Below are 62,912 nucleotides of genomic sequence, written 5' to 3'. Positions count from 1 at the left end.
ACATTAACAGGATACCCCGGTACAACGGTTTTACTCTTATATATCAAATTGCTTGATGACAAATACATCTTCAACAACCTGCTGCTTGCAAACCCAATCCGGATGTTTTTACATTCAGTCAAGTTTTGACTAAATGTTTTAACATAGAGGGTCGTGGTGTATGTGAGTGTGTGTGTGTGTGTGTGTGTGTGTGTGTGTGTGTGTGTGTGTGTGTGTGTCTGTGTGTGTGTGTCTGTGCGTGTGTGTGTGTAGAGCGATTCAGACCAAACTACTGAACCGATATTTATGAAATTTGACATGAGAGTTCCTGGGAATGATATCCCCGGACGTTTTTTTCTTTTTTTCGATAAATACTTTTGATGACGTCATATCCGGCTTTTTGTAAAAGTTAAGGCGGCACTGTCACACCCTCATTTTTAAATCAAATTGATTGAAATTTTTGTAAAGCAATCTTCGACCAAGGCCGGACTTCGGTATTGCATTTCAGCTTAGTGGCTTAAAAATTAATTAATGACTTTGGTCATGAAAAATCTGAAAATTGTAATAATTTTTTGTTTAATATAAAACGATCCAAATTTACGTTCATCTTATTCTACATCATTTCCTGATTCCAAAAACATATAAATATGTTATATTCGGATTAAAAACAAGCTCTGAAAATTAAAATTATAAAAATTATGATCAAAATTAAATTTCCGAAATCGATTTAAAAACAATTTCATCTTATTCCTTGTCGGTTCCTGATTCCAAAAACATTAACAGCTATTGTGTTTTCAGCGTAGCAATAGGGTCCGATATTTAGACGAGACTGCAAGTATAATGCCGACGAGTCGAAGACGAGTCGCATTATACTTGTTCGAGTCTAAATATCGGACCCAATTGCTACGCTGAAAACACAATAGCGATTGTATAGCTGTTCTGACCTTTATTTGTTGTTCCAAACTTACAAAATGACAGTTTTTAAGTCGATGCGTTGATCTCAGGTTTTGATAGCAGACGCCGTTTCTTATGCGCATTAGTTTTGCGCAGGAGCAACACTGACTTTGGAAAAAAAACTCGATTTGACAACACAGCTGTTAAACAGCTTTTTATTAGTTCATTCGTATACAACAAAAAGAAGTTTGAGGTTTTTTTAATTTTGAACAAGACTACTTATGAAGAAGACCAAAACACAACATCAACGGAAAACTAGAAACAACTGAAGAACTAGGATGCAAGAAGGGGAGGAAAAGAAAACAGCTAATCCGTACAAAGCGAGCAGACGGCAGCGACGTTTCCAGTTTGGGTGAATGGCATTTATACTTGTCTCGTCTTTCTTCTTTCTTTATTTGGTGTTTAACGTCGTTTTCAACCACGAAGGTTATATCGCGACGGTCTTGTCTCGTCATGAAGCGAATTTTTCAACCTCAGTTATAAACGACTACATGAATGTTAGTTTGTTTATTTGTTTTTTTATTTGTTGCTTAACGTCCAGCCGACTACGCAGAGCCATATCAGGACGAGAATGTTAGTGCCATGGGTTGTACATCAATACTTCAGAGGGGAAGTGGGGTATTTAGTGTGGAGTTACGAGATAAGAAAAGCCGAATGCGAAAATTTGTGTCAGTCGGCAACTGTGAACTATCGTGAACAAAAACGGCTGTTCCGTTTTACTCCCCTGTTTGTACTACATCTTTCGACTTTGGGCATTTTGTGGTGCTTAGGGACAGAAAATAATAGGTTTAGTCCTGTTTCATCGGGAAGTTAGCAGAAAAGGATATGCTATCGACATTTGTAAAGCTGAAAAACATTCCCGGGAAGAATTTCAAGTTGTCAGTGTATGCTGTTGTCGATCAGTGAAACATCGTGTGGTACAGGTGGGTAAACCGGAACCATGCGTCTTTGTCATTGACAATATGCTTTTGGATATTGAGAAAAATGGCCGACTTCCGTAGCATTATGGTTTGATGATCGGAAGAGACCATCAAATCACAGCCCCCGAATTCCCCCACGTGTTCATCAGAATAGCTATATATAGATATGATACGTTTGGATTAAAAACACGCTCAGAAAGTTAAAACGAAGAGAGGTACAGAAAAGCGTGCTAAGCAGCACAGCAAAACCACTACCGCGCTGAACAGGCTCGTCTGTTTCACTCCGTTATGCACAAGCGGTGGACTACGGTCATTGTGAAAAAATGCAGTGCGTTCAGTTTCATTCTGTGAGTTCCACAGCTTGACTAAATGTAGTAATGTCGCCTTTCGCGAATTGTTTATATTTACAAGGTTAACTAGAAATATGTTGCCTTCATTGTATGTTTTAGTGGGATCAACTCTGGAGAGACGACCACCAACCCGCGCGTCCACGGGAACTCGACAGCTTCATGTGTCTGTCCTTCAGAAACAGACTGACCCTTCTCAACATTCCTACAGTCCCCCAGTGAGTTTGATTTAAGATGTGACTCGAACTCATGTGCAGGTGGAAGGGGGGGGGATTTGTTCTTGGTTTTGTTTGCCATTCTATTATTGCTGACATTCCCATGGGTGTCGTGTTTGGTATAATTTAGAGCACTCAGTGGTATAGCTAACAAACTCGTCACCATGATCTGGTAGTATACTGCATGCAAATTACAGAGATCCCGCAAATGATTCTCGTTACTGAGCTGCAGACGGTCACGATCACTCAGCTCGTATTTTGCATAATAACAGATGTCCTCATTCAACATGCTCACAATCCATGCTGGACATGCATTTTCTTTGTTTCACTATTGTCCAAGAGGGAGTGACAGATTCAGAACTTAGAGAAATTATATAAGCTTATTAGAGCAGTTTCCTGCCGTAAACTTCTCAAGAAAGATGGAACCTAACGTACTGGTCGACTTTATTCTACCACCGGTAAACAGGGCCGGACTAGGTAAGTTCTAGGGGGGGGGGTTACAGATGGGGGTCCAGGGGGTGAAGCCTTCTTGGTGGGGGTTGCAAGGGGCTTCGCCCCCTTGAAGCTGAACGTTGTTTGATGTTTCTGGAGCGAAAGGAAGCCTCTCCTTGAACGAAAAAAGTAAATTCAAAATGAAGAAGAATTGAGATTGTAAGGACTCATACTTTTCACCACAAAAATCGTTGAAGATGCAACCCCCCCTCCCTCCCCCACAAAAAAGCGTTTGGGAGGTACATGCTTTTGCCAGGGGGGGGGGGGGGGTTGCGCAACCCCTGTAACCCCCCCCCCCCCCCCCCCCGCCTAGTCCGGCCCTGGGTAAACAATGCATCTCCATTGTCTGTGCAAATGGCCGAGCGGTGAAGATATAGCATAGCGTTTTTATATTTAGTCAAGTTTTGACTAAATATTTTAACATCGAGGGGGAATCGAAACGAGGGTCGTGGTGTATGTGTGTGTGCGTGTGTGTGTGTGTCTGTGTGTGTGTGTAGAGCGATTCAGACTAAACTACTGGACCGATCTTTATGAAATTTGACATGAGAGTTCCTGGGTATGAAATCCCCATACGTTTTTTTCATTTTTTTGATAAATGTCTTTGATGACGTCATATCCGGCTTTTCGTGAAAGTTGAGGCGGCACTGTCACGCCCTCATTTTTCAACCAAATTGGTTGAAATTTTGGTCAAGTAATCTTCGACGAAGCCCGGGGTTCGGTATTGCATTTCAGCTTGGTGGCTTAAAAATTAATTAATGACTTTGGTCATTAAAAATCTGAAAATTGTAAAAAAAAAAAAAAATTTATAAAACGATCCAAATTTACGTTTATCTTATTCTCCATCATTTGCTGATTCCAAAAACATATAAATATGTTATATTCGGATTAAAAACAAGCTCTGAAAATTAAATATATAAAAATTATTATCAAAATTAAATTGTCCAAATCAATTTAAAAACACTTTCATCTTATTCCTTGTCGGTTCCTGATTCCAAAAACATATAGATATGATATGTTTGGATTAAAAACACGCTCAGAAAGTTAAAACAAAGAGAGGTACAGAAAAGCGTGCTATCCTTCTTTGCGCAACTGCTACCCCGCTCTTCTTGTCAATTTCACTGCCTTTGCCATGAGCGGTGGACTGACGATGCTACGAGTATACGGCCTTGCTGAAAAATGGCAGCTACTTGACTAAATATTGTATTTTCGCCTTACGCGACTTGTTTTTACTTTCACGTTCAGACAAGCGTTTACAATAATTATTCAATAAGCTTGCTTAGTTATTTTGCATGGTGAATGATCCCGTGGTGCCTAATGAGATCCGTCTTTTACAGGGAAGTCTGACCACAGGGTTCAAGTGTGCCAACTGTAAGGAGAACCCAGCCACCCTTCAAGTCCCGTCTTGTGGTCACGTGGTCTGTCGCAGCTGCCTGGACCCGGGACAAAGGGTCATCTGTCCACTCTGCCGTGCAGACACTCGCCACACCTAAACTACTCATCAAAGACCGCATCAACTGAGGAGGGGGGAGGGGGGGCAAGGAGAAAGCTTCAAGTTGAAAGCGATGCCTTCATCATACCGCAGTGGGGTATACTGCGGACGCAGAAATTAAACACCAGCCTGTTGTGAACGCAGGACTGTCTAAGGTTCTCACTGTAACCCCCGGAACGTTGACAAGGTCTGATACGGAGTCTCTTGGTCTTTTTGTTGTTGTTTTGTTGCGGATCGATTGAGAGACTCAAATATTGCTTGAAGATTGACTCGTTTCAAGGGGTTTCTACTTTCGCTGTCTAATTTCTGCCTTCCCGATCCAGTCGATTTCATATCTTCTAAAATCTCTTTACAAGATACAAGATACAAGATACAAGATACAAGAAATTTTATTGTCCTCATCAATAGAAGGAAATTTGGCACGTGTGTGGCAAGACATAATACCCTGATACATAGACATTTACAAAACACAACTGAAGTTCAATATCAGCACACCCTTACGCAAACATACCCACTACTTCAGACACACAGGCTACATGTGCCCCTCGGACATGTGTACGCAACCCACAATTCACCCAGCCATACAACTCCACATGCACTTACTCATTCATGCAGCACTCTAGCACCCGGCCATGCACAACTCACACACTGGAACCTTTGTACGGCTACATAAGTAGAGGTTACACGCCGAGTCTCAGTGATTATCAAAAATAATGGTCGAAGTTAGCGGATCATGAAAAATGCGAGCTTTAGCGAGCTTTTTCATGACCGCGAACTGAGACCATTATTTTTGATAATCACTGAGACGAGGTGTGTAACCTCTTTATTCCTCCTTTCTTCAGTTATTCAAAGAAAAGAGGAGTTTTTTTGCGAAAGTTTGATCGAATCCTATTCTCTCAACCAGTCAACCTGCGCAGGCGATCGATTAATGCGCGGTTGTATAGTTCCGTGCAAATTATTCCATTCTGTTAACACTTCTTGTCAGTTTTCCTATTTTGGGCTAAAATCAAGTACACAGATATGCTGTTATTCTGCCGTGGCGGCAAAGGCAGATATTGTGTGTTCTGTATATGTTTTAGTATCGCTTAGGATAATGTTTTTTCGTCAAATGGGACTAGCAGACGAACTTTTGCACCCGTGTTCCAACGTTAAAAAACTGTATGAAGTTCAGTTTTCTGGGGAAAATAGTGTATGAAACCCCTTTATGTTGTTTAAATTGATGAGATGTGTGCATTTGGTTGCGTGTGATCTGTTTATTAAATGAAATATTGTTGAAAACTGACCGTCGGATTGCAGTCTGTTGTCGAAGGAACTGAGTGAAAAGAAGGGGAACTACTCTTGTCGCTAGACAAAGTATGAGTTACTTGCCTTGGAAAATTGCTTGTGATGAACGGCTTGACGGCACGGCAGATGAGATTCAGAAAACAACCGAACTCATGGATTTTATATGGAGATTCATGTGTTCAGGCCTGTAGTTGTTAATTTAAATGCGGTATGTTTGTATTGTTTGCTCCAGAGATGTATACTTCGTACATTAGAGCGTTCGGAACTTTTCAGTCGAAAAAAGTAGTACCGAAACAGAACAACCTCTCAACCCATTGCACTATCGAGGATTCAGGCTGTTGCTGGGTCGTTATTTGTTTGGTTGCTGGGTCATTATCGAAAAATAACTACCCCTACAAGTTTACAGAGGTAAAGAAGCAGAGGGGGGAATAATGATAATAATAACACCCGCACAAACATTACAACCTGAAACATCGTACTAGATCTACAACTAACAAGCATACATCCACTATCACATATATATAGCAGATAAACAGTCGTCAAACATTTCACTCTTACCCCCCCCCCCCCCCCCCCGCCAATCACACGTCCTCTACTCTACCATCGTTCACACCCACTACACATCACCTGTAGTCCAACAGGTTTGAGGCAATAGCTTGTTTCGTCATATCCAGCATTATTGTAAAGGTTTAGTATTATATAGTGTAAGTGTGTAGATTGATTTGCTTTTTACATGGCTTTTAGTCTGATTTTTGAAGGTAAACTGTTGTATGGATTATTTCGGATAAATATATAACTGCTAACAGCTTGAACTTGTGCTCATAGCTCTTTTTTTCTTTCTTATTTTTTTTACATTTGGTCAGCTAAGTGGTTTTATGATAATGTATTCTTATTTAAATGGCTAGTTAGAGGATGAACATTTTCATTTGAAGTCGATTATGTATTTATGGATTGTTGAGCTATAACAGGGGCATCATTTGTGTAATGAGCTTATTTTAATCCAGAAAATAGTAGCCTTTTAACTTGTTAGTAGATTCATTCAGAACACAACTTCGGGTGTTCAAACCGCATTGGAAAGAAAATGACACTTACATTTCGTTTCTTGCTTTTCGGAACACCGGGTGTTCAATTCCTTAACATTGTAAGTGTCAAACATCTTTCCATAGTGTAAGGCACATAATTATCATGAACAGTTTGTGTTTTAAGTTTTTAAAATTCGATGAACACTTTTTACTTAAACGGAAAACTGTAAAGTATACACCTGTGTAGAGACGTTTGGGGATATAAATGTTTGGTCCAACTGTAAGCTTTTGTGCTTTTCAATGTTAAACGAACTCGGTAAGCTCGGTTCTTATAACAAAAATGAAAAATACAGGTGTTTCAGTATTCAACTAAATTAGTTTGGTGAATATTCTAGTTACGGTAGCCGAGTGTGACTTTATTCATTTTAACAAGAAATACTGCTTTTTGAAATGCTCACGAATTCAGTTTTAAATAAATCAAAGCGGATGCTTTTGCTTTTCTTGTTTTTGTCTGCTATTGTTGTTTGTTTGGGTAGAATTAAAGTTGTTTTTAAACGTCTAAATACTTATGAAAATAAGCACTTAAACACAAGACTCACAATTTAATATATATTTGTTCTTGCGTTTGATCTGCAATCAAATGGCACATAACAACGACGACAACGATAATGATGGTAAAGATGAAGACGACAGTACCAGTGTTTGATCACTTACCTCTCCTTCTTCACCGATCTTGGTTGTTACTTTGTTAAAAACCGGCTTAAGTCAAGTTGTAGCGCTACAGTCACGGAAAGCAGGTGCCTTTACACTGACACACATGGCAGTGAACTACTTTCACTAGCCTACCATGGCTGGGAGCGGCGCGCTTTGTACATGTACAGTCTTACCTTCCTGCTAAACAGGCTGTCTAGTCATTCAGTCGTCAGTACATAATATTATAATAAACACGGACTAAAACGCATAAACACACAGATAGAACACACACTCACACACACACACACACACACACACACACACACACACACACACACACACACACACACAAACAAACAAACAAACTGTCACGATTTAGTGACATGGATTGGAGATAAGAACACTCTGTCGAGTGCCTATCTCCAATTGTGATGGGAAGCGCCTGTGCTTGAGTCGGGGTGACAGTATGAAACCGCTGACAAAGCATAGCGAACCACGGGGATTTCGTTTTGCAGGGGTTCCACGAGGGTGATTTTGCTTGCTTGGCAAAATCGACTGTGACTGAACTGGATACGGGACACGTGGAGTCACGTGATGTCTTCAAGGTTGTTTGGGGAAGACATGAGAGTACAGTTGAACACAGAGCAGCGACAGAAAAGGATCGTTTTCTCCATCCTAAAGTTAGATGGTCTTCTACACTTGGTGACATATTATTTTAAGTCAGAGTGCCGTTCTGCATGGTACAGTAGGGCTTTATGGAACTACAAGGAGAGAAACCCTTTTCGCTGTGTTACCTGTGCAGGCAACGAGGTTGTCGGGTTTTTGATTCTTGGCTGAGCGTTTTTTTTTTTATCCCACGCATAAAGTAATTCAGCAAGAAGGGGATGGCGGTATTGTCGTCGACGGACGTGAGCCATTCAAAAGGGAGCGGATTCGCTTAAAGGAGAGCTACTTACATTAGGCTGTTGAGGTAATAAATCATTATTTAACGCTGTTGACGAGTCTGTGTTTGTGGAATGAAATACTCTCTGTTGTTCTTTCCAGGTTAGCGCATAATTTGCTCTTTGTGACGCTAAAATACTAATCTATACATGTTTTTTGCAGATATGGAGAGAAGGAAGAAAAATAGCTGATTTGTTGTTTTAAAAGTTTGTTTGTGCAGGCCCACGTGCTCTATGAAATATGTAAAGGTGACATGTTTGAAGGTGGAGGTTCAAGGGTTGCGTGGCATGTTTAGTGCACCGATGCTTTTTTTTGCAGCCTTTCTACGCTACGTGACTGACCTATCTACTTATCTGCCGACTACGTGTCTTTGCGGGTATGCTGTAACCGGGTCATCGCTGTTGGTGTCTTGCTGTTTTTTCTGCTACTGCTGCGGGGATAACCGGAGAGGCCGTCACCGTCTGCAGGGGTCTTCCGGCAGGCAGTGACGTCACCTACAGGACCACCCTTTATTTCCAGCAGTGGAGTGAGGCGCCTGACTTCCCCACGATTCCCTGCTTCGTTCCACGCCAACCGGCACTCCAATCGACGAAGCAGTAGTAGGGAAGAACTATTTACAGGACGTCCACTCGTAGCAGAAAGCTAAGTGCACCGTGCTATTGCGCCCTTTTCCACCAAGTCATCCTTTATTATCTGTGATTGCATTATGGAGTGGTAACAACGTGAGGGTGTGACACCTGCTTAAACTAGCGCTTTTGACTGAACAGTATATTTCCTATCTATACACGGGATCAGCGTGTTATTATCATTTTCTAAACTTTAACTGGCATTTTTTGTCAGTGACCACTTGTTTACGTTTTGAACGTAAGAACATCTTTTGGAGTGAAGTCTCGAGGGAGGTGGCGTGATAATATATAAACAGGCGTCTGAAACTTATACTTTTGTTGATTCTATTTGTTTGTATGACTGCGAGAGTGGATCGTGGGGTGGTTAGTTAGTTAGTAGTAACTAACCGTTCATAATCACCTTTTGTGATATATTGAAACGTGACACAAACAAACAAACAAACAAACAAACAACAAACACACACACGCGCGCGCGTGCAAGGATGTTCATACATGCGCACGCCGACACAAAGACTGGTTCTACATGAGACGACGTTGCCATAACATATATTTTCACTTTTCTTCATGTGTAATGAAGGACCATGTGAGCTCAAAATGTTCGATACGAATTGACACAAAGTTATCTTTACACAAGTCGCGTAAGGCGAAATTACTACATTAATTTTAGTCAAGCTGTCGAACTCACGGGATGAAACTGAACGCACTGTATTTATTCACTAAGACAGTACAGCTTCGTCAATCCCCGCGTGAAGGAAATCGCTCACCTTCCACGTGCAAAACGTAGTGATATTGACACGCCAGATTAGCGCGGTAGCGTATTGTGCTAAGCAGGAAAGCGCGCTTTTCTGTATTCTTGTTAACTTTCTGAGCTTGTTTTGAATACAACCTATCATATCTATACAGGGGCGGACGAGGGGGGGGGGGGCACAGGGGGCACGTGCCCCCCCTGCCCCCCCCCCCCCCCGAAAAAAAAAGAAAAATAAAAGAAGAAGAAAAAAAAGAAGATTTTTCTATGCTGATTCTATGACCATTTCTAAGTTCAAATGGCACCAGATGGCACCATTTTGCTTCTTTGGGCAACATTTTTTTCCGGGGGGGCTTGCCTCCGGACCCCCCTAGCAAATTCGGGCGCTTCGCGCCCATCACATTCACTTTCGATTCAAAGTGCCCCCCCCCCCCTTACAAAGCAACTGCTCCGCCCCTGCTATATGTTTTGGGAATCAGGAAATGATCACGAATAAGATAACATCGTTATTTGTTTGTTTGTTTGTTTGCTTAACGCCCAGCCGACCACGAAGGGCCATATCAGGGCGGTGCTGCTTTGACATATAACGTGCGCCACACACAAGACAGAAGTCGCAGCACAGGCTTCATGTCTCACCCAGTCACATTATTCTGACACCGGACCAACCAGTCCTAGCACTAACCCCATAATGCCAGACGCCAGGCGGAGCAGCCACTAGATTGCCAATTTTAAAGTCTTAGGTATGACCCGGCCGGGGTTCGAACCCACGACCTCCCGATCACGGGGCGGACGCCTTACCACTAGGCCAACCGTGCCGGTTTCTGTTTTCGTTAATTGTGATCACATTTTAAGAGTAAACATGACATATGTATATATTTTTAGATTCAGAATGTGATGAAAAATACGATGCAATCAATTTTAAATCTGTTTGCGAAAAATCGATTTTAATGACAACTTTAATGAGCAAACTCATTAATTAAATTTTAAGCCTCTAAGCTGAAATGCAATACCAAAGTCCGGGCTTCGTCGAAGATTACTTGACCAAAATTTCAACCAATTTGGTTGAAAAATGAGAGCGTGACAGTGCCGCCTCAACTTTCACGAAAAGCCGGATATGACGTCATCAAAGACATTTATCAAAAAAATGAAAAACGTCTGGGGATATCATACCCAGGAACTCTCATGTAAAATTTCATAAAGATCGGTCCAGTAGTTTACTCTGAATCGCTCTACACACACACACACACACCACACACACACACACACCACACACACACACACACACACACACACACACACACACACACATACACCACCACGACCCTCGTCTCGATTCCCCTGTCTATGTTAAAACATTTAGTCAAAACTTGACTAAATGTAAAAACAAAACAACTGCATACGCTGGTAAAATCCTGGTTTGTATACGTACAAAGATTCAATATTTCTGCAACCCTCCTGCCATCAACATTGCTTTTGGATTCATAAATCGAAGAAACTTTAATTAAATATTATTGGGCAAGAAACTGTTATGTTACTTTACATAAACATGTACATCAACACACGCCTCGCACAAGATGGTAGTTTATATGGTCATTTACAAGGGACGGAATGCACTTTCAAGGATTCGGTTTCACGCACATACACACACGCACGCGCGACGAGCGCCAAGAACACATGAACACAAACACGCACACGGTAATCGAAAGACAGAGAGGGTCCCAATAGAACTTTTAACTAGTTCTTTGTGCAGAAAGATAGACAGACTGACAGACGGACAGTGAGACAGACAGACAGAGAAACAGACAGAAAGACAGACGGACAGAATGGCAGACAGATAGACAGAAATGGCGGTCCTGAAGACAGGAACCCATCTTTACATTTAGTCAAGTTTTGACTAAATGTTTTAACATAGAGGGGGAATCGAGACGAGGGTCGTGGTGTATGCGTGTGTGTGTGTGTGTGTGTGTGTGTGTGTGTGCGTGTGTGTGTGTGTGTGTGTGTGAGTGTTTGCATGTGTGTGTGTGTGTGTGTGTGTCTGTGTGTGTGTGTGTGTGTGTGTGTGTGTGTGTGTGTGTGTGTGTGTGTAGAGCGATTCAGAGTAAACTACTAAACCGATCTTTATGAAATTTTACATGAGAGTTCCTGGGCATGATATCCTCAGATGGTTTTTTCATTTCTTTGATAAATGTCTTTGATGACGTCATATCCGGCTTTTTGTAAAAGTTGAGGCGGCACTGTCACACCCTCATTTTTCAATAAAATTGATCAAAATGTTGGCCAGGCAATCTTCGACGAAGGCCGGACTATGGTATTGCATTTCAGCTTGGAGGCTTAAAAATTAATTAATGACTTTGGTCATTAAAAATCTGAAAATTGTAATAAATGGTTTTTTTATAAAACGATTCAAAATTACGTTCATCTTATTTTTCATCATTTTCTGATTCCAAAAACATATAAATATGTATATTGGGATTAAAAACAAGCTCTGAAAATTAAAAATATAAAAATTATGATCAAAATTAAATTTCCGAAATCGATGTAAAAACAATTTCATCTTAGTCCTTGTGGATTCCTGATTCCAAAAAACATATAGATATGGTATGTTTGGATTAAAAACACGCTCAGAAAGTTAAAACGAAGAGAGGTACAGAAAAGCGTGCTATGGTGCAATGGTGCAATAACAGTGTTTGGCCTTCTGAGCTGAATGATTGCTTGTCCTATTGCACTGATATAATGTTAGGTAACCTTGAAAGAAATACATGTACGTATCCACTAACAAATGCACAGATTAATAAATAAACGCAACGTAAGTAGGTGAAGCTGAACATGGAAAAAAACTTATTACCTAACAGTCACATGCACGATCCACGTTGTTCTCAATGGACATAATTTCACAAGGCACATAGGCAAAGACTGAATCTGCAATCGCCTAACAATCATTATAATGCGAGCAGTGAAATGCGCCCCTGGGAAACAAACAAATATATCTATACATAGATGAGACCAATAAACTGCTTACGCCATGCTGATTAAGCTATGTGTGATGTTATTGAATAGTTTCCTTGGGTAGCTTGTGAAAAACTGTCCCTCCGAAAACTAAAATAAAATGTACGATATTTCGGACTCATCGCATGGTTTTTTTCCCGGCCAACTCGATTAGATGTGTGCAGGCACACTGAAATGAATCAACTGCACCTAAAATAAATTTTATAGCAATTACTTCGCACACATCCAAACGCTTCCCAGCCTACTATTATTATGACATGATCGATGAATGAGCGTTCCCGCTCACCACGAAACTCAGAATAGCTCCGTGACGTTATTGCTTAAAATATAAAAGCGTCTTTGACAGCAGTAGAAATTTGTTTGCCTGTCTCGATAGTTTATCTCCGGGATTTCAACTGTCTTTCCAGAATGTTTCTTCTCCGTCCATCCCGGAGATGACGATTTTTTTTTTATCGTAAGAAAGCGGTCCATGTTCCTGGAGAGAAAAGTTCAAGGGCGCGCATTATCTCCCTAACGATGCAGGGAAAATAGTAGGGGCCTACTGATCCGGTGGATTGCTTTTTTCATTTATCAAAATATAAACTTATTGATGCCCTGCACGAATGTTTTCATTTTGTTGAAAATATGCTCTATTTTCCCTTTGTTTCTTTTTATGCATGTATATACAAGGGCGGATCAATTCACTTTGGAGGGGGGGGGGGGGGTTACAAAATGACTGCGAAGGTACAAGTTGACGGCGCCGAAGGTGCCTAAGCCTCTAGGGGGGTCCGGGGGCATGCCCCCCCGGAATTTTTTTTTATCCAAAGAAGCAAATTAGAGCTATCTGGTGCATCCTGAGCCAATAAATTACCTCTTTTTTTGGGGGGTGGGGGGGGGGTTACGTAACCCGTGTAACCCCCCCCAGATCCGCCCCTGATATAGTTTTGATAGCGGTTCAAAGTTGCATCGTCGGCGGCAGTCGCGACTCACTTCACCCCCACACATTTTATGTAGAGGTAAAACAAAACTATAAAATACAAAACAACAACAACAACGTGCACTCCTAATCCAACCAGTAAAGTAGCCTGCAAAACATGACTGTGTTTCTGTTTGATATATCTTTTCAGAGTTGTTATGTTAGAACAACAAGATATGTTTGATCTGTAGAAGCACAAGTCTATCATCTATTCTTACACAGTCTAATAATGAACGTCTGGTAGAAGGTAATTTCTGAGGAACTTGGCACGGTTTCAGTGACTCAGCATTACGTAATGCTCTCTGTAGCCAATCAGTGCAGATACTAATTTTAACTCCAGCTAACTTGAACGTAACCTGATCAAAAAGAAACCGATGCGTAAAAGGCAGACTGAAGCGCCCAGTTAAATAAGTAAACAGGCATGCATATAGACTAACGGTGTATTGAAGACACACTCCGTAGCGCACGGTGTGTGTGTGTGTGTGTGTGTGTGTGTGTGTGTGTGTGTGTGTGTGTGTGTGTGTGGTGTGTGTGGTGTGTGTGTGTGTGTATGTATGTGTATGTGTGTGTGTGTATGTGTGTGTGTGTGTGTATATGTGTGTGTGTGTGTGAATAATGTGTGTGTGTGTGTGTATGTATGTGTATGTGTGTGTGTGTGTATGTGTGTGTATGTGTGTGTGTGTGTGTGTGTGTGTGTGTGTGTGTGTGTGTGTGTGTGTGTTTTACAGCACATCTCAGGTTTTTAAAAGGCGTTCTTTGTGCCGGGTGATTTGAACACACATTAAAAAACCCAGTAAATCATCAAACTGGCTTGGAATTTTTCGATAATTTCTTAGCGATTAATTATGGAAAACATCTTTTTACTTTATATATTTTTGTCAATTTCTGTTTTTATTCCCAACAAAATAAATCATATCGTCACCTGCGAAATCTCTTCTTCCTGTTATGGATATGAATTGCGTCTAGACTTACGGGCGGGGATATAGCTCAGTTGGAAGCGCGCTGGATTTGTATTCAGTTGGCCGCTGTCAGCGTGAGTTCGATCCCAGGTTCGGCGGAAATTTATTTTCAGTCAACTTTGTGTGCAGACTCTCTTCGGTGTCCGAACCCCCCCCCCCCCCCCCCCCCCTTGTACACTACATTGGGTGTGCACGTTAAAGATCCCACGATTGACAAAAGGGTCTTTCCTGGCAAAATTGCTTAGGCACAGTTAATAATTGTCTACCTATACCCGTGTGACTTGGAATAATAGGCCGTGAAAGGTAATTATGCGCCGAAATGGCTGCAATTACTGGCCGTATAAAATTTCATCTCACACGGCATCACTGCAGAGCGCCTAGAACTGTACCCACGGAATATGCGCGATATAAGCCTCATTGATTGATTGATTGATTACTAGATTGGCTACCTGCTTTGTGACGACACACATGCACCCTTAATTGTTTTTTTGTGTGTATAGGCTATCGGGGCGCATATGCCACACTTCCTCATCGAACCGTTGCAAGGAGCAGAGGGTGAGTGTGTCGTGATATGATGAAGTGTTCATTTTTGGTGTGTTTTAAATACTGAACACTTAAGTTACAAAATGGTTCAATGTTTACGCTCATACTGTTTGATACTGTTGATTTGGTATAGTAATTAAACGAACCTGAAAGGAAGTTAAGTTTTAAAACTATCATTGCGCGTATAAGTAAACGGGTATCGTATAGTAAATTGTATTCAGAGAAACCAAATAAGTTATTGTATATTTGTTACACCTTTCCAAGGCTGTTTAGTGTTTAGTTGTTTTGGCCAATTGTAATATTTGGTCAGCATGTTATGTGAGCTGTTACATTTTTTTGCATGAACTAAATTAATGAAAAACCAAATAATTAAGTAGAAGTGCAATGCCAAGGCACTGCATACCCCCCGCGAAGGACACATCCGCTCGCTCTCTCTCTCTCTCTTTCTCTCTCTCTCTCTCTCTCTCTCTCTCTCTCTCACACACACACACACACACACATACACATTGACTCACACAAATCTCATACACACAAAATACGCACATACGGACACACACACACCCTTGCAAACACACACACACACACACACACACACACACACACACACACACACACACACACACACATGTATGTAGGCATTTTAAGCAAGTCTTCAGCAACACTACTCAGAACAGAATGAAAGATGTTCCGACAAAAACCAGCACTTTTTCTTGTGAGAAATGTATGCCCGTTTGCCTTGCTGCAGCCTTTCATGCATTGTTTGTGAAGACTTGATAAGGCAAAAAAAAAAATTTGTCTGTTTCTGGTAACATGGCTAAAAAAAAATAGGGTCGGTAGGTAGGGATTCTTTTTTTTTTTTTTTTTTTACACCCCATGTAGACCAATAAAACTAACTTTAACAAGAAGAGCAAACGCTCGATCGAGTCACTTTCGCAGTTCTGAATATTATATGAGGCATCAGATGGACAGGAAGAAATTGCTATTCACAACACAATGAGTCACGTTCACATAAAATTTGAGCCCGGTCACTTTTATAGTTTCCGAGAAAAGCCCAACGTTAAGTTGTGTGTTGCCGAACAGAAAAGGCTAGTTATCTCCCTTGTTTTTCTGATAACGTTCGTAAAAGGCTACAGATGTAAATACTTTGATGTAAAGAATAATCCTACAAAGTTTCAATCACATCCGATGAACTTTGTCAAAGATATAAAATGTCTAATTTTTCCTTTGACGCTGACCTGTGACCTTGAAAAAGGTCAAAGGTCAACGAAACCATCGTTAAAGTGTAGAGGTCATTGGAGGTCACGACTAAACAAAATATGAGCCCGATCGCTTTGATAGTTTCCGAGAAAAGATATAAAATGTCTAATTTTTCCTTTGACGCTGACCTGTGACCTTGAAAAAGGTCAAAGGTCAACGAAACCATCGTTAAAGTGTAGAGGTCATTGGAGGTCACGACTAAACAAAATATGAGCCCGATCGCTTTGATAGTTTCCGAGAAAAGTCCAACGTTAAGGTGGTGTCTACGGACGGCCGGCCGGCCGGACGGCCGGCCGGACAGACTAACACTGACCGATTACATAGAGTCACTTTTTCTCAAGTGACTCAAAAATCGCGCAAAGAGACTGGATTCACTATACATAGAGACAAGACACTCAACACATTTACAAATCGTCAGCAGACTTTCGTTTTCACACGTTTTTGTTGTTCATTTTCTCACCCTGTCCTTTACCACCAAAAAATAAATAAAAAAAATTTGAGTTTGGAAAAAAAAGTTTAGGGTCGGCGCCGAAATTTAGGGTCGGTCGGGTGACCAGAAACAGACAATTTTTTTTTTTTGCCTAAGCATACATACCTGGTTAACATTTCATTTTGATTTTCATTCTTGATCACTTATTTTTTTAACGTTGCATCCAGTATCAAATAATAACAAGAGATCCTAGGGAAAGAGTGGTTGATTTGTGTCTCCATTGTCGCAATGGTGAACGTCTATTTTTACGTTCTACCATGTTTGTGATAAAACGCATTGCAGCCAGTCTAGTCACCCACGGATCTGACAAGGTGTGCAACAGTGCATGACATTTAATCACAACATTATTGCTCTTGATGCAGCTAGGAAGTAAGTCTCTCGTACATCTCTCGTATCTTTATGGAATTTTGAAGCAAACAAGGCGGAAATCGTTTAGAAATTTTAACGGAGCGAATTCTTGTTATCTCTTGTTATCTCTTATCTTGTGATATTATCATATGACTTTACATTTGAAATCACCTTTTCGTATACAGACTATAAACTGCGTCTATTTTTACTGTCTACCTGCTGACGACATACACTGATGCACCCATAATTGTTTTTCCAGGTCTCTAAGCGTGCATGCTTCACACTTCCTAATTGAACCACTCGTCCTTGCAAGAACCAAAAGGTGAGTGTGTCATGAAATGATTGAATGTTTATGCTTGGTTTGTTTTTGATTTATTTTCATATTGATCATATTTGTCAATAGCATCAGTGTTTCATCATATAAAAATCAGTTTTGATAACACATTCCCATTTTGTTCAAACATGTATGTTCAGTAAATTCCCACTTCTGTACATGATTTCAGAATTCGTATAAAGCCTGTAATGTGTACAGAGTCCTGTGAATTCTGTTTTCCCCCTGTTTTTCTTTCTTCTTTAAAAACAAAAATTGAATTCACGTTTATACATATGATAAGAGTAGTCCCTCTTTGGGTCGAGGGCTGGTTGAAAGAAAGCTCGTTTGTATGGCTAATGCCACAACCCTCGTAAAATAAAATTTGATTTGATTTGATTTGATTTGGTTTCATTTAAATACAAACTACAAAACGTTATGTAACAGTCAAATATCGTCTGATGCTAATATTTTGTTCGTGTTGTTAATTTAGTAAAATGATTACACCATATTGAAAATGCGTCACATTTAAAAACTGTACGTGTCACGTGGTGTATGAATATATATACGGGTTTGGTACAATAAATTGTATTCCGAGAAACCACATGCAGTTTATGACAAACCTGCAATACAAAATGTCCGCCTTCTGGGGGCATGTAATGCTTTTATTCCTTGGCCAAACACAATAGTGGCCACCAGTTTCTTATGAAAGAGACACCTTGCATTATAGTGGGGCTCGTATGTTGCAGACGCACTCATGAATCATTCACATCTTGCAACAAACATCATACTTTGTGATATTGTTCTTTATAATTATTTAAGGGATTTCAGATACAGAGCCACTTCAGAAATCGGATTTTTTGCTTTTGATAGGGAATAAAAGGCTGCATTTACAGCAGACGAAATTCGTACCAAAAGCGCTCAGCAGTAAATATTCCCAACTCAGCAAATGTAAAATTCAATGGTTTACCATGCACCAGAAGTTGTCTGCTGATAACACATGCATGACATAAATACTCTTATGGGTATTTTTGTGTTCTGGTATTTAATTTGATCGTTTTTAGAATTTTATATATCCGCAGCATGAAAATTCAAGATGGCGGCCTCCGCAACATTGCGTGTTTTGATTTGAGCGAAAACAACGTTTCTGAAGGTAAGTTTTCAAGAATACGCATCCATTCACCAATGTCACATCATTTTACTGTTTAATTCTCCCCTGGGGTCTGTTATTCATCGGGTGAAGCGCTGAAATGCAGAGACTTTGTTTAATCTTGCAATTTAGCTCATCAGCTGGATTGTGATGCTGATAGATCTAGATCTATCTGTTGATTACAAGTAAGGAAATCATGATCGCCACGCTGGTGATTTTAAACAGATTAAACGAACTTTGAATAAAAGGCGAGGAGAAAGAGATTGTTCATGGTATGATAATTAGTCCTGCCTACGTTAAGGACTTCCATAAGTCTCTAAACGGCTGAGGTGGGGAGGGGTAGAGTCAAAAACTGAGTGAGGGTAGGCCAGATAGTAGGATGACCAGCTGGAGATAAAAACACTCCACTCCCCATGTCTTTACAGTGTTGTGATCAAACTTTCAAAGACGGTAGGTAACAGACAAAAGCATACAGTGTATGCTAATCAAATGAGATAAGTGGTTTTGAAAAATGAAGAGGTACCGCTCTTTGAGTTTTACAATTTTGGTTTGTTGCTTGTTTCTCATCCTTTTGCTTATTCTAAGTTGACCGTGCATTGGTGTGAATTTTATTTTTACAGGATATATACAAGAGTTACACCACATGCCGGTTCCTGGGAACAAGCGTTCTGCATTTATTCCGGTGCCACAGAAGGGAGCTGATTTCACTAGTACTACTGTATCAAGGTTTGTTACCAAATACATCATAACAGTAAGATTTTTTTATTTGTATTAATTGGAACATGTTTGCACATCATTTGTAAGCGACCTCTGTGAATTTGATGGGTTTAACGTACGTACCCTCACTATGGTCAACATTCTCTGTTAGCGACTGTTTGAAGCGAATAAATGTAGCGGTCAGAAAGATTCCAGAATCAGTTGGGTCACTGGAAACTGTGTTTGTTTGTTTTTTAACCTGAAACAGTAAGAATTATACGAATTCATGAAATAAAATTTTCTTTCATTTTGGTCTGTTGTGTGAAGACTTGCTAAACGTTAACCCGGCTTTGACCAACTCTCTGAGATAGTAAACATTATTCAAATACATTCAAATAAAAATTTCACTTTTCATCTTTTGTGTGAAGGGTACCCCAGGCTGATTTCCTGCACCATGGATGTAGAGGAGGCCAGACAGTCTGCTTCTCATTCCAGCTGTGTTGCGGTTTTTTCTGCTCGTGAAGTGTATCGCCACATTGCCAAAGCCATTGGCCAAGAGAAGTCACCCTGTCTGCCCATTTTGCATAGCCTTACAGGCTGTGACACTATGTCGTTCTTCAATAATCAGAAGGCTTGGGAAGTATGGCAAGCATTTGAAGACGTCACTCAAACTTTCTTCAGGTTGTCTGCTCCTCTTTGTAAGCTGAGTACCACTGACAGGGCAGCACAAGAGCTTTTTGGTGTACATTTGTAGGACAAAACCAGCAACGTACTGGGTGTAAACAGTGCTAGACGGTACCTCTTCAGTAAAAAGAGCTGCCAAATTGACCATAATCCCCTTACAAGTGAGGTGCTGCTGCAGGACATGAGATTGAGAAGAGCCATCTACCTATTAGACTTCCAAACTCTGTGGGCTGGCAGTTCAAGGCTGGAAAGTGGGAGTCATTCTGGACGAGCTTTCCAGCGTGTGCCGAGAACTCATGAGGTGTGCCTGCAAGAAGAGCTGTACAACAAAACGCTGCAAATGCTGCTAAGAAGGACTGCAGAGCACAGCTCTCTGCAAATGTGCTTGCATGCCTGTGAAAACTGTCAGCATCTAAACTGTGCAAAAATATTATTGCACCCATTTTCATACCCCAACTCAAACATTTATTCCTGTGTCATTTTATTCAAACTGTCTATGCCATTAAACTTTAAAGGCTCGCATCTTCGCTATCTGGCACATTTTTTTTTTACATCATCATGTACGCCGTCAAAATAAGGATACCCTTGACGTGACAAAGAGATGTGACAAAAACTTCGAGTACCTTTTAAAAAGCCGACGACAATTCCTGAGGCACAACTGGGTCACTGTTGTATACGAAGAGAAAGTCAACTTGATTATCCATCCAGAACAGGTTGTTTTATTTCGCCATCTTGCATATTTCTAATGTTGTGCCATTGTACCTACTGATGTATGTGTCGATCTCACGGATGAGATGTTTATGTGTCAAATTTGAGGGATACCCAAGTCAACTAAAATCCATGTATTTTAGCAATGACCAAGTGGGTTGCGTTGCAACTTTCAGGAATGTGTGTCTACACACGAGGCGTAGTTCAACCGTTTGAGTACACTTTCAAATCTTCACGAAATAATATTTTAAAAACTGCCACAGGTTTGTTGACTTACATCCCACATATTTTTGACTTCGCATGTATATATGACAGATGGTTGTTTCAAGTACTGCCAAAGTTTCTTTTGAGTATAGACACTTGCCGGAATGTGCCAGTTGTGTAAACACATGAGAACAAACAACGTTTTCGAAATACAGCGATTATGAATTTTAGTCGACTTTTGAGTTGATACATTACATTTTTATCAGTTTTATTTTGGGGGTACCCTTATTTGGGCGGCGGTCAAATAACCCATGTAAAGGCCACCTTTTATCTTAAAAGTGTTCCAGTTAGCCAAGTTGAGTGCCCTCAATAGCATACATTGAATATAACAGCACAGGAATGAATGTTTTCGTTTTGGTATGAAAATTGGTGCAATATATTTATTTTTGCACAGTTTAGGTAATCCACAAATTCTTCAACCCTGCCACCCACACCATCCAATCATTCTCTGCACCAACAATACATGTATTGTTTTGTTTAAAAATGTTTTTGTGTTAGTTTCTATTGCAAGAGAATGTCTTGTAGCATCAAAAATGCCTAAATACCCTTTTATTGGCGGCCATTTTGAAAATTGTAAAAAAACTACCGATTTCTTAATTTGTTCACGGTGGATCTGTATCAGGTTTTGTTAAGCAAAAGCAAATGTCCATTTACGCCAAATTTGCTGTTAATCACATGAAGTGAAATATGCCTAACATACCCAACCGTTTACACTGGCGGCCATTTTGAAAAATTGTTTAAAAACTACCTATTTTTTTATTTTTCGCGATGGCTCTGTATCAGGTTTTGTTAAGCACATGAAACTCTTCATATTTGCTAAATTTGGTGTTTGTTGCATGATTTGAATGATTTTGCAACATAGGAGCCCCACTGACAGTCGACTGAGCAAAAATGGTCTCTTTAGACAGGTGGTCTCTTTAGACATGTGATTTATATAGTCGTAAAAACCGTCGGGGATCCTTTGGGGTGGTCTTATTGGGCAGGTGGTCTTTATGGACAGGTGGTCTCAAGGTCAGGTTCGACTATATTTTCGTTAGATAACACTTTAAAGAACATATAACGCACCAGCATATTAGCTGTTTGATACCACTGAAATAAAACACTATTCAGCGTACTGTAAATAAACAATTTGAGAAAATTTTCAAAATGTCAGTGACCATTAATTTTAACATTCCGGTATTTTACCGAAAATCATATTTTGGACAAACCTCACCCGCCCTCTCCATCACGCACACACACAAAATCAACCAGGTGTCCCTCACTTCTCTGGGCGGGGATGTAGCTCAGTCGGTAGCGCGCTGGACTGATTTGTATCCAGTTGGCCGCTGTCAGCGTGAGTTCGTCCCCACGTTCGGCGAGAGATTTATTTCTCAGAGTCAACTTTGTGTGCAGACTCTCCTCGGTGTCCGAACACCCCTGTGTGTACACGCAAGCACAAGACCAAGTGCGCACGAAAAAGATCCTGTAATCCATGTCAGAGTTCGGTGGGTTATAGAAACACGAAAATACCCAGCATGCTTCCTCCGAAAGCGGCGTATGGCTGCCTAAACGGCGGGGTAAAAACGGTCATACACGTAAAAGCCGTGGGAGTTTCAGCCCATGAACGAACAAACAAACAAACCCTCACTTCTTCTCACACTCGTTTGTTTGCAATGCTTAGAGGAACATGTTCACAAAATGTCAACTGAGTTTGACAATAGGAGTTAAGGCCGTTATTATCCCTTTAGTTTGTACAACGTGTCCAAGTGTGAACCTGTACTTGACGTCATAGTATTACCACCCCCCCTCCCTCCCCAAAAGGGACCACAGTAACAGTAGAGGAAGAGCGTTCGAGGTTCGAAACCAAAACCAAATCAAAACGAAACCAAAACATAATGTCGTATTCTGGATATTCTATTGGCACACATCCAGCTTTACTGTATTGATCGTGAGCTGCGTGCTTTGTATTGGAATCTTTGCCCTAGCTCCGCACTCTGTGTAGTCATATGCTTAATTTACATTGAAAACACAGACGCGGAGACACTATGACATTTAGACATGCGTTTATAATATGCCTCGACTGATCGGCGAATAATGACACTTGGGATTCGTTAATGTGCAATAGACTTGAGCTTAAGCCTTTTCTGGTTAATTTGTATGACGTCATTGAAAAAAGGATTATAATGAGCTGTGCCCTCAAAAACTAGAATTCAGCATAGAGCAACGTGTGTTCCTTTTGTTGTTGTTGTGGAAATCAGTAACTTTGAGGCGATTGCTTCAAAGAGTGAAACCTGGGAAAAATTTATATCACAGGTTAACATTATACCTGTTTCACAGCATCACAAAATTCATGAAATCAGGTTCTTTAGTTCGAAAATAGTTTTGTTTTCTCTATTTTTTAAACAACTTTTTCTAATTCACGCAGTGGTCATTCTTGTGCAAAAGTCTGAAAGTCTGAATCAAGGTTCACACAGCATCTTATAAATAACGGCTTAATCAGTTTCTTTTAAATCTCTCCGTACATAAAAAGTATCTTTTAAAACCGTCATTTCACGTTTATTGTTTTCTATAAAAGGGGTTTTAAGCACCTCACAGTTCAAGAATTAATACGTTAAAGGGTGTTAATGATTTTCACTGTGGTTAAAGGGATACTTTACCTCAGATGAAACAAGAGTTTATACATTTGTTATCATAGAAATCTATTTCATTTGTATCACTATTGCGCGTTTATTTTTATGTTTGTGTTTCATGCTTGAAATTTAGTTGCATAAGTGGGGACAAAGGTATTTTGTCTTCCATTTACCGGTACAGTAGCTGTGTATTGTGTTCTATTTTGTTCCTCTATCTGTCTTTGAGAAGTGTAATAATTAGATTGCAAATTTATTTACATAACCACAGGAGAATTTAAGTAATATTTTCTGTTGTGTTTATGTAATTAAGTCTGATATCCCATCTTCAGGTTTCAGTCGTTATCTTAAACATTCGAATGTTAGCCCCGATGTTGTTAGTTATTTCTGGCATTAACACTTCTAATTAAACGTACAAAAAAACAAATCCCTATTAAAAGCTTCTCATCACTTTTACAAGGGATAGATTCCAGCCTTTATCAAAATATTGTAAATATTGCAGCCTCTGTCTTTTTGTGTGAATATCTGAGTCGGGCATTTGTGACCCTCCACCACGGAATGAGTCGCATGTCACCTTTGCATGATTTTCATATTTTTACATTTTTCTAAAGAGTTTTTTATGCTCTATCCAGTGGTGAAAACGAAACGAGCGAAAACTGTTTGAGTTATAAGCCTGTGACTAAGGTGACCCTCACACTGTTACCAGACACTCCCCGGACTTTTATAAAGCCGAGCGCAGAACCGCGCGAGGTGACATGCGACTCATTTCGTGGTGGAGGGTCACATTTAAACATCTGTGTAGAAAAGAAGTGCACGTAATCAGCGACTGAACACTACTTTTTCTGAAAACAGAAGATACCAACTCTTATTCTAAAATTGCGCAGCACCGTCCTGCTTAACTCTAACAAGGCTCATACCAGAAATAACTGTGAGGAATCTCATTTACAGCCTCATCCACAGCAAAACGATCATCTGTCACAACACTGTGAATCGAAAACTGTGAGTGGAACCTGTAAAAGGTGGGTTTTTATTTTTTTTAATTTTTATTTTTTATAGAAACCTGGCACATTTCCAGTGTCGTGTTGATGTTATTGATCGAGAAACATGATTTCTTCAATGCAAACACCCACTTAAAGCCATATGTACTCGATGACTATACACGCTAATTGCTTTACCAACAGCTGGAGACATGCTAAATTAAGTTCCCTGCAAAATATTGTGGTCTAGGACCCCTTCAATGTTGAGATATGTTAATTTTCATTTTGATCTGGATCGTCCTATTTATAGATTTGGCAACACATGCGCTGTTGACGCAAGGGAGAGAACTCCGTGTCGTTGTTGACATCCTCACTTTTTCAGAGGCTAGAACAAGCTGAAATGCACGTATATGGTCCGCGCATGACGACATATCGTCATTATATGGTCTTATGGTGCGTTTGACATCGATTGTGGGCAAACTATACTTTGTAAACACGGGAGTAAGTTAGTAAGCCTTTAAACTCCGGTTTGTCACGTAGTCACTTTATTCTAGGATATGGTATTGTGTGTGTAAGTGTGTGTAAGTGTGCGCGCGCGCGCGCGCGCGTGTGTGTGTGTGTGTGTGTTTCGAATTTTGAACATCTTTGATATAATACAGCTTAGGATTTTGCAACTTGAACAAGTCATTCTTTGTGCTGAGAGGTTTTCACACTGACAACAAAATTATTCTTTTTAACTGGTCTTGAATGTCTTTCATTCACTAAATCATTCTTTTCTTCTTCAATTATTTACCTCACTACAGAAATCATATTGTCACATGACTTTACATTCGATATCTTATCTTTGTATACCGACTATGAACTGCGTCTTTTTTTTACTGTCTTTCCCGCTGATAGCACCGTCAATTATTTTTCCAGGGCTACATACGTGCATGCTTCTTACTTCCTTATTGAGCAATTATATTTGAACGATTATAAGAAACTTAAGATTTTGCCCTTAAAAGAAAGATTTAAATCACATAAAGGCGTGCTCCTTCACAAAATCATTTCCGGCCATGAACCACGTGCTTTCATTACAAAATTTAAAGCCAAACGAAACCGAAAATTCAATGTCCCCATTCCACGGATAGATCTCTTTAAATCAAGTTTAGCTTATTCTGGCAGCGTTTTGTGGAATTATCTCCCGGAATCAGTTCGAGTCCCGAGTCTCAATACTTTCAAAAAACACCTCTCATTACATTTAATGTCAAATTACGAAAAGTCACAGTGATGGAAAACTTCGTTCTGATTATTTTCATATTGATCATATCTGTCCATACAGCATCATTGTTTCATTAAACATGTTCTGGCAATTCCCAATTTTGATCATAACGTTAGAATTTGTGTTTTGCCTGCAACGTGTATATAGTCCTGTGAATAGTTTTTCTGTCTTTTTATTTTTTATTTTTTTACTTTTATGTTTATCCTTTGTAATTGTTTTACGTTTGCATATATGTATATAAGATTAGAGTAGTCCCCCTCTGGGCGAGGGCTGGTTGAAAAGAAGCTCGTTTATATTGCTTATGCCACAACCCTTGTAAAATAAAATTTGATTTGATTTGATTTGATTTGAACAACTCGCCGTTGCAAGGACACGAGGGTGAGTGTGTCATGAGTGTTCATGCTTGGTTTGTTTTTAAATATCAAATACTCAACGTTATGTAACAGTCAAATATCGTCTGATGCTAGTATTTGTTGTTGTTGATGTTGTTAATTTTTTTAAAGTGATATTACACCAAACTGAAAATGCGTCACGGTTTAAAATTGTGTCACCGTGCGAGTGAATATACCTGTTGTGTACAATACAGTGTATTCCTAGAAACCAAATGCTGTTTATGATACACCTGCAATAAGACACTATCCAGCGTACTGTAAATGAGAAATTTGAGACATTTTTCAAACCTTTAAATGTCAGTGACCATTCATTTTAACATTCCAGTATTTTACCGAAAATAATATTTTTGGCAACCTGCACCCCCACCCTCTCCAAAACAAAAATAAAAAAATCGACCAGGTGACCCCCACTTCTTCTCATACTCGTTTGTTTGCAATGCTCAGAGGAACATGTTCACAAAATGTCAACTGAGTCTGACCAAAGGAGTTTTGGCAACAAGACCTAATTTGCACAAACCGATTGTCTTTAATTCTGTAAACATAACACATCTATATACTTTTGGATTAGGAATTGGTGAGGTCCACAACGCAATTATTTTGAAACTGTAAGTGAACATTTGATTTAAATGACAACGAATTATTTACTGATTAAGCTTCTAAGCTGAACTGCCAACCCCAAGTCTGACAATGGGAGTTTTGTTCGTAGCCATCCCTTTAACTTGTACTACGTGCCCAAGTGTAAACCTGTACTTTGCAGCATGACGTCATTGTTTTGCCCCCCTCCCTACCCCCTCAATAGGGACCACATTAGAGGAAGAGCGTTCGAGGTTCAAAACCAAAACCAAAACCAAGCCAAAACAGAAAGCAGTGTTCTTGAAATTCTATAGGCACATATCCAACTTGACTGTATCGATCGTGATCTACGTGCCTCGTATTGGAATCTTTGCCGTAGCCCAGCACCATGTCTAGTCATCCTTCACACTGAAACACATGTAGATACGAAGACACAATGACATAGACATGGTCTAAGGGAAATAACCAATGTCTTTGTTGCGACCCATCTCGTCATCGGCGCTTTTCCGGAAATGACCTGCGCTTTGTTAGAATTCCAACAATGGCCGCCATTGTAGGAATTCCAACTTTGCGCTACGCGATTCTAGAAATGTACCGCGCGCATAGTGAGAATTCTGCTCTTTCTTAGAATGCGATGTAAAATGATACAAGTCATGATGGCCCATGATGATCCTTGTGTTTTAAAGTGATCAATGCTTAGTCTTGAAAAAGCAGATGCATTGTATGACGCACCAAACGGGCCGAATTACAAAAAGCAAAAACACTTTTGAAAACTTCGGCGGGCTGTAACAACACAGTTCAACGACCCATCCCACTCAACCAAAACGCACCAACTTTACGTAATTTTTAACGTTTCAGATTTTACATTTTACAACAACGGCAAAACACAACAAGAGTGTTCCGATATAACTTTTCACTGGTAACTATCGATTGTAATAATTTTTTTACTCAGTCTTAACTGATTATATATTAAACTCACACAGTCTCTCTGGGCTGCAGAGACAGCATTACGTCCCTTTACTGAGTAGGCTCTTGTCATTGTATGGTAATCTAGGCTCTTGAAACGTAATGTGCAAGTCAGTCTGTGCGCTATATTGATGTGATTGATTGTTGCAAAATGTTGATTCAAATTAAAGATGATTTCAGCCTGTTGTAACAAACTAACACTCTACTCTGAGAAAAAAAAATCATTGCGTTCAAAATAGATCGAGACCGCAGCAACCATAGCTAGCTGCATGCGCTGAGTGTCACTGAGAGAAGTGTTACACAGTGTACCCCCCCCGGCCCCAAATTCAAGACTTCCCCTGTATAAGACCTTGCTTTTTCATATACCTTATTCATGACCTGTGAAAAGGGTATACTTTTTTGTGCCAGTCGAAGGGTTGCCATTTCTAGAACGAGGCAGCTCGTTTCCGGAAATGCGGCGCTTTGTTGGAAATCAAATGAGGTTTCGGGAAATCCCGATTATTCCAACTCTGCCCCGGATTCTTACTTTGCGCCCAACACCTTGCTAATGGGATTGCTTCCCTGGCTCTCTCTATCATGGCCGCTTGCTAATAAACCCATACCATCGAACACGTGAGTTGTGAGTTCGATATGGTGTCAGAAGTGGGGTTCTAACGGCAAGCTTGACTGACCAATCAAAGAAAATGGCAAGGTATGACCCCCCCTCAGAGATTTTCCTATCGGGCCAAAGACTGGGAGGGGTGGATTGAAGAATATTCAAGATTCAGAAGAGCAACTAAACTTCACAAAGAAGATGGCGATGTTTATGACGGCTTACCAGTGCCAAAACCACATAATTGTAATTATCAAGCGAAAATTAGTTATTTTCCCTTGATAATTACCACTTTCACGTGTTTATTACTAATTTTCCCGGAATAATTACTAACTTTCACCTGTTAATTACTAATGTTTAGTTTTGGCTCACTTCCTGACGGATTGCTAGTGCCAAAACTAAAAATTAGTAATTTTCCCGTGAAAATGAGTAACTAACAGGTGAAAACAGTAACTGACAGTGATAATAGGTAACCCCAGGTTTTGGCACTAGTAAGCCGTCATAGGGCTTATTTATTATTCTCTTTTTATTATTCTCTTTATTTATATAGCGCCTTATCCGAAGTTCAAAGCGCTTACTAGTGCCAAAACCTCATAATTGTAATTATCAAGGGATAATTACTAATTTTCCCTTGATAATTACCATTTTCACGTGTTAATGACTAAATTTCCCGGAAAAATTACTAACTTTTACCTGTAAATTACTAAATTTTAGTTTTGGCTCACTTCCTGACGGATTGCTAGTGCCAAAACTAAAAATTAATCATTTTCCCGTGAAAATTACTAATTATCCCGTGAAAATGAGTAACTAATGAGTGAAAACAGTAACTGACAGCGTTAATAACCCCAGGTTTTGGCACTAGTAAGCCGTCATAGATGTTCAGAGAGATTCTCTTCTTTACTCCATGGGAACGCAACAAGCTGTTCAGATACTGAAAACATTCAGGTGGGAGGAAGAAGAAGAAGAAGACACTGATTATGACTTGTTAGTGAAAAAGTTCAGGCATGAAAATTCGTCGCGATATAACCTTCGTGGTTGAAAACGACGTTAAACACCAAATAAAGAAAAAACAGGCATGAAAATTCTCCGTATTTTCCGTATTTTTGAAACAAATAAACCGTTTTGTTTTTTTTACGGAGTGGCTAACGGTACGATATCGGATATAAAGCAAATTCGAGGGCTTAGATACTAGCGAAACGATATCGTACGCGAAGCAACTGTCAGAGCTTGGATGCTAGCGAAACGATATTGGATGTGAAGCAAATTCATGGTCCTGATGCTAACGAAACGATCCTTTCTTGTTTTTCAGGCATTTTGTTGTTGTTGTTGAGTTGAGCATTTTTTCCCGTCTGACTTCCGGTTTATGAGAAAAATGTTCCGATCCAAGCAGCCTTTGTTTTTCTACCGTTGTCATGTGACTCCTCTTCTTTCCGCGTTTTGCTGTCCATCATGGCGGAGAATGATCGGTGTTTGCATGTTGGCCAGCATTTCGATTCCTATAGTGATTTACATGAAGCTGTGACGCGATTCTGCCAGACATGACATACACGCCAGTTCAAAACGCCAAAAGCAAAAAAACGGCATCAATTTTGGTCAATTTTGAAGCGAGTTACGCCCGTTTTAAAATAAAAATGACGTCATTCTGCTTCCACTACAAAGTTAAACGTTATTTACAGCCAAACTAACAGCGCTATCGATGTGCAGTTTTCACTAAAGTGGTTCCTATACATCAAAGAGTTTTTTTTTAAAACAAAGTTGTTTTTAGCCGTTTTAGCTGTTTTCTGCCCCTTTAAACTTTGTGATCAACACTTCAATGTGCTATATCTGTGATTTCAACTGTTAGTATTAATGTTTGGACTCAGTCTTCAGATTGAATGGGATGTTTATTAATTTTATTTCAAAATATGTTGGGTCTTAAAGTTTGTGATCAACACTTTGATGTTGCTAATTCTGTGATTTCAACTTGAGACGGCTCTCTGTAGTCAGCTAGACGTTAAGCAATGATAATAAATAAATACATATATTTGTCCAAATATGTTTAATCTTAAACCAATGATGTACATTTTAGTCGGTCTCCGGTCTCTGACCGATCCAATTTCCCCAGGACCTATAGCTTTAACCCCAGCAGGACACAGGTCCGATTAACCTACAGAAGAAGTGGTCAAGGGTCCGATCGTTTTAGACAATGAAGCGGACATGCGGACTGTTCAATTTTCAAGAGGAAAGCTTGTTTCGGTTTTGCCAAGCAAAAGTAAACACTGCGTGAGGAAAGCTGGTTTCGGTTTTGCCAAGCGAAAGTATGCACTGCGTGTGACCAGTTTGTTGAGTGAACGAGGCACCATATATATGGGATCTGATTCTTTGAATTAATTTATCCTCAAGTTGGATCAAGAAGAAAAAAAGAAAACCGAACCCATATGGTGCCTCGAGTGTATTCATTGGCTCAGCAATAAATCGTTTAAACCAATGGGAACCACCCGTGCATGTTCGCACATGCGCAAGGCATTACTTTCTGTCATAATATCCGGAAAAACCGTTGTGCGTTCGAACGAAAATAAAACGAAAGAGAAACGACATGGGTCCTTTGAGTATAGATCTAGTCATGACAGTCGCGGAAGGTGGACGAATTTAAACTGAAAAATCTTTTTAAATGCGGTTTTACGAGTCGTGTTTTTGTCCTATTGAAATTGCAATCTCAGGACACTGTGTCCTATTGATTTTCAGTCTTCAGGACAATTGTCCTAAAGGCTGCTAGAAAAATGTACATCACTGTTAAACTTTGTGATGCAGTTTTCACTAAAGTGGTTCCTATGCATCAAAGTTTTTTTTTAAACAAAGTTGTTTTTAGCTGTTTTCTGCTCCTTTAAACATTGTGATCAACACTTCAATGTGCTAATTCTGTGATTTCAACTGTTAGTATTAATGTTTGGACTCTTCAGATTGAATGGGATGTTTATTTATTTCAAAATATGTTGGGTCTTAAACTTTGTGATCAACACGTTGATGTTGCTAATTCTGTGATTTCAACTTGAGACGGCTCTCCGTAGTCAGCTAGACGTTAAGCAATGAAAATAAATAAATATATTTGTCCAAATGTGTTTAATCTTAAACTTTGTGATCAGTTTGTTTGCGAGAGACAGTTTGCGAGCGGAAGAGGGGTGGAATTGTGCGACAGTATGGCGCGCATACATGTGTGTGTGTGTGTGTGTGTGTGTGAGATCTGCGGATCAATAACACCAGCAAAAACAATAATTGACCTCTAAACAATAAAATACACACCCATCATATTAGCATTGAGAATTATCCGAATGCGGATATGGGAGCTAGATCTTCCTGTTACAGGGGCGGCGGAGCGTCAAAATCATTGGGGGGCCAGGGTTTTTATGATTTTTTTCAATTGTCAGGAAAAAGTTGATGGGGGGGGGGGGGGGGGGGGGGGGGGCTGGAGCAATACGGACAATGTTGTCAGCCGGGTATGGAAACTTTTCGGCCCTTAAAGTCTGACAATGTTGATGGGGGGGGGGGGGGGGGGGGGGGGGTGTACCGTGTAAACTTTACATTTTTTTTTTAGGCAGATTATTTTTTTGGGGGGGGCCAAAGGATACTCTGCCACCCCCCCCCCCCCAATACATTTGTTTGGGGGCTATGGTCCCCCCTGCTCTGCCGTCAGTGCTGTACGAGTATATAGAGTTAGAGCCCACTTTTTGACTCACATGCGAAGCAAAAGTGAGTCTATGTACTCACCCGAGTCGTCCGTCCGTCCGTCTGGCCGGCCGGAAAACTTTAACGTTGAATATTTCTTGGACACTATTCAGTCTATCAGTACCAAATTTGGCAAGATGGTGTATGATGACAAGGCCCCAAAAAACATACATAGCATCTTGACCTTGCTTCAAGGGTCAAGGTCGCAGGGGCCATAAATGTTGTCTAAAAAACAGCTATTTTTCACATTTTTCCCATTTTCTCTGAAGTTTTTGAGATTGAATATCTCACCTATATATGATATATAGGGCAAAGTAAGCCCCATCTTTTGATACCAGTTTGGTTTACCTTGCTTCAAGGTCAAGGTCACAGGAGCTCTTCAAAGTTGGATTGTATACATATTTTGAAGTGACCTTGACCCTGAACTATGGAAGATAACTGTTTCAAACTTAAAAATTATGTGGGGCACATGTTATGCTTTCATCATGAGACACATTTGGTCCCATATGATCAAGGTCAAGGTCACTTTGACCCTTATGAAATGTGACCAAAATAAGGTAGTGAACCACTAAAAGTGACCATATCTCATGGTAGAAAGAGCCAATAAGCACCATTGTACTTCCTATGTCTTGAATTAACAGCTTTGTGTTGCATGACCTTGGATGACCTTGACCTTGGGTCAAGGTCACATGTATTTTGGTAGGAAAAATGTGTAAAGCAGAAGGTCAAGCATGTGAGTCGTATGGGCTTTGCCCTTCTTGTTACTGGGGGTATAATAATAATAATAATAATAATGTTATCTTATCATAGCGGGATAAACCAGAGTTTTAAGGCTACGGTCTCATCCAGCTTTACAAATCCGCACACACACAAAATAATAAATAAATAAGATATATACATTATATATATATAAGAGATATAAAAATCAAACATACACATATCGCGGGATTCACCAAGACACCATGTGAAGTACGTCATACATGACGCCATATTGTTTCTAAAGTGACGTGACCGCTGAGGATGTATGACGTACACTACACTCTTGCCTGGTTATCGATCGTAGGATACAAGTTCAAGCTTATTCAGTCTCATCATTCAGTTTTGTTAAAACTTTAGCCTTCCTAAAGCCAAGTTTTTTCGTGTCGTTAGCATATTTGCTGGTTGAAGACCAAGCGAAACGATATCGTGCCGCTAGCGTATTTGCTTTTTGAAGACCAAGCCAAACGATATCGTGCCGTTAGCAGCTTAACCAAACGATATCGTGCCGCTAGCATATTTGCTAGCCAAACGATATCGTGCCGTTAGCAGCGGCCATTTTTTTATTTTTCGTATTTTTCCTTTTTTTTTTTTTCCCTAGTCATAGTTATAGTAAAATAGTTTTGGGGCCATGTTTGAATCCAATTTTAAGGCTCAGATAGCCCCAGATTGCACCAAATTGCACCCTTGAAACAAAATTTCCGGGGGGGCATGCCCCCGGACCCCCCTAGAAGTCTTGGCGCTTTGCGCCTGCGAAACTTGGCGCTATGCGCCTTCGAATTTTTTTTTCAGTATTTTTTGAGTCACTTGAGAAAATGTGACTCTATGTAATCGGTCAGTGTTAGTCTGTCCGGCCGGCCGTCCGGCCGGCCGGCCGTCCGTAGACACCATCTTAACGTTGGACTTTTCTCGGAAACTATCAAAGCGATCGGGCTCATATTTTGTTTAGTCGTGACCTCCAATGACCTCTACACTTTAACGATGGTTTCGTTGACCTTTGACCTTTTTCAAGGTCACAGGTCAGCGTCAAAGGAAAAATTAGACATTTTATATCTTTGACAAAGTTCATCGGATGTGATTGAAACTTTGTAGGATTATTCTTTACATCAAAGTATTTACATCTGTAGCCTTTTACGAACGTTATCAGAAAAACAAGGGAGATAACTAGCCTTTTCTGTTCGGCAACACACAACTTAACGTTGGGCTTTTCTCGGAAACTATAAAAGTGACCGGGCTCAAATTTTATGTGAACGTGACTCATTGTGTTGTGAATAGCAATTTCTTCCTGTCCATCTGATGCCTCATATAATATTCAGAACTGCGAAAGTGACTCGATCGAGCGTTTGCTCTTCTTGTTTTTTTTCTTCAGTTTTCATGCCTGAAGTTCTCAGAATATTTCCTGCCAAAACGCAACTTGATTCACGATCGTAGCCTGTTTAACAGCCGAGTTCAGAATAGTGGTGAGACAGTGGAGGAATTTGTGAGGGCCTTGCAGTCACTCGTGGTCCACTGCCACTATGCAGACACAGAAGATCAAGTCAGAGATCGCCTTGTGATAGGGTTAAGAGACCAGAGACTGAAGGAAAAACTGCAGCTGCAGAATGATCTAACCATAGAGAGAGCCATCACTATGGCACGACAGCAAGAACACCTGAAAGAACAAATGAAAGAACAGTCACAGAAACTAGACATAGATGGAGCTAGTCATTATAGGCGAGATCAGAGCGCAGGTGCTTCTCGTGGGAGAGCGCGTGGTCGTGGAGGTCGCAGGCCAAAGAGACATGACATTGACAGCCCATCAGTTGTTCGAAATAAAGACAGCTGTACCAAGTGCGGGTTCGAACACCAAGACAAAACGTGTCCGGCAGTAGGTCAGCGTTGTAGATGTTGTTCAGGCAGAAATCACTTTGCCCAAGTCTGTAAAAAACGAGCTGCAAAAGTGGACTTAGTGATTCTGATGATGAGTACTGGCTTGACACAGCTACAGTAGATGTCAAAGAACAACGTGAAGCATGGACAGTAAACCTAGACTTCTACGGGAAGAAAGTCAACTTCAAAGTCGATACCGGCGCCGATGTGACTGTCCTCAGAGAGTGTGACTACAAAGAATTTGTGAATCCGCCAAACCTGAAGCCCTCCAAGAGCTGCCTGAGATCACCTGGAGGAAAAGTCGACACAGTTGGTGAATTCATCGCTGAGACAACAAGAAAGAAAGTCACGTACCGCTTCAGAGTAGTGGTTGTACCGAATACTGTAGGTACAAATCTGCTTGGCAGAGCAGTAAGTGAGAAGATGGGACTCGTAAAGAGACTAGAGAACATTGACTCGAGGGTCTTCGGATCTACAGGACTGTTGAAGACTCAGCCGGTAAAGCTGATTTTGAAGGAGGGTTCAAAGCCATACAGTGTGTCAACAGCGCGTCGAGTACCTTTCCCTATCCAGAAACAAGTCAAGGAGCAGCTTGACAAGATGGAGAGGGATGGGGTCATCAAGAAGGTGACAGAAGCGACCGACTACTGTGCGCCGATCGTCCCAGTCCGGAAGAAAGGAGGCAAAATAAGAATATGCGTGGACTACTAGAAACTAAACAAAAACATCAAGCGGCCACATCTTATGCTGCCAAATCTGGAGGATATTGCGCCACAACTGAAGAACTCCAAAGTGTTCACCACTTTAGATGTTTCAAGTGGATTCTGACAGGTGCCGCTTGACAAAGACAGTGCTCACCTCACGACATTCATCACCAGCTTTGGTCGGTACTGTTTTCTCCGGTCACCTGTGGGCATCAACGTTGGACCAGAGGAGTTCCAGCGCAAGATGTCGGAGACGATGAATGGACTCAGAGGGTGTGAGGTCATCATGGGCGACATTCTCATGCACGGGGAAACACAGAAAGAGCACGACGAGAGACTGTCGCAGGCACTGAAGCGAATCGAGGCGTCAGGCTTGAAGCTGAATCGTGACAAGTGTCACTTCAGTAAGTCAGAGGTAGTGTTCTTTGGACACAGAATCAGCAGTGACGGCATACGACCCGACCCAGGAAAAGTGGACGCTATAACAAAGTTAGTGCCACCAAAGAACGTGACTGAACTGAAACGCGTAATCGGCATGATCAACTACCTTGGCCGATTCACCAAAGACCTGTCGACGACAATGAAGCCAATGACAGACCTACTTCGGAAGGACGTTCAGTGGAGATGGGATAGCGCACAGAGGGAAGCCTTCGAGAAGTTGAAGCTGATCATCGTTAATCTAACCTCGCTCCTGTTCTACAGTGTGGATCGGCAGACTGTAGTAAATGCTGACGCAAGCAGTTTTGGCCTCGATGCTGTGCTCTTACAGCAAAATGACAGCGGTGACCTTGAGCCAACTGCATTTGCGTCCAGAACAATGACCCCAGCAGAACAGCGCTACAGTCAAATCGAGAAAGAGTGCTTGGCGAGCGTTTGGGCATGCGAAAAGTTCTACAAATATCTTGTAGGTCTGGAGTCATTTCAACTTTTGACTGATCACAAACCTCTCGTACCGCTCATGTCTACCAAAGATTTGGACCAAGCACCACCAAGATGTCTGCGCCTACTCCTGAGAATGGCACGATTTAACGCAGAGGTCCGGCATGTTCCAGGAAAGCAGCTAGTCATTGCTGACTGACTCAGCCGCAGTCCTCTAGCCTACACAGAGAGTGATGTCGACCGGGCAGACAACGTGGACGACTACATTGACTTTGTTCAGTCGTCATGGCGAATAAGAGACCACAGACTTCAGTCACTCAAAGCCGCAACTGAAGCAGACGATGATCTCCAAGCAGTGATCAAGTACTGTCATGAGGAATGACCAAATCAGATTCCCTCATCACTCAAACCATACCACGAGGTGAAAAATGACCTATCAGTTGTGAACGGTCTTGTCGTATTCAGAGACAGAGTAGTGATCCCTGTCAGTCAACGACAAGAAGTGAAAAACAAACTTCATGAGAGTCATCAGGGTATAGAAAAATGCCTGGAGTTTGCCAAACTAACAGTATTTTGGCCAGGCCTGAGAGCTGAACTGACGCAATTAGTGGAAAACTGCTCCACTTGTCGTGAGAATCGACCAGCACAGCGACACGAGCCACTGCGTCCGACAGAGCTACCATCACGACCCTGGTCACAGATTGGTGCAGATTTTGCATCATTCAGAAACAAATATTAAATTACATATTCTTACTCCGAATCACATGATTAGCATTGACACACTTGGAGATGCCTAGGTCTGATAAAAGCTACCCGTCTAGGTATAAGGGAAGCAACCCCAACTAAAAAAGTGACAGCACCATGGTACTTGCCACACTAGGTTGCCTCCCCTTAGGGTGAGCTACGTCACCATTGGTGCCTGGTACCACGTGATAACCAATCAATCGACTTCTATCACTTGAGAGGACAGGTCGTGTTTTGCTTTGCTCTGGCTGTTTTTGTGTCTGCTGACACCCACCGGCCATGGCTCCCGTCTTCTTGCTGGCTTTGCAGCTGGTGAGATCATTCCTTTATAGTCTTTGACTTTTCGTTGTTTTCTGCTGAGAATTTCTTACGTTTGTTGGACTTTGAAGTTTTCAGCGGTTGTTGGGCTTCCTTCTTGGTCGCCATTTTCGCTAGCACGTGGCTTTTTGCTATGTTGATGTTTCGTCCGTACTCGGACGCTTAACGCTTCTGTAGCTTGTTGTTTAGCTGCCTTTGGTAGCTACTACGCTTGTGTTAGTTTGTTTGCGTGCTTGCTTCTGAAATGTTTGTGTCCGTCCGGACTTGGCTATTTTCAGTGGTTGTGGCTTCCTTCTTGGTCGCCATTTTTTCGCTAGCACGTTGTTGTTTGCTATGTTGATTTTTTCGTCTGACTCGGACGCTTAACTCTTTGTACAGCTTGTTGTTTAGCTGCCTTTGGTAGCTCCTTCGCTTGTTTTAGCTGCCCTCCTTGCTTGCTTCTGAAACGTTTTTGCGTCCGTTCGGACTGTGTTAGTTTCAGTTGTTTGTTTATTTTCTCCCGGCGTTAACATGGCCGCAATGAGAATTAGAGGGAGCTAAGGCTGAGGGTTAGGGCATTGGGCACTGCTAAGCCCTAATCCTCAGCATCCTCTTCCTTTTGAGGAACTCTGTCATTGTAGTTTTTGGCCCAAGAATCTCTTTTCGTTTTTCGGGCCTATTTCTGCTACGGACGATTTGCCGTCTGGCTCTCAGTCGTCCGTCTTTGCCTTTAAGGCTGTTGGTTTACTTCTGTTTCGGCTCCAGAGTCTAGTGCTCTGGGGTCTACTCTTATCTCTTACTTCTTTCCAGAGATAGATACCCTCGTTCGCGAGGCTATGCCGCGGTTGGACATCGTCGCCAGTTCTGCCCCGTGCCTGGGGGTAGGCGACGGTCTCTCCTTGGCGTCTTTTGATGCCTGTGCCTTCAGACTACGAGTCTTCCCTGGACCAGGCTGCTGGCCGCCGTGACGATTCCGGACTGTCCTTGTGGGGACCTGCTTCTTCTCTTCCTGGCCGGCATTTGTTGCCTTCCGCTTGCGGTAGCGCAACAGTGCATGTCCCTCCAGGGATCCGGTCACAGCAAGGTTGGTGTCTGCAGCAGCCGTTTACGGCAGCTGCGCTTCCGGTTCCCGGAAGCAGAGGTTCACCGGGTAGTGTTCAGCAACGTTCACGTGCGGCTCGAATCTCGCCTTACGTCAGCAGTCGTCCGCGACAGCTGCTTCCGGCTCACGCAGGAAGTAGGGGTTCACCGGGTAGTGATCAGCAACGTTCACGTGCGGCTCGAACCCCGACTTACGTCAGCAGTCGTCCGCGACAGCTGCTTCCGGCTTCGGCTGGAAGTAAAAGGTTCACCGGCTAGTGTTCAGACTACGTTCACGTCCGGTTCGAGCCTTGCCTTACGTCAGCAGTCGTCCGCGGCAGCTGAGCTTCCGGTTCCGGCCGGAAGTGTAGGTTCACCGGTTAGTGCACAGGCTGCTGTCACGTCCGGTTCGAGCCTTACCTTATGCTTCCGGCTCACGCAGGAAGTAGAGGTTCACCGGCTAGTGTTCAGACTACGTTCACGTCCGGCTCGAGCCTCGCCTTACGTCAGCAGTCGTCCGCGGCAGCTGCGCTTCCGGCTCCGGCCGGAAGTGTGGGTTCACCGGTTAGTGCACAGGCTGCTGTCACGTCCGGTTTGAGCCTTACCCTACGTCAGCAGTCGTCCGCGACAGCTGAGCTTCCGGTTCCGGCCGGAAGTGTAGGTTCACTGGTTAGTGCACAGGCTACTGTCACTTCTGGTTCGAGCCTTGCCCTACTTCAGCAGTCGTCCGCGACAGCGCCGCTTCCGGTTCCGGCCGGAAGTGTAGGTTCACTGGTGAGTGCACAGACTGCTGTCACGTCCGGTTATGAGCCTTGCCCTACGGCAGCAGTCGTACGCGACAGCTGTGCTTCCGGTTCCGGCTGGAAGCGTAGGTTTACTGGTTAGTGCACAGGCTACTGTCACGTTCGGTTTGAGCCTTGTCTTACGTCGGCAGTCGTACGCGACCGCTGCGCTTCTGGCTCCGGCCGGAAGTGTGGGCTCACCGGTTAGTGGACCTGCTATGGTCCCATCCGGTTTGAGCCTAGATCTTTGTCAGCAGTCGTCCGTGACAGTTGCGCTTCCGGCGCTCGTCGATACTATAGGTCCTTCAGCAGCGGACATGTTGCTGTCCCTGCCGTTTCGGGCCTAGGGTTTACCTATTGGTTACCGGGCTTCAGCCATCAGTTTGTGCAGCACCAGCTCTGGCATGGTGCCTCTGTGTCTGCTGCACTCCCGGCTCCTCCCGGTGTTTCCGGTTCCATTCCCGTCACTTCCTCTTGGTCGTCGGTGATGTGGGACACGGTTTTGCCCTTTGGGCTTGCAGGCTTCCTGCCTCAGGCGGATTAGCAGCTACCACACACTTCGGTGGTGGGTTCTGCTGATCTCCTCACTCCCTGTGCCTTTGGTCTTCGACGCCTCTCATCCTCCTCTTAGTCAGGGGTGAGGTTGGGCCGTTGACTGGCAGGAAAGGGCTTCAGGCTCCGGCCTCCCCCGCTCAGCGTCCGTCTCGGGCTCTTATGGCCTTTTTAGCCAGCCCCTTTACTTACCACGTCGGACTCTCGTTCGGTTGATGGTAGCGGACGCTCTCGGGGTTTTTGTCCCGCGTCAAGGTTGCTCTTGAAGTGGCGGATGAAGTCACTTCCAGATCGTGCCTGGAAGGGGTTTATTTGTCGAATTTGCGTCTGCAGATGCCTTTTCGATAAGGACTGGTTCCCAGTCGGCGAGAGAGAGTGAAGGCTACGTCCGTTTTAAGGTTTCTCCTTTGGTGGCCGTTTTACTCTCTCCCAGCTTTGCCACCCTTGTCTTCCGGCAGCGTCTGCCTCTAGTGCCGGTTTCTTTACTGTCCTCACGGCCAGCTATGGAATTCGCACGGGTTTGGTTTGCCTCTCCTGCGCAGGCTTCTTCTTTCGGGCCATTAGCGGCTCAGAGGAAGTTGCCTTTGCCCAAGACGTCCCGGAATATGCTGTCGTCGTTTGCCCTTCCGCGTGCACCTTTGCTGGTCGCGCCGGAACTCCTTCGGCTTTGTACGAAGCCTTTGGGGAACAATTTCGGTCCCTAGCTCTCTGAGCGGACTCTCTTCCCCCCGGAGGAAATGGGCAGACAGCTTTTGGAACTCGCTTCCTTTTCGGAGACACTCCTTTACGGAGCCCTTGGTGACCTTTACACTCAGTAAAGAGCAGGACGCAGGGGATGCTTTATCCACCTTTGCTAGGGTGAATTTAGAACAGAGGAGGTTGTCCTCTCTGCACATTGTCCATTCGGTCATGTACAGACGGGATTTGTTTCTCTCCCATGCCTAGCTTTATGCGGAATCAACGAGAAACTCCCTTAGTTCTTCACCCTTGGTGGATGGGTCTCTCTTCGGCCTCCTGGCTTTGGAGGTCAGGAGGTAGAAGATAGAGACTCATAGGGATCTTCAGGTCTCTTCCTTTGCTCTTCAAGCTTTGAAGCAGCAAAACAGGTTCTACTTAAGCTGACTCAGCCCTTTCAGGCTAAGTCCTCAGCTCAGGCTTTAACCGGAGAGGTTGTTCTTTCTCAGACGTTGTAGTCTGTCTTATTGGAACAACAGCCGGCCTTAGGGCATCCGGGTTTTTTAGCCTATGCTGGTGCAACAACCATTCCTCCTGTTGGCGGTGGTGGCTGTTGTGTGCTCTTATGGACTCGGTCCTAGTGGGTCTTTCGCCGAGTTTGACTCTGTCTTTCTCTAGCGATCGGACTCGTTCTGGTGTTTCGTCCAAACTTAAGGTTTGCTTGAGTTGGCCTCGGAAGTTACATTCAGATTTATCTGAGTTTGCATTGGTTTTGGCAATGCATGGTGAGGAGTCATTCTTGTGGCCTATCACTTTTCTCAGCTTTATTGGCTAACCCTCTCCTTTCGGCAGAGGTCTAGTTAATGTTCCGGTTTTCTTGGTGCGGGCTTTTGGTCCAGCATCTTTTATGGCCGGTCTACGGGCGTTATGGCTCTCAGCCTTAGCCCGTGTAATAGTCTCTTGCCTGGCGTGGGCGACTACGGTCTCCGTGTCTCTAGAATTTGTGTCTCCCTCTTCTCCCTCATCCTGGCATGAGGCGAGTCGGGGCGACTTCCGGTGGTTTGGGTTGCCTGTTACGGTCTCCCTTCTACCACTTGCAACTATTACGGACGCTTGCCTGTTGTTTTCCGTGTCTGACTCTCGGTTCTGAGGTAATCAGACGCGTTTGGCTTTTCAGCTAAACTCAGGAATTTTTTCTGGGTTTGGTCTGCCGCGAATTTTACTTCGGGCCCTTTTCCCTGAGAACTCTTGTCAGGGAGTCTTATGGCTGGTTGGCTTCACGGTTTTCCGTTTTTCCTTTCCAGTCTTGTTTTCTGGTTTAGGTTCTTGATTTTCATTCAATTACCTACAAGCAGACTGCTCTGCGAACACTGACTTTTTGTCATTTTGTTTAGGGTCACCGGTCACATCAAGCTTTGGCCATGGCGGTTTCCGCGTTTCCGGTGCTTACGCACTATTATGGGTCGCTGCTTCCTCTTTTTACCCCTCTCCCTGCTTTCGCAGGGACTGGTAGAGGACGACTGGTGACCGTCTCCTTTTGAGATTTTCTCATTGAGGGGGTGGGTATGGTTTACTTTGAGCAGGTCGGTTTCAGTTTTAATAAACAATTCTAGAGAATTGTGTATCTTATATTTGAGTCTTTCGTGTTTTAGACATTGATGCATTTAATAGTTTTAACGAGTTGCCTTTTGTTTTATCATTCTGGTGTTTATCTAGGTGTGCTGTGTATCTTATAAGAAGTTCTTAAAAGTTCCAAGTTATTTTAGCATATAGGTTTTTTATGGTCTTAACAGTTAAACATGTATTACGTTATCATTAAGATTCATGCTTTGTTAGCACTAAGCAGTTGTTTTAATCAGTCTGGTTTTCTCTTGTTTTTATCTTATGAACATTCTAAATGTTAGACTAACTTATTGTCTTGTACAGAATAACAACTGTGTGAATGGTGCTATACTGAATGAAAGAGTGTGACATGAAGTTCTTGTACATCATTGTAAAGAGTGTGAATGACGTTTTAGTTTAGATGTCAAGCGCTTAGAGCAAGCCTTTTTAACGAAAGTTTTTGATTTAGCGCTATATAAATGTTCTTATTATTATTTTTATTATTATTATTATTATTATTGAGTTGGACTCTGGTACCTGGTACTCAGGTGTCTCTCTCTTTCTCTTTTTCGGAGATTGGTCACTCTTCTGGAGCTGGCTGTTATCTCAAAGGCCTTTCGGGCCTTACTCCATCCCAAGGGTTCATACTTGGGCATGGTTGCCTTATGGTCACCGTGAGGGTTGGTCCTTTTCAGGGCTGAGCGTCAACCTTACGCACGGATCATTTCCAGGCCATTAGCATTTCCTTCCAATAGAAAGGGGGGGGGGGGGGGGGAGGTCAGCTTGTCTTTCCCTCTACTCGGCTCGGGTTTATTCAAGGCTTGGGTCTCCCGCAGTGGGGCACTGCGGTTAAGAAATTAAAGGCCCCTCCTGTTTTTGGAACCGCAGGAGCTTTCTAGTTTGCTGTCAGGTAGATTTTTGGTTCCTCTTTCCTGTCATGCTCTCTTTTTCTTCATCAATTCTTTTCTTTTTTCTGCCTTCTTGCTCATTCACCTGTATTTTTTCCAAAAATCTCTTCTCCTGCCGCTTGACTTGTCTCGCGATTCATGTATAGTTTAATCTGTTAGTGTTCTGATGTAAGCCCAGCAGTAGATAGGTTAAGCCTATTTTAACATACTGGAAACTGGTAATCTTCCAGTAGGTATTAATTTAGTTTTACTAAAGCCTGCTGGGACACAAGTAATGGGTTAGTGCATTTGTAAACAGGAATCGCTTGACAAGTGGCCCCCTTCATCCCCCCCCTTCCTCGTCCTGATATGCCATATGGCTCTGCGTAGTCGGCTGGACGTTAAGCAACAAATAAACAAACAAACAAACAAAAAAGGCTTGGGTCTTTTTCTGGACTGTTTTATGGTTCAGGAGATTGGAAGAAGTGCTGGGCACAGCTTACTGGCTCTCTGATGTTGTCTTTCGCATTTTTTGCCTGAGAGACATCACGGCAGAGTGAGTTAGATGTTTCTTTCTCACTGGGTCCTTTCCTGACTTTTGGCAGTGGGCCAGTTTTTGGCAAGGGATTTTCTTTCCCTCCGCCTTGTCATAGCTATCTACTATCTTTCCCCTCGGCTCGGCCCGAGCTCATTTTCCAGGGCCTGGGCCTCCTCCTTGGCCGTTTTACGGTCTAGGAGGTTGGATGATGTCCTGCGCACAGCTTACTGGCGCTCGGCTTTTGTCTTTATCAGTTTTCGTAGGGAGACATTGCTGCCGTCTGTCAGGATGGATCTCGGTCCATTACTGCCTTGGTGGCAGCTGGAGGATGTCTCTCCAGAACTTAAGAGTGAGTTTGAACTTTTTTGATCTTACCCACCACCTTGTTGGAGTTATCTGCTAATCATGTGATTCGGAGTAAGAATATGTAATTTAATCGAAAATTTTTAATTAAATTTTCATTTGATTAATATACTTACCCGAATCACATGGGTAATTCCCTCCCGCCTGCCCCGCTTTATAGTTTCTTAGTATTCTATAAGTCGATTGATTGGTTATCACGTGGTACCAGGCACCAATGGTGACGTAGCTCACCCTAAGGGGAGGCAACCTAGTGTGGCAAGTACCATGGTGCTGTCACTTTTTTAGTTGGGGTTGCTTCCCTTATACCTAGACGGGTAGCTTTTATCAGACCTAGGCATCTCCAAGTGTGTCAATGCTAATCATGTGATTCGGGTAAGTATATTAATCAAATGAAAATTTAATTAAAAATGTTCGACTATTTGGTTGTTACACTTACAGACTATTATTCACGCTGGATCTAGATCAAACAAGTGACCAGTCTGTCAAGCTCAGCAGTGATCCCACGTTTCAAGCAGATATTTTCCACCCATGGCATACCAGACATACTTGTGAGTGACAATGGTAGCCCCTTTTCCTCAAGAGACTTTGCTGTATTCGCCAGAGAATACGGGTTCGATCACCATACATCAAGTCCAGAGTCAGGCGTGAAAACTGCAAAGAAGATTCTCGCCCAGACAGAGCCGGATGTAGCTTTGATGATGTACAGATCTACACCACACTCAGCAACAGGACTCAGTCCATCCGTCATGTTGATTGGAAGCCAGCTGAAGACGAAGGTTCCAGTACAACACAACGACAAAGACATTCGTCTGGCTGATAGTCACACCAAGCAGGACTACAAAAAGTACTACGATGAACGGCACGGTGTACGTCCCCTTCCCCAGCTCCAGCCTAACGACACAGTACTCATGAAGACAGACAACGAGGCAAATGGAAAGACTTTGGCCAAGTTCTGTCTTCAGCCGATGCCAGCGGAAGGTCCTACTTCATCCAGTCTCCCCGTGGTGTTCTCAGACGCAACAGGAAGAATATGCAGAAAGTGCCTCAGACTATATATACCATTCCCCCAGACTCCGAGACAGACCTGCCAGAAGAGACTGAGAGCCAAGAACAGGAGGCTCCCACAGGAACTGAAAACCGTACCCCCCAACCCCCAGTGCAGAACGTTTCGCACTATGGTCGCATCATAAAGCAGCCAACAAGATACATTGAAGAAGACTGAACATAATTGTTAAATTTCTGATCTTCTAGGCAGTGAAGAACAGTCATGTGCTATTTACAGCAGCGTTCTAGTTGATTTTAGTTTGGTTGAGAGAAAACTTTGACTCAAAAACATTGTACTTATAGTTCAGTTTTTGGAATTTTAAATTTCAATTTCATGTGCCTATGTTCGGTTGAAACCAAATGTGACTCTAAACACAGGATAGTATTCCTAGGTTTACAATGTTTCTTTTTAGTTCTTCATTCGAAAGCAAACTGAGAATAATGTGAAGAATAGTTTACGTAATACGTAAGATTTTATTATTTCATTATTTTAGTAGTGAGTGAAAGTGTTCTAGAAAACCTTTCTAAGTTGCTTATGATTTTCATAAAGCAGTATACTCTCTTAATTTGATTTTTCTCTTGGAATTTTTGACTTGAGGTAGAAGTTGTCTGTGTAAAAGCAAGTTGAAACTCTGTAGTTTATTCCTTTTGAAAGTAAGAAGCAATTAATGTTTTGTTTGGTTATTAGAATTGTTTTATTGTTTCAGAAATTTTCATTTCTTAGAAGAAAGGGGGAGATGTCAGTGAGGGAAATAACCAATGTCTTGCTAATGGGATTGCTTCCCTGGCTCTCTCTATCATGGCCGCTTGCTAATAAACCCATACCATCGAACACGTGCGTTGTGAGTTCGATACCTGAAATGATAGATGATTACTGACGTGTGGTCGTCGTTATTGTGCATAGACTTGAGCTTTGGCCTTTTCTGGTTAAATTGTATGGCGTCATTAAAAAAAGGAATACAATGACCTGTGCCTTCAAAAACTAGAATTCAGCATAGAGCAACGTATGTTCCTTTTGTTGTTGTTTTGGAAATCAGCAACTTTGAGACGATTGCTTGAAATTTTTTTATATCATAGGTCAACACCATACCTATTTCACAGCACCCATTTTTTTACGAACGCGCCAAGCGATATCAAAACATTTAGTCAATTCCTGTTGACCTGAAACTAAAAGATCGACTCAAAAAACTCATGGAGACAACTGGCTAGCACACACACACACACACACACACACACACACACACACACACACACACACACACACTGCCCAAGAACGCCAAAGTTTGGAGACACTGAATAAACAAGCAGTCCTAACGTGATTAAATTACATATCTTTACCCAACTCACAAATAGCAATTAACTCTAGTTCAGTGCTAGTAACGCTGTACGCGTCCCCTTGGTAACAAGGAAGGCGCCTCTTAAAAAAGAGTGACATGAGACCCGTAAGGGTGTCTAAGCCAGCCCGGAATCGAGGCTCCTTCCGTATGCGCGCGCATACGCCGCCATCTTATCATTCACAACTCAGCGTTCAACAAGACTGGTCGCTTATTAAGTACGCTCCGGCTGTTTTCAGCCTTGTTTCCTAGTCTAAGGACTTTGGCTTCGCCCCTTGGTCTGCCGCTGAGCTTTACCTACACCTTTGCTGTTTGGGTGAGACCTTTGCTGTTTTATGAGAACTTTGGTGACATTTTTGTCGCGCTTTTGCGAACTTGTATGAATTTTTCTAGTAAGAAATTTTTCGTGAGTTCGTTTTTGTCATGGCGGAGAACGCCAAGTATGAACCTAGTTTGAGACAGACTACTGCTGCAGTGTCTCCTACTAAGAAAGCTTCCTCGTCTAGAAAGAGTAAGAGTGCCGGACAAACCGCCATTTCACTTTCAGAACCGGGAACAGACAAATGTTTGGATGTTTTGGTCGACAAGCCGTCGGCCGCCATTTTGTCCACTTTTAGGGACAAGGTCACGCGTGGTGACAAAGATGTTTGTGTTGATAAAGATGTTGTGTCGGGGGCATCTGGTGGTTCAGGTGTTTTGCCCTCCGACATTGTGTTGTTGTTTCTGACGATTAGTTCGCAGGTTTCGACTTTGGCTGCGGTTTTGACGGCAACTTTAGTAGATCTTCGTTCACTTCCGTCTGGCGTTTTCGATGTTCGTCTTTGGAGTGAATCCGGTCTTTGCCTTTGGCTTCCACTTCCGGTTCCACCTCTGCTTCTGCAACTGTTTCTGCTTTGGATTCAACTTCCGTTCTTCAAGCGGAAGTGCACGCTTCGCAGCTTGGCTACGGTCGTCTTGTGTCCTTGCTGCAGGAACCTTGGCTCGTTAAAGGTACGTCCTCTCCACACGTTGCCGGGTTCTCCGGTGACAGTGGTGTGCAAACGCAGGAGCGAGTAGACCGTGATCGCGGCGAAAGCACCGAAACTCCCGCCGTTAATCCGCATCGAGCGCTTTCGGTAGAGGCTAGGAGCCCTGTTGTTCGTAAGGATGTCGTACCACTCTCACAAAGGGTCAGGTAGATCATTTTCTCTTCCGCCCTGGGGGCAGGAAGTTTATGGTGTCTCCGGAGCTGACCACGCGAGTCTCTCTGGGGTTCACCTACCTGACTACGATGGCGAGCAGGATGGTTAACGAGGGTGCCTCCACGGTGGTGGACGACACCCAGCTCACTTGCCGTTCAAGTTGTCCAGCGCAGTGACGTGGGCAGCGGAAAACGGCATTTAGGCTTTGTCAGGAAGGGGTGGCTGAGGAAATTTTTTTACTTCTTCCACCTCTACCTTTGTTCGACGACTTCCTGAGGTCGGAGGAACGGAAAGTTCACTTCCGCGGTCGGGAATCGTCGTTCATTGCCCTGAAGATGGCAAATGTCTGGTTTTGTGACTTCCGCTTCCTCCCGGGGGGCAGGAAGTGAGCAGAGGGCTGATTTCTTTGTTGGACAATTTAGCCAAACAGAGAGTCAGCCTCCGGATTGCACGGTTGTGCTTGACGGCTGTTCAAATGAAGGTGCTTCCGCATTACGGAAAAGCACTGATTTTAGGTTCCGTTTCATGTTAGCAAGTGCAGTGGCGCTCGCAGCTGAAATGGTTCGAGGTATAAAGGGGTCTTCCGGTGTGTTTCTATGCAACCGGTCGGTTTTGATGTTTACTAATCCACGGCCGGTTTCGCTTCCGCTTTGCGGCCGTGTCTTCCGGTACAGGATGGGATAGCCTTCTACCGTTAACATTGTGGTGTTGCTAGTCGGCACTTTTCAGCCGTTGGCTTCCGGTTCCGTTACTGCGGTTCCTTTGCTGTTATACAGGCTATATCCACTTCCTCTTCCAGTCTTCCAGCTAGAAGGAGACAGGTGGATGGAGTATCTGGTCATGGAGTTCTGGTGTTTGGAAATTTTTCAAAACTTTTCCGATTTTGGGCAAGTTTTGCCTTATCGGGATTGGTTACTGGTTCTCATCATTTCGATGATCGTTATGATGCTTTTGGTCAAAGGGAGGCTCATACTTCAGCTGTGTCGCTGTTCGTGGCAGTTTGTAGTGGATTTGAGCCTTCTGAGGAGAGTCTTTGAGTGTTAAGTTCTTAGATCCTCTGGCGGGGTCTTTTTGTACTTTCACAAGCAAGTCTTTTTTGTCACTACTACCTTTGTGGACAACGCTCGACTTTTTACCTGCGGCGGTGTTGCTTTAGCTTGTGTCTTACGCTCTAGTAGCTTGTCACTCGCTGAGCGCTTTTTGTAGGCTTCGGTTAACCCCAAGCTTAAGATCTTAGGTTCTCTTTTTTCGTTCTACGGGACCGCCCTTGGGTTTGACAAACATCCATCTGGATTTTGATAGCTAGGAGAAACTGTCTGTAAGATCAGGATCTCCTAGCTCTGGTAGATTGTGGTTTCGGTTCTTTATGATTGGCTCTTTTGAACTAAACTTGCTTTTATTCTCTCGCCTGGGCGGTTACGTTTTATCTGGTTATCTTTGTGGTCCGACAGGACGCAGATACAAAGGATGTAATTTTGCGGGTTTTTTACCTGAGAGGAAGCCTCTGCCGTTAAAGTATTTAACTTTTGGCTAGACTTTAATCTCTTTCTTGTTTGAAAGGTCTCTTTTTGAGGCCACTTCTATGCACGCGAGTTTTTATCTATCAAAGAGACGCTCACGGTAAAAGGGAAGCGCAAGGCAGGCTTTGGCTGTTGTTTGTTTCCAAACGAATAGCTTCAGGCTGGCTGTTATCCACTTTAACTTTTGGCTCTATACCCTCGCAGGGTCTTTTTCATAGATCGTTTTGGCGACCTGTTGGACGCACAGTACGGGTCTTTGCAATCTTGGTTCCAGACCTCTTAAGGCTGGCAAGAAGGCGTTTTTGCTTTCTCACATTCGAATTTTACGGATGTCTACTGTAAGGGTATCCTGGAGATACTTAGGGGCTTCCGCCTCAACTCTGGATTTGGTTCAGAGTCTTTATATATAGGGGTTTTGGCGTGTTTGTTCACTTGTCACTTAAACTGGCTTGGTACAAAGCGCTTATTTCTTACGGAAAGAACTCCTCTTCCCCGTTTAATGCAGCTGGCGATCCACCTTTTCTGGGTTTCCGTTTTTTGAGTCACTTGAGAAAAAGTGACTCTATGTAATCGGTCAGTGTTAGTCTGTCCGGCCGTCCGGCCGTCCGGCCGGCCGTCCGTAGACACCACCTTAACGTTGGACTTTTCTCGGAAACTATCAAAGCGATCGGGCTCATATTTTGTTTAGTCGTGACCTCCAATGACCTCTACACTTTAACGATGGTTTCGTTGACCTTTGACCTTTTTCAAGGTCACAGGTCAGCATCAAAGGAAAAATTAGACATTTTATATCTTTGACAAAGTTCATCGGATGTGATTGAAACTTTGTAGGATTATTCTTTACATCAAAGTATTTACATCTGTAGCCTTTTACGAACGTTATCAGAAAAACAAGGGAGATAACTAGCCTTTTCTGTTCGGCAACACACAACTTAACGTTGGGCTTTTCTCGGAAACTATAAAAGTGACCGGGCTCAAATTTTATGTGAACGTGACTCATTGTGTTGTGAATAGCAATTTCTTCCTGTCCATCTGATGCCTCATATAATATTCAGAACTGCGAAAGTGACTCGATCGAGCGTTTGCTCTTCTTGTTCTTACATGTCTTATTTTTAAGACTTTATGTAATTTCTGTCACATTGTTACGGCTTGGTGCAGTGTTGCTTTAACACGTTTCAAGACTAGCCTGGCGGATCTACACGGAAAACGGCCAAGCTTACTCTAGTAGCTTCTGTGTGAAGTGTGAGCAAGTTTACTTTCTGGCTATTTATATAGACAGCTTTTTCAAGAAAGGCTGATCTATGACTTTTAGATTTCTTCGAAGTTTTCTGGCTTTTGAGCGTAAAATGGATAAAACAAGCTTCAAATTGCTTTTTCAATTCATGAAGCGAGAGTTTGGCTCCTTTAGAGTCACGTTTAGTTTTTTAAACTTTTCGGTTTTCGAAGATTTTTTCTGATTCGCACGGATCTTGTTAGTTTGTTGAATCAAAGGTCACTTGCCTTGTCTTTCATCTCTGTCGTGTTTTAACCTAGGCGTTTATGCGGAAAACGGGGAAAACCAGCTTCCTATTGCATTTTCAATTCTTGAAGCAAGAGTTTGGCTCTTTTAGAGTCAGGTTTAGCCATTTTATTTTTTCAATTTTGGGAAAAAATTTCTGACTTTCACGGATCTTGTTCAATCAATCAATCAATGAGTCTTATATCGCGCATTGTTAGATCATTGAATCAAAGGGCTTTTGCCTTATCCTTCATCTTCGTCGTGATTTAACCTTGAACGGTTGGAAACGACATTATACACTGAATTAAGGAGGGTAGAGGTCTATCGACTCAGGTAGAGGTATGAGTTTTTGGAAGTCAACCTTACCTACATGGATTTCTTCTCTGGATTCTTGCTCCTAGGGAGCTTGATGTGGTTTTTTGTCCCGTGAGGACGCTCAGAAGGTACCTTTCACGGACTTGACAATTGGTCAGAAAGTCAGAAGCTTTTATGATATCTCTTAATACAGCAAGGTGTAAGGATATTGCAAAAGTAACTTTAACCAAGTGAGTCTCCATGTTGAACAGACAGGTGTTTATCTGGTGACAATCACAGTCTGGGGTTGTTAGGGCAGTTTTTGCCTCTCACTGTAGCTAGAACGTATGAGGCAAGGGCATGGGCCTCCTCTTTGACAGTCCTTTGGTCGGGCCTCTTTGGCTGAAGTACTGGAGTCGGCTTACTGGCGGTCTGAGGAGGTTTTTATTAACTTCTACCTCAGAGACGTCTTGAGACAGTTCCGCGTTACCTGTTATGGTAGTCGCAGGACGGGTCCTAATATCATAATTTCACTATATACCCGCCACCTATAGTAGCAATCTGCTATTTGTGAGTTGGGTAAAGATATGTAATTTAATCCAAAATTTTATGAATAAATTTTCATTTAAGTAATATACTTACCCAACTCACAACGTTTATTCCCTCCCACCTCCCCGCTGTGGTTGGTACTGGGGTCTAAAAAAGAGTGAGTTGGGCTTCGTTTTGAATGATAAGAAGATGGCGGCATATGCGCGCGCATACGGAAGGTGCCTCGATTTCGGGCTGGCTTAGGCACCCTTACGGGTCTCATGTCACTCTTTTTTTTAGAGGCGCCTTCCTTGTTACCAAGGGGACGCGTACAGCATTACCAGCACTGAATTAGAGTTAATTGCTATTTGTGAGTTGGGTAAGTATATTAATTAAATGAAAATTTATTCATAAAATTTTGAATTTTCCTTCTTGAGGTCAGTATGCTTATTTCAGACGGCTAAATTCCGAATCCACATTAATTTTTCTGCATTTGAGCCATAACCTATCCCTTGCATGATTTCTAAAACGGCTTTGTCCGGGACCACCTTTGGGTTTTGACGACTTTTGAAATGTACCGAAAACACATACATTTGTGACTCTAATAAAGTTTCCCTTTTTCCATCGACACAGCAATTCAGAGCCCTTGACTTCACGAAAGATCAATGGAACCAGATCCGTCTGACCATTTCAAGGATCAGACCAAACAAAGCCCAAGGTGGTGGGACTTTGCTCCGATGGCTCGCCCAGAAGAGGAACCATTGGATAATCAGCAGCTCGCAGTCATAGACTGGGCGAACATGGGAGTGCGCCGGAGACTTCAGACACGGTCTGACAACCAACCCGAACAGGAACCCCGTACTCCGGATATTGGAGGGGGGTACATGGGGAGCTGCAGATGTAAGTGTTGTAACCAAGCTCATTGTAAACACAAATCACAGTTTCCGAGCACTTTTTGACCCGGTCTGGACCATACGATTGCATTTTAGCTTCAAAGCATACTTATTTTACATAAATTTGTTGATCAAAATTTTGATTGACATGGAGATAGCAATAAGAGACACAAACATGGTTCCATTGCATTTTCCATGTCTTTCTGAATAAAGAAAGAAGATAGTTTACGTTTGAATTGCTATTTAGCTTAAAAACAAAGACAATAACAATAGCAACAATAACAATAACTATTACACTTTATTGTACATACATGCATACATCAAAATGGAACATTTGCTTCGACGCATCTAACCTGCCTGTCTACGATTATGAAATACACATTATTATAACATATGATAATTATTAGAACATTCAAAAAGACACACATAAGTTAACCCGTTGTATGCATATTATGCCCCCTTTACGAACATGGAAGCGAGACAGTGCTGTCTCCATCGACGGGTTTCTGTCAGCCAGGACTCAGTCTCGGTAAAGACTTTTTAAGTTCAGATTCGATGTTTAGGCCGACAGATTGACATTTCCTTTTTGCTATCGTTGTAAGTGACTTTGTATTAACTCCAGAAATGAACGAGCAATGTTTGTTTTAGTCAAACGCAATGATCAGGTTGTTTTAATTATATCTGTGAACCAAAACATTCACATTGAAGTACCAATTTCCCTGTTTTCTAGTGAGCAGATATGAGCTGCTCATACGTGTTGCAAGCTTTACCATGGTGGTTCTACCACCAGCAGTCATGCTGATGGCGGCGCACAATCCTGCTGAGAATATCTCCATTCGAACAACTGCTCCAATCACTCCAGTAAGTAAGACGAAAGGGTGTGGAAAGCTTTGTAGTTAGTAACCGGACTTCATTCAAAACGTACACATAGTTTCAAGACCAACACTCGCTGTGTTCGTTGGGCACACAAGGTTGTAAGATGAGCGGTTTCAACACACTGCTCCTTTTTATGACTCAATCAATCAATCAATCAATGAGTCTTATATCGCGCATATTCCGTGGGTACAGTTCTAGGCGCTCTGCAGTGATGCCGTGTGAGATGAAATTTTATACGGCCAGTAGATTGCAGCCATTTCGGCGCATATTTACCTTTCACGGCCTATTATTCCAAGTCACACGGGTATAGGTAGACAATTATTAACTGTGCCCAAGCAATTTTGCCAGGAAAGACCCTTTTGTCAATCGTGGGATCTTTAACGTGCACACCCAATGTAGTGTACACAGGGTGAGGTTCGGACACCGAAGAGAGTCTGCACACAAAGTTGACTCTGTGAAATAAATTTCCGCCGAACCTGGGATCGAACTCACGCTGACAGCGGCCAACTGAATACAAATCCAGCGCGCTACCAACTGAGCTATATCCCCGCCCCCTGACTCAACAAAACCACAGTACTCAAAATGGAGGGTTAATTAGAAACATATCGTTACTAGACTTACCATCAAACTGAGAATAATATACAATTTCTTTTGGGATAAACATATTTCACAGACGACAGTAGGTGTATCGTTAAAAGAAATCAGCAGATCGATACAAAATTTAATGAAAATGTCACTCTATACAGGAAGCAGCCAGATAGTTGAATTTGCTATGAACCTGAGGGGCAGGGTGCTTAAACCCCAAATAACATCATTGAACAAGCTGTGCTTGTGTACTCGGGTGTTTACAAGCGAAGGTATGCGTTCAATAGTTGATCGAAAAGAGACGCTCAGATAAAGATGATCAAACACAATTTTGATTGATCAGGGTGAAAATAACGTTTGACACGGACGGTATACTTTATCATTGCACCTGCATCTGTCTGCAGCGTGAACCACCAATGCTACAACAGGACATTGGGTACGCCGCTGAAGTGTACATTCCGGACATGACAGTGGTTGTAAAGCCGAGACAACAGACAGGATTTGATAACCAGGACACCCTTCCTCTTCAAGGAGTTGAACTTGTTGGTAAGTGATGTAACAAAAAAGTGATGTCGCCCAAACACGGCGACTGAAGACAGGGACACATTGACTGGGCCCTGGCAATTCTCAATGTGTAAAACCTAGACCAAACGTTTTGAAATCAAGTCGTTGTAATTTGAGAAAACGGCAAGTAACATCGAGTCGCTCATGACTGAGAAATGGGCGTTTAGAGCAACTGTCGGAGCAAGAACATTTCTGGTACAAAGCAGACCCTCTGCTTTGAAGAAAGTACAGAGTATGACAGCAGTCATCCCAAAGCATCTGTCAGGACTCTAGAAGTGAACAAGTATCATGTCTCTTTTAGTTAGACTCAATTATCAAGTTGTCGTAATCATTTGTCTTACTAAAGAGTTAAAGGCACAGTGAGCCTCCCGTAAACCATCAGAGCTCCCCGAGCGTCTACATACAGTACAAGCATACTTCCATTTGAACGCTCACCGAACGGGAACATCCTGGCTGCTTTATGTCGAGCGTGAGAAATTTTCAAAGAATTCATTTTCGTGGACTTGCTCCTCTACAACAATGGCGCCTCGTTTTGGTGCTGGACGGCTGTTATGAATATTCAATACCGGAAATCACGCCCGGACAGTAAGCCTCCCGTAAACAATCACAGATACTGTCAGGCTTTTACACACAGTACAAACACCCTTCCATTTGAACGCTCACCAAACGGGAACATCCTAGGTGCCCTACGTAAAGAGCGAGCAATTTTTAAAGAATTAATTTTGCAGATTGTCTCGAACACTTTTTGGACCCATCCTGAACTCAGGTCAAACATGAGTTACTTCCCTTCGGGTCTCATTCTATCGATGTAAACTGGCGATAGCCGTGAATCGATGATTATCAAAATGTTTTTGGACCGTGGTGCGTTTTTGCGCTAGACCTAACTTTTAAAATCTAAATAATAAATGTACAGCTTGTTACACAAACATTCTTTAATCATAAAAGAATTCTTTTTTCATCAAGACAAGATCAGTACAATTCGAAGTTGTGAAAGTTTGAAAAAAGAAAAGCCCGGAAGCAGGGTCACGCAAGGGTCGTAGCAGACGACGGTTTATGCATATCGCCGTTCCTCTCAACAGTCAAAAGCCATCGCTAGAGTACTTGTGAACCACAGCCGTTTGTTTCGTGCATAAAAACGTGCTATTGTAAATAAGCTCACATCGAGTCGCATTCAAATTACTAACTGACGACTACATTGTGAAAAAGGGAAACTGGATCACACGGGTTCACGATGGCTCAGGGGTAAGATAAACCACGCAAAAATAAATTCTTTGAAAATTGTTCGCTCTTTACACAAGGCACCTAGGATGTTCTCAATCGGTGAGTGTTTAAATGGAAGGGTGTTTGTACTGTGTGTAAAAACCTGACCATATCTGTGATGGTTTACGGGAGGCTTACTGTGCCTTTAACGAGTGTTAATTCTCTTTTTGTCACATTGAACTACCAATTCTAATGTCAATCTGTAGGCTCGAAATAATCATTTGCACAGCACACACAATTCGCCTTTATTTTATGTTCATGGTTGTTTCAGGAACCTTTTCGAATTCGACCTTGATGTTAGGTGAACTGCAACGTCTGTGGCCTGCATCGGTAGACATTCGATTGACCATCTTGCAGACCAAACGGGGCTGTTCACGTGGGCTTGGAGAAAATCGTCATTGTGCTTTTGACGTGAGAGTTTACTTTGCAAAGAGACAAAAGTAAGCATTATTACGTGTCAAAGACCAACTACTTCGGACCGCAGTAGGGTACTGCGGATGCAGAAATTAAACATCCCCCTGTTGTGAACGCAGGGCTATCCAAGGTTCTCACTGTAACCCCTGGGGCGAACTTAGGTCTGCTGCGGATTCTTTGAAATGTGTCGGTTACTTGTTCTTTTGTTAAGGATCAACGCTGGTCTCAGAGACTCTGTCAGCTTACTGACCAACTCGCTTCATGGTGTTTTTTTATATCCGTTTCTTTGTCTTATTTCTGCCTTCCAGATCCATTCGCCTTTATCTTTTTCCAAAATCTCTCCCTAAATGGATAATAACTACCACGTGGTATGCTAAAAATTACCATGAGGGTTCCGGGACCCTGTGAGTCGGGCGTTATTGGGACGCCTTTATAAAACGATCACTGTTCATCTTGTTGTAATCAATCATCATTAATTATGATCATTTTTTAGTGTAACATTGTGTCAGTGTTTGTCTTATTTGAGCAGTCAAGTGTTCAACGAGTCTGGTGAACATTTTTGGCTTAAACGTAAAGATTGTGTGCTTTTCAGTGTTGTCTGTGTTGTCATTCACCCGTCTTGACACACAAACAAAAATTCCTACGAAGTAGTCCGCCTCCCCCAAAATATTGCGAATTTTGACTCTCACTTGAAAAACCGGTTTTACGTATAATACGAATACATATTCGTAGCAAACTATATACAAGAGTAAAGTTTATAAAGCGCTCTAACAATCCCGCATAAGTAAGTATTTTTATCATGGGTTTTATGAATTTTCTTCTCTTATTCTTTTATAATTATTAATTAATGACCTATATGTGCTGATGACCGATTTAATTTCCTTTGTTGGATCAATAAAATGTTATGAGTTATGAGTTATCTCCCCGTTGATAGGGTAGATGACAAGTATCACCCTTAGTTGCAACATAAAGGTTCCTTGAAACTAATTTGTCATGCCTGACAACCTCAAATGGCGCAGTTACGAAAGCAAGGATTCAAATGAAAGATATAGATATCCTTCTTCTCAGGCAAACAGATAATACGGGCGCATGGAATGAACAAGGGAAAAGGTGACCCTTTTCCACGTATGTAGGATACGATTTTAGTTTTCTTTGTCATTGTGTTTTTAGTATAGTTATGTTTTATGTAAATAATGGAATGGACTAGTTCTGACATTCAATTGGCCAAACACCTTAAGATGTTTAGACTAGTTCTGACATTAAGTTGGCCAAACACCTTCAGATATTTGGACTAGTTCTGACATTAAGTTGGTCAAACACCTTCAGATATTTGGACTGACATCCTTCAGATATTTGGACTAGTTCTGACATTCATTTGGCCAAACACCTTAAGATGTTTAGACTAGTTCTGACTTTAAGTTGGCCAAACACCTTCATGTATTTGGACTAGTTCTGACATTAAGTTGGTCAAACACCCTCAGATATTTGGACTAGTTCTGACATTCATTTGGCCAAACACCTTAAGATGTTTAGACTAGTTCTCAAAGTTCCTTGACTGAATGTATTTTTGGAGACTGGTGTCCAGAGGATATCTCTTCATCTTCTTTCCTCTCATTTCGTTTGACAAATGTTTTTGATGACGTCATATCCGTTTGTCAAACAATTTCAGACTTCACTGTGGCAACCTCATTTTGCAATCAAATTAATTTATTTCTTGTGACCTTTTTTCGGACAATGGGATTGCATTTCAGCTCGGAAGCTTGAATATTAAAGAATTGATTTGTTACTCAAAATTCTGCCTGAACTTGAAATTTCAAAAACAAATTCAAAAGTTAATTAATTTATTCTTCCTTATTTTATGAATCCAAAAATATATAGCTACCATGTTTTGTCTGAAATGAAGGCACACCCTAACAAATAATAATAAAGAAAACCCGTTTACTTTAGCATATCAAGTTCACTATTCGCTTGGTTTGCCAAGATCAATCAGTGCTGTCTCGGACTATTAGTGACGGCTAGACCATGACTTAATAGTCTTGGTGACGACTGATCAAGTGTCTTCAACTTCGATCTTTCAGATTGACGAATTGACTGAATGTTTTAATATCGCTTTGAATCGTGTGATTTTTAACTCAATGTAACTTTGTTTAACCATGGTGTCTGGCTTATGTCTGTGTTACATTTTTATAGAAGTGGCTTTGCAGGAAAGGTAATATTGTTGTTCTTTAAATTACCCAGGAAAGCGTCATCATGTAGATTTTTAACTGAAGTTGAATATTGATTCTTTGCGTGCTGAGCCGTAACAGTAGTATTGCTTGTGTAATGATCTTGAGCTTTTTGTCCAGAAAATAGTTGCCTTTTAACTTAGTAGATTCATTCAAAACACAACTTTGGGTGGTCCATAAAAAACTGGAAAGAGATTAACACTAACAGTTCGATTCTTACTTTCGGAACATGTGTGTTCAGTTCCTATCAGTTTTAGGCAAATAGTCTAAGCAGGCTGTTGTGTTTTATTACCTTTTGGCACAGTTATCGTCTTTATGAGATAAATCTGTAAAACTAACTATATCCTTATGTATTGATTTTTACTTTATGTTTTCATCATGTAAAGAGTGTCTGAATAATGACGTCATACGGTAGGAACACCTATAGACTGTACAACAGCAAAAAAAAAAGGTTTAAAATCCATTTACTGCCGTAAGAGTACAACAATTAAGAATGGGAACTCGATCCACGATGAAAAGTATATAACACGGTCACTGTTCATTTTGCTGTAATCAAATATCATACCTTTCGAACATTTTCGAGTGTATCATTGTGTTATTTGAGCAGTAAAGTGTTTAACGAGTGTGGTGAACACTTCGGGCTTAAACGTAAAGGATGTGTACTTTTCAGTGTTCAGCACGTTAGGTGCAAGAAATGCCAGAATGTTTGGTCAGCATTCTACCAACGGTACCAGAGACTGTAGAGTACGCATCTATGTGTACTTTACGGTATCTTACGTTACGTAGTGTCATTTAGTGTAGAATTTGTTCATGGTTTTATGCTCTACCTTTCTGCTTGCAAATAAAACCAAAACTGATCCATCTTCTGTTCTTTTTGTCTGTTTTTGTTTGTGTGTCTAGAATTGAAACTTTGTTTCAAACTTCTTTGATGTCGTGAAAATAAGCAATTGAAAACAAACAGTTCAATTGACATACTTGTTTTTGGTCTGCATTGTATTAACAAATAACGACGACGACGATGATGATGTTGATGGTGATGTCAAAATCACTGTATTTTATTCTTCTTCTTCTTCTTCTTCTGCGTTCGTGGGCTGAAACTCCCACGTACACTCGTGTTTTTTGCACGAGTGGAATTTTACGTGTATGACCGTTTTTACCCCGCCATTAAGGCAGCCATACGCCGCTTTCGGAGGAAGCATGCTGGATATTTTCGTGTTTCTATAACCCACCGAACTCTGACATGGATTACAGGATCTTTTCCGTGCGCACTTGGTCTTGTGCTTGCGTGTACACACGAAGGGGGATAAGCCACTGGCAGGTCTGCACATAAGTTGACCTGGGAGATCGGAAAAATCTCCACACTTAACCCACCAGGCAGCCGCGACCGGGATTCGAACTCTCGACCTTCCGATTAAGAGGCCGACGTCTTACCACCCCGCCACAGCGCCCGTCTGTATTTTATTCACTTCCCTTTCCTTCTTTGCCGAGTTCTGTAACCGTTGTAATTTCCCCGAGTAATACATAAAGTACAGAAAAGGTGCACCTTAATTACACCATAGGTTATCAAATGAGCTCCGCCCCAAAGTGTCCTTTAGGTGCTCTTTAGGTGCTCTGTAGGTGCTCAACATTGGTATCAATCAAGAAGTAGCACTTCAATCCTTGAAAGTGAATACCGCTACACTCCCTCCCACACATTACGGTGACCTGCTGTCACTTGCCTACATTATAAAATTATTAAATAGTTAGACGCGGCTTCTGTTCAGAAAGAGTGGGCCACTCTGCGAATAACAATTACAATAACTCGTTCAGGATATGATCAGAAACTGTAAAGGATATTGCATGTCAGTTTGTTTGTTTTGAGGCGCTCCTTGCTTTCCTTACAGGTTTTCTGAGGTAACCATGTTCTTTCTTTTAAAATGAACTGAAGCACGCTAACCTAAACCGAAGTGTAAAATTAATATATGCTTTAGCGGTGCTAGACACAAAGCAAAAATACCGAAACAGTACAGTACACCGCTTTGTATTCCACTGTATGTAACCGAGCATGACAATGACTGTTGGCTTATTTACTGAGTAGACGCTGTTTAAACCCGTTTCTAAGAAAAGCTAGACTGACTGTCCAGTCATCGAACCTTCAGCACATAGACACCGAGACACACAGATATCGAAACCCATACACGCACAAATGTAGACACAGACACCTACATACATACGTACATAACACACACACACACACACACACACACACACACACACACACACACACACACACACACACACACAAACACAAACACACACACGCGCGCGCGCGCAAGAATATAACATACATGCAATATCAGTGACATAGACTAGTTCTACATGGGACGATGTTTCAATAACAAATCATTTCATTTTTCTTCCTGTTTAATGACTGAACAAACACAACCGTATCTTTAAAAATCAACAACTGCATATTCTGGTAAAATCCTGGTTCGTATGTACATGTTTAACATTTAACATATTACTCTGCAACCCCCCTGCGATCAAAATTCCTTTTGGATTCATAAATCGAAGACACTTGAATGAAATATTATTGGGCGAGAAACTGTTATGTTACTTTACATAAACAGGGACTGTAAGTAACACCCGCCTAAAAAAAGGAACATTATAAAGGCCTTGAACTGGCTGTTCTTCTTTTCTTCTCCACGATCATCATCATTATCATTATCTCCACGATCATTATCATCATCTCGTCGTCGTCATCATCATCAACATCAACAACAACAAACAACAACAACAACAACAACAATAACAACATTTTTGTGTGTATAAAACACAATAGAAAAAAATAAAAAATAAATGTGTCAAGTAAGTGCATATACAGGCTTCAACATTATTGCTACGTAAATGTATGCAATCTTGAAGCTTGAAATCACTCGGATAATATAAGGTAAGATACTCCGTACTTATAAAATCCACTGTTCATTTTCATCCTTTCGCTGACCTACTCTGTCGTACAATACCCATCACACACACAGACACACACACACACACACACACACACACACACACTATGTCACACTCACCCAGCCAATGACTGTTTGGAATCATTTTGCGATCTTTTTTCTTGCAAATGAAAAGCAGCGGTGGAACATTTTATTTTCATCACAATGTTATAAATGGTGTAGCTATTTTTGTGTACACAAAACTCAACTAGATAGATTTGAAAATTAAAGGCCAACAGATATGGACCTATTCCAACCAAACATGTATTGGTTAAATAAAACAACCAAACAAAAAACAAACAAACACACAAACCACGAAACAAACAAAGTAACAAACAAACAAACAAACAAACAAAGTAACAAACAAACATACGATTGAGAGCTATTCAAGGAGATCGTGTGGATCATCCTGAAAGACATTTGCTCGCCAAAACACGCAAACAGTAAACATGAACCCAACTCTGTTAAATGATTAAGGTTAACAATCACAATGGCTGTAATCTTGGGTACCACACTCATCAAAAAGAAACTTGGGTGCCATTCTCAACACAAAGAACCTTTGGTAGCAGACTCAACACAATACATGTCAGGTATATAACCCACTTGGTAGCAGACTCAACACAATACATGTCAGGTATATAACCCACTTGGTATCAGACTCAACACAATACATGTCAGGTATATATAACCCACTTGGTAGCAGACTCAACACAATTCATGTCAGGTATATAACCCAGACTCAACTCATTCAAAGAACGATCAAAACAAAATGAAGGCTAGCTCGTAGCCTACAGGTCACAGGAAGGCTTTGTATTATTTGCTCGCTCTTAGTTATTTCTTGAAATGTGTCACGTGACTTTTCACAACGGCATGATTGTCAATCAATGGCTTATAACGCCTTTAAAATGACGTGGACGGGCGCATTGGCGTAGTGGTAAGACATCGGCCTCCTAATCGGAAGGTTGTGAGTTTAAATCCTGGCCACGGCCGCCTGGTGGGTTAAGGGTGGAGATTTATTCGATCTCCCAGGTCAACTTATGTACAGAACTGCTAGTGCCTTATCCCCCATCGTGTGTACACGCAGGGCCGGACCAAATGAGTTGTAAGGGGGGGTTCCTCCTTTTTTTTTTGGGGGGGGGGGGGGGGGGGCAAATCAGCGAAGTGGTGAAGCCACAAGCGCGCGCCTGCTTTGCAGGCGCGCGAACTAGGGGGGTCCGGGGATATGCTCCCCCGGAACATTTTTGAAAAACGGTTAAAATCTGTGCAATCTGGTGCATTCTGGGCCTTGTTTTGAGGGTTAAGAGCAGCATTGTTTTGGTGCTAAAACTAGTAAAAAAATAAACCCATTCAAAGCAAGGTACATGCTTTTTCCAGGGGTGGGGTTCCCGAACCCCTGGAACCCCCCCCCCCCCCCCCCCCCCCCCCCCCTGAGTCCGGCCCTGTACACGCAAGCACAAGACCAAGTGCGCACGGAAACAATCCTGTAATACATCATAGAAACACGAAAATACCCAGCATGTTTACCCCGAAAGCGGCGTATGCTGCCTGAACGGCGGGGTAAAAACGGTCATACATGTAAAAAAAAAAATCCCCTCGTGCAAAAATAAGAGTGAACGTAGGAGTTTCAGCCTATGAACAAAGAAAAAGAAGAAAAAATTACGTGTATCAATTAAAAAAGTTATGTATCAGCAGTTGCTGAAGATTATAGAACATTTCAACTGGAAAGTTTGTGTTAACACTTCGCCATTGCAGCTGAAACCTTAAATAGACCGTGCAACCACAAAACATAATGGCACCGGCATTTGAGATATGTTTTCATTCATACGTAAGGCAAAAG

The 62,912-nt window shown here is 42.1% G+C and overlaps 2 protein-coding genes across 3 annotated transcripts in view; one reads left to right on the top strand and one right to left on the bottom strand.

Annotated features, from left to right (window-relative positions):
* The window catches only part of LOC138961555 (transmembrane channel-like protein 7), a 96,390-nt gene extending 88,888 nt beyond the window's left edge, over window positions 1-7,502 (bottom strand). Inside the window, exon 1 of the mRNA XM_070333212.1 lies at window positions 7,417-7,502. The gene's annotated coding sequence lies outside the window, so the exon portion shown is untranslated. The remainder of the gene's footprint in view (window positions 1-7,416) is intronic.
* Window positions 7,503-17,217: 9,715 nt separating this feature from the next.
* LOC138961551 (uncharacterized) lies at window positions 17,218-58,954 on the top strand. Of its 2 annotated transcripts, XR_011454221.1 has the most exons (7): window positions 17,218-17,287; window positions 17,526-17,588; window positions 24,633-24,703; window positions 52,898-53,028; window positions 54,033-54,174; window positions 55,724-56,650; window positions 56,783-58,954. XR_011454221.1 is itself a non-coding variant. In XM_070333210.1 (5 exons), the coding sequence occupies exons 1-4, from the start codon at window positions 51,940-51,942 to the stop codon at window positions 55,894-55,896; spliced, it is 681 nt and encodes a 226-aa protein (XP_070189311.1). In that variant the 5' UTR covers window positions 51,858-51,939; the 3' UTR covers window positions 55,897-56,650; window positions 56,783-58,954. The 2 variants fall into 2 exon arrangements, 1 of the variants encoding a protein (XP_070189311.1); XM_070333210.1 differs by lacking the exons at window positions 17,218-17,287; window positions 17,526-17,588; window positions 24,633-24,703 and adding an exon at window positions 51,858-52,174.
* The last annotated feature ends 3,958 nt before the right edge of the window (window positions 58,955-62,912 follow it).

The sequence above is a fragment of the Littorina saxatilis genome, linkage group LG3, assembly GCF_037325665.1.
Source record: "Littorina saxatilis isolate snail1 linkage group LG3, US_GU_Lsax_2.0, whole genome shotgun sequence".
Lineage (NCBI taxonomy): Eukaryota > Metazoa > Mollusca > Gastropoda > Littorinimorpha > Littorinidae > Littorina > Littorina saxatilis.
Note: the sequence above shows the minus strand (reverse complement) of the source record. Positions and strands in the feature narration are given on the sequence as shown.

What these genes read in the sequence shown, in the direction of transcription:
- LOC138961551 (XM_070333210.1), top strand. Translation starts at nt 51,940, where the DNA reads ATGGAACCAGATCCGTCTGACCATTTCAAGGATCAGACCAAACAAAGC. An exon ending in GTACATGGGGAGCTGCAGAT is followed by an intron (nt 52,175 to 52,897) that starts GTAAGTGTTGTA and finishes CCTGTTTTCTAG; the next exon opens with TGAGCAGATATGAGCTGCTC. An exon ending in TCAAGGAGTTGAACTTGTTG is followed by an intron (nt 54,175 to 55,723) that starts GTAAGTGATGTA and finishes TGGTTGTTTCAG; the next exon opens with GAACCTTTTCGAATTCGACC.